At 44.3% G+C, this 72,089-nt stretch overlaps 1 protein-coding gene and 1 long non-coding RNA gene across 2 annotated transcripts; both read left to right on the forward strand.

Moving 5' to 3' along the window:
* Positions 1-21,793: 21,793 nt before the first annotated feature.
* Positions 21,794-23,352, forward strand: LOC149523863 (uncharacterized). Its single transcript, XM_089780996.1, has 2 exons — positions 21,794-22,364; positions 22,718-23,352. Exons 1-2 carry the CDS (start codon positions 21,794-21,796, stop codon positions 23,191-23,193), a joined length of 1,047 nt encoding a protein of 348 aa, XP_089637122.1. The 3' UTR covers positions 23,194-23,352.
* A 3,780-nt stretch (positions 23,353-27,132) lies between these two features.
* On the forward strand, positions 27,133-50,408 carry LOC142830759 (uncharacterized). Its single transcript, XR_016350367.1, has 3 exons — positions 27,133-30,628; positions 47,729-47,904; positions 49,089-50,408. It is a non-coding gene; the product is annotated as an uncharacterized LOC142830759 (long non-coding RNA).
* Positions 50,409-72,089: the final 21,681 nt, after the last annotated feature.

Here is a 72,089-nt window from a genome sequence, read left to right on the forward strand (position 1 = left end):
TGCCTAGAATGACATGCACAGCTTCACTGATGATCTCTGAAGAAGACCACTGGCCATATTCAAGTTTTGAGCTTCTTAAACAACACCCTTTGGAGAGCTGGATCATGATTGGAATGAAGTCATTGGGACAATATGGCTACACTTGGATTACATCTGCTTCCTAAGCATGTTGGCGCTTTAAGATGCTAAATAAACCCAGTAAAGGCTTCAAGAATTTCTGTAATGTCATATCATGACTGTGAACTGGCTGTTACGCTATGACATTGCAGCAGTTGCTGAGATCGTTATGTGGTTTATTTAGCATCTTTAAGAGCCAATATACTTAAGAAGCAGATGTAATCCATATGTAGTTATATAATGTCCAGTGAGTTCATTCCAATCGTGACCCAGAAAAGCAGGAAAAATGAACGAGAAGTTAATTCTTTTGATTTTTTCAAAGTTAAATATCAGGAGCTGGCTGCTCTGTTCTGTTTTATATAGCTTTAGTTTATAACTTATTAGGCCACGTGTCACATATATGGTCCTATGTAAAAGAAGCGTAATCCTTTCTGTTCTGTCCCAGTGGACATTACTTCATTTAACAAAACTGCAACTACATGTAGTGAATCTTGGCAGATATTGCATCATGCAGGTGGAGGAGTAAGCCATATGCAGATGGAGTTCTTACTGCAGATGAGAAGACACATCAACTCAGTTTAAAGGTCATATTATGGAACTGAAGATGCTTATTTTGCAAATGGCCACATCATCGCTAATATTTGGATCTATCAGAACATATTCTATAGTTCCTTGGTTTGTTTGGGATGCAGTTTTCATTAAATATTTTGTTAGTCCCTAAGGTGCTACAAGTTTGCTCGTTGTTTCTAAAATTACAGACTAACATGGCTACTACCCTGAGACTATATATAAATGCCTGAATATCAAACCCTTTTTTTCACCACAGTTGTAATGGCGACTCTTTGTTTTTAGAATCTATTGGAAGTGTCTCTGGATGTTTAACAATTGACATACGCTAATCTACAACACACCCAGTAGATTCTAAAAAACACAGACACCATTACTACTGTGATGGCAAAAGTATTTGATAAGAACAGCCATACTGGGTCAGACCATCAGTCCATCTAGCCCAGTATCCTATCTGCCAACAGTGGCCAATACCAGATGCCCCAGAGGGAGGGAACACAACAGGTAATCCTCATGTGATCCCTCTCCTGTCACCTGTATCCAGACAAACAGAGGCTAGGGACACCATTCCTACCCATCCTGGCTAATAGCCACAGATGGACCTAACTTCCATTAATCTATCTAGCTCTTTTTTGAATTCTGTTAAAGTCCTGGCCTTCACCACATCCTCTGGTAAGGGGTTCTAGAGGTTGACAGTGATATTCAGACATTTACATATATTTACAGTTTAGTCTAACTGAAAACAATAATAATGTAATGAAAGTTGTACCCCAAACAAGTCAAGAAACTACACTACCTTTTGGTCTGCAAGAAGTTAGTCAGTTGGACTACTCTAAATGTTTTTCCTTGTGAGTGAAGGTAACTGAAGGAAGTCCTTGGACATCTAGGGTATCTCTACACTACAGAGAAGAGTGAAGCCACTGCTGTTGATCTTCTATGGTTCGAATTAGTGGGTCTAGTGAAGGCATGCTAATTCAAACTGAGAGGGACACTCCAGTCAATGCCGGTGTTCTCCCTTCGACTTCCTGCAGTGTGGCTAGCACCGAGTTAAGGTACTTTGACTTCAGCTATACAATTAACATAGCTGAAGTTGCGTATCTTAATTTCACCTTATCCTGTAGTGTAGACATACCCCTAAGTAAAAAAATGGTAGCAGCAAAAGTGGAAAAAATCCCATCATCGTAGAAGGCTAGTTACAGCAAATTTCTGGATCTCAGTAAAACAGTGAAAGAAATAGCATACTTAATCTTGCACTATTGGATTAGGGTAGACTGAAATTTATCACAAAACATGGATGAAAATGAGTTATGAGAAGAAACATACATTGGTGATCAGGCATCTATTTTGAGATGTCAAGGGAAGGTTTGAAAATTGTAATAAATAAAGCAAAACTAGACATGAGGTATTTTTAAAGGGAATAGGCCAAATTCACCCATGATGTAAGTCCACCAAAATCAGCCAAGTTACACCAAGGATACCTACTGTTTAGAAAGTTTTTTTAAACCATCCTGATGTTGTGCTATCCCTAACTGTTTTCGACTTCAGTATAGGCTTGTTGGAATTCTAGATACTATTTGATCAGCCCTCATTTAATAAAAAGATCTACTTTTCCTGAGATAGGCTTGTCTTTCTCCCCTACTAAAAGAAAAGCAAGAATGCATGGAAGTTTGCTCCTATTTTTCCCCTTAACTGTGCAGCAAATGATCAATCTGAGATGAATGACATCTTGGAGAAACTGGAACTCTAAATATGTCTGTAAGTGTAAATGCCTCTGGTGTTCGCATAGGTGGAAATTCAAAGTTTACCTAAACATACATGTGGTCAAGGAAAGCTTAAAATAAAACTGATTTTGCAACAAGAAAATTACAATGCAGCTTTTTCAATTGATCAATTGAGTTACATGAAGAAAATTCCATGAATGGCCACAGCTGTAAAGACTAAAATGGAAGACCCCAAAGTAAGCCTTCAAGTAAAGCTACTAGGGCTGGATTCTACAAGCTATTGAGAGTCCCTGTGTTCCACTGAGTTCAGTGGCAGCTGAAGCAGTTTAGCATCACAACTAGTGTTGAAGACTATGTGGGTCAAGCCCCTTATTACAATGGGTCTGATCCTGTTCCTATTCAAGTTAATGGTACAACACCCAATGGCTTAAGTAATGCAGGATCAGACCCTCTATACCAGCGGTTCCCAACCTTTTCCAAATGGGGACCCATTTTGACAATTCAGGAAGACTTGGTGACTCAAGGCAATTCAAAAATGGGGGGAGGCGGAGGGGCAGAGCCACCTGGGGAGACACTTGGTGACCCTATTGAAATGTAATGGCGACCCATATTTGGGTCCTGACCCATAGGTTGGGAAACCCTGCTCTATACTAACACAACTCAGACTGGGTAGATCAATCTACATCAATGTTTTTCTCTCACCCATTTTTTTCTCCAAAATATATTTCCCACAAGTTACAGAAATAATATTAATAGTTATGGCATATCATTTAATTCTTTTTACATAAAGGATAGTATTGTTCCCACTAGGATCTGTACATGCTTGAAACAGTTTATCCATTAAATTTAACCAGATCCTCTCCCCAGTTGGTAGGAATTATGAACATTTTGCAGATGAGAAAAGGCAGAGAAATACACAGCAGTCAATATATACACCCAATGTCTCAACAGAGTCTGGCTGACTTGACTCCCAGCCCCTATTTCAAACTCTAGACCACATTGCCTCCCTAGAAGTGTGTTCTCTGTGTTTCTGTTTTGGTCAGGGAATGGTGAATAAGCTTTTTACAGTGACTTTCTGGGTCAGTGAGTAGAGGCTTTCACTATTCCCTCTGAAAATTGTAAGCTTTCCAAAGCCAGAAGTCTGGAAAGTACAAACATGAAGGATCCTTCAAGAGTGTATAATCTGATGAATCTAGGATGTAGACTTCTCACTGAAGGAAACCACTGATGTGTTCCAACATCATTCGGTTTGCCACCAACCAATAAGCTAGTGATGGTGCTGTTGACTTGAAGCTGGTCTATGCAAGGTATTGGTTAGTATTGCTATAACAGATATTCATTATAAACTACAGTTCCCCACAGTTTACTCTATTTTATGCACCCATTTGTGGTTATTTATTAAAAATAAAATTTCTGTATGGTTATACTTTGGCAGGGAAGTGATTCTGCCAGAATTATGTCTGAATCAACTCTCAGATACCAGTCACTCTTTATGTTGTCGTATAAAACTTCGTTAAATAATATTTTGTTTCTATTTTGAATTTGTTACATAAGGTCAGTTATTAAAATCTCACCAAAAGATTGGCAAATAAAGCGAGTTTCTTCTAGAAAGTCATGGTAGGTGAGGCAATATCTTTTATTGGACCAATGTCTATTGATAAGAGAGACAAACTTTTGAGCTACACAGAGCTCTTCTGGTCTCTGTGGTTTGAAAGTTTGTGTATCTCACCACCAGAAGGTGGTCCAGTAAAAGATATTACCTTCCTCCCTCAATGGGATTGACATAGCTACAACTACACTGCATACAGCACTGTGGTTTTTTCTATACGCTTTCTCCATGAATTAAATAACTAAGCTAATTAGAATCAAGATTACTGCATATTTGAAGTGCTTGCTACGAACAACAGAAAATTATTTACATTTTGATATTGGCTGGTATAAAATTTTCCTACATTTTAATATAACCCCCTCCCCAAATTTGTTTAGGAGCCAAGAATAACTTTGCTCAGGAAGACTTTCAGCCTTGATTCTGCAAAGTACTTACCTTTCATTTCAATGGCACTATTCACATGCTTGGAGTTAGATATGTGCTTACGTGCTTTGCTGGAATTAAGTCATTAATCTGTAGACAAGATACTAAAATAAAATGATAAAAATTTCAGATTCATGTATAAGAAATGTCTGTGGTAAAATGTATAGTTCTTGTGACATTTCTCATTTGCTTTCATCTGATGAAATTTCAATTTAAAATTCACAGTGAGTTTAGATTAAAATTCATCACTTCTGTCTGAATTCCATTGTCATTTTGTCTTTTTATATCTGTTACTAGAAGATTTATCTGGCATTGCTTGGGCTCTTAACTATTTTTTTTTTAATAAAATGAAAATGTACATGTTTCATTGAAATTATTGCTCTGAGATGGGGCTGGTGATGAGGGGTTCAGGATGCAGGCTGTCCCAGGGAGAAAGGATTGATTCAGCCCTCTCTCACCTCAGCAGCTTGAGGCCAGGTGAGCAATGCCTCATCATGGCTGCTGCAGCTTCAGTGGGCACAGCTGGGTGAGGGGTGCATGTACTCTGACTGGGGCAGGTCCAGATTCGTCTGCCTCCTGCATTCCCCAGCCAGAATGAGGAATGTAGCAAACTGTGCACTTTCCCCTCATGCCCTGACAAAGGGGAAAAGCCAGCAACAAACTGGGGCAAGGGGGAGAGGGCTTCTTTAAACCCCTCTGTCCCCCCTAACGGGCTCCTGGGGAGTGGGAGGCTCGGGGCTGAGGTAGTCCTGGATGGAGGTGGGGGGCACATCCCTAGCCAACCCCTTTCACCTGTCTGGTGATTCTGTAATCCCAATCCAGAACATTCCATTTCCTGGCACAACCAAACCCTTATTTTGCTTTAAGTTATGATAAGAGAAAACTGTAAAACAAATTTGGTCTTAGCTCTTACCATTTAGAGCTGCTGCTGCTTGGACACATGTGGTCCTTCTCTGGCCCCCAGCCTAACCTGGACCTGCCCCAGCTGGAGGAAATATACTCTTACCTGGTTATGCCTGCTGAGCTGCAGTGATCCTGGAGAAGTGCTTCTCATCTGGCCCCAAGCAGCTGCCATGACAGAAGGCTGCAGTAGTCCTCTCTCCCTGGAGCAGCCTGAATATGGAACCCCTCTTCCCCAGATCCATTCGGGAGCAATGATTCAAATTAAGAAAAACAAAAATTGAGATAAGGACACGAGCAATGCTGAGTAAATCTTCTAATAGAAGATACATTTAAGAAAGTTTGTCTGTTTGATCAAGAACTCCTCCAAAACAGTAAGAGCTAGGACCACCAAATTCGGGATACAGCTTCCTCTTATCATGACTTAAAGCAAGTTAAATGTTTGGTTGTGCCAGGAAAATGGGATGTGCCTGTAATGGGATTGCTTCTTAGAAAACTAAATAGAAGAGAGACAACCACCAAATCAAGTACAGTCCTCAAAACTGACATAACCGAGCAAATGTTGAAAGAGACCAAACCAAAATGATCCAGAAAAACAAGCATCAGAGGGGTAGCCGAGTTAGTCTGAATCTGCAAGAACAACGAGAAGTCCTGTGGCACCTTATGGACTAACAGATTTATTGGAGCATAAGCTTTCGTGGACAAAGACCTACTTCATCAGATGCATCTGACGAAGCGGGTCTTGGCTCATGAAAGCTTATGTTCCAATAAATCTGTTAGTCTAAGGTGCCACAGGACTTCTCATTGTTCCTGCAGGAAAACAAGATGAACCTGGAAAAGGATTGCTTCTTAATAAACCAGAAAAGAGATAAAATAGAGAGATTTGGAGAAGTGCTCTGTTCTGGCACAGCTAAATCAGTACTCAAGGCTTGAAAACTAGGAGAAAATGTAATTGGAAGCCTAACTAACAATAACCTTTTTGTTGTTGTTGTTAAAACATAGTGAGTGATAAGAGTTTATAGGGATGAAGAAAAAATACTTGATGAAATTCCTATTTAAAAAAAAAGTACTAAAGTTCAGTTAATAAATTTTTGAAAAATACAATCATTTCAATAAAACAAGTACATATTACTTTTATTTTAAAAAAACAGAGTGAATTCAGTCCCATGCCTCTGCTTGAAGTTGTAAGACACAATATAATTAACTGAAAAAGAGAGAAAATAGGAATTTCAGAATGATTACATGTGTGTACTTAAAACTCTAGAGCTGAGACTGAACCGAAGGAAATTGTTTCCATTTTGGTAGCATAGTGGTAAGCCTAATCACCGGTTAGAAAAAGTTTTCCGTTAAAAGCATTTTCGGAAAATCATGCCACTGTAGACGTAGCCTGTATGTTACATCACGTGTTTTGGAGGCAAATTGGATGCTAGTATTTATTATGTAGGAGAGTATGTATGAGCAAGCCTTACAAGAAATTAGTGTCACAGTGTTCTCTTGAATTTTTTCCACCCATGTGGAATAAATTTTATGTGCCCCATGGCATGTATAGATGTGCACTACAAGTAGAAACACAGGCTGCTGGCTTTGGGCACTGCGGGTGGTCTGCTAACACATGGCCAGCATTTGAATCTCTCCTGGGTGGCCTTCCGAGCGCTCAGCTTATAGGGAACATTACAGGGAACACAGGTCACAAACATTAGTAATCATACAGCTGGTCCATCACTGCAGATGTTACTAACGTGACTGATCAGAGTGGCTGATTTTTGTGCTTCTTCAAACACAGCTGGGTGATGTGCATAGTGTATGCTGTGGGTATGTAGAGAAATGAAATGGCTCGTCAACTTACAAACTGCTGGAGGGTGAATATTAGAAACTAAGAGGATTAGATGTTCATTTTGGTGTTGGCTCAGGTCAGAGGGAAGAGGAAAATGAGAGGTACAATACTGTAGCTTTCTTTCTAGCTGCATTTACTGCTTGCAAGGGCTTATTGGTGGCTTCCAGGTTAACTCCAAATATCTGGATGCCACACAAGGTGAAGGGCAGTTGAAAATGAGTCTTTACTGGTTCAGGTTCCTCAAACCAAAGGCTAAATCTTTGTGGATTGTCATAGTCTACAGCAGGGGTGGGGAAACTGCGCCCCCCCCCCAGGCTTGGGGCTCCCCCCCTGCATTGGGAAGCCTGCATTAGCACTCCAGCCCTCCTGCTATTCCTCTGTGAGGCTGGAGCACACAAAATCTACTGGCCTTGGGGGTCAGCAGCCCCTGACCAGAAAAGGTTCCCCAGTGCACCCCTGGTCTACAGCGTCTTTTCACCCTGGGAACATAACTGAAGCTGGTGAATAAGCAAGACAATTGCTTCAGGGAAGCACTCCATATAGTCCCTTGTTGTTGGGAATGAAGTAGAAACAAGCCCTTGACATTCAGAACAAGAAGAGGTAGAGAAACCTCAACATTTTGCTTTGGGATGAGAACCAAGGGACCTCTACTCCTAGGGTTTGCTACACTAGACTTTATTACCCGCTGCTACCACACCTTGATACTGGCTCTCTACTCAGTCATATTTCCATATACTCAGAATAGTGTCTGTCTCTGATACTTCCATGTGGGATATATGAGACTTTTGAATAGTGAACAGTGTAGGTACTGCCTTGGCCCTTGTTTTAGTTTTGCCCCATGTAGAACTAAGGGTCACCCTTCCTGACTTCAGGTTTCAGAGCTCAAAAGCTCCTGGCTTCATCTATCCAAAGTTTGAGAGAGAGACTGAGTTCCTTTCTCCTAGGGAAAAAAAGACTGGTGTAATTTGGCTTCTTCCATGCAGCCATGTACAATCCGGTATGAAAAGAAGATCTGGTGAGGGTCCACAATGACTTAATCCCCACAACTGCATGACCTGTGAAAGGGACAATAGCAGCAGAATGCCCTGTAAGCTAGGAATGCTCAAACACGCCTGTGAGGTACATATTGCTTGGAGGGGCGAGGAAGAAGCAGAGACACTCCCATGCTGATTAGCCCTCAGAAGAAACATTGCCTCCTGGTGCCTGAGCCATCCCTAGGATATGGCAAATTGAGGCGACTGCTCCAGTTCCCGTGCTTTGGGGGGTTCCGTGGGCTGGCACAACTGGCCAGTGCAGTCAGCCTGGAAGTGATGAGTCACTCTTGAAAGTAATGTATTTGACATTTCTGCTCCAGGCTCTGCACTTCCCTAGGAAACGCTCTGCCTGATGCACCTTCTCCACACAATCTTTTATGTAATATTCACTAGTTAGCTGCTACCAGACAGCGCTTTCACCAGGACTGTTAATGTGCACCATCTTTCACATGTCTCCTGATCATTCTGGCCTAGCCAAGACTATCATAGTATCATTTGGTCCTCACCTGGCTCCTGCCTTTGTAATGGCACCCCTTCCACAATTGCAGCACATTTGCCACTGCTTTTCTCTTTGATATAGGAAAGTATTTTGTTTCTAAGGGCCGTTGTCTAGGTAGTGGTGCTTCTGGGAGGATCAGTAAACTGGTGGGGAGGGATTGGTGGTGATTTCTCTTGCACTTTTGCAAAGTATTTTCAAAAGAACCATAATCCTCATGTCCCTTATTTCCCATTAATAGCTGCCTGAAAAATGGACCCTCAATTTTTAAGAGCCAGTTTGTCATTGAAGAGAGTTGGCCTTTGAAAGCTTTCACTAGCGCTTGAAAAGTGACAGCTGACTTTGTGTGTATGTACATATCTGTATTTCTGTGTGTGCATGCTTCTACTTCTGTTTTCCTCCCAGAACATCACCGTCAAGATGTTTCATGATGTTTCCCAGAGTTGAAGAGAACAGCAAACTTTAAATCCATATGCAACATGGGAGTCACCAGTTCAGTATTAGCCTTTCAAATGAAGATAGGCATTAGATGCAAAATTTGGATCCATACCTGTATCCACTTTTCTCTGGTGTTTTGATCTGACAGTTTAGTTTTAGCCCAAAACCATTAGAAGGGGGGAAAGAATATATTATATTTCCCCCTAAACAAGTGCCTCCAAAGAACAACAGAGAAAAGAGTTTGCCATGGTTACCAGTTAAGCATGTTTTTTTTCCCAGTATTACTTTTGCGTATCTATCTCCAGAATTCTAAGCATGCTCTTATTCCCATACTCTCATAACTTTTCCTTCTGTGCTGTTGAGCAACTCAAACAGTTGGGTATCGTTTAGCCAGGAAAAACAGGTTGTAGGAAGTGGTTTGATCTTTAGCTCTCTTATCGGCTGTGATGTACAGTGACACTTGTTTTGTGTTTACTCAATAAGAATATGCTGCCATATCGGTTTTATGTTTACGGAAAAATGACACCACTGGTGAAGGAGGGTTCAACACTTTTACACAAAACAAAGTAACCAGTTTATTAGGCAAAACTTTCCATCATGCTTGGGGACAGCCCTTTGCGTATTAGTCACAAAGGGCCAGACTCTGACATGCTTACTCAAATTGAATAATGCCTTGCTCATTGTGTGGCCCCATTGAAGTCAAAGGTATGAAGTACTTTTCAGTATGAGTAAGGGAATTAGCTCATCTAATAAGTAGGATCATATGTATTAGATAATTCCCAAATAAAAAATGCCTCCCATCATAGAGATCTCATACAACCTCCCCATATAAAGTGTAAGTTTTATATTCCCCCACTGTGAAAGACATCACTGCCTCGGGGGCACTGGAGGGGATGGTCTGCTCGGGAAGATACTGTTCTCTGGGGTTTTTTCTGTGTGTGTTTTCTGTGCCTGTAATTTCTTACCTCAATTCTACCTGTTCTTTTTATGTTTGCTGCTACTGGTGATCGTAGAGTTATTGTTATGCCTTATCTCTATTGTCTGCCTGCCAGGCCTAAATTCCACCAATGGACAACCTAGGCTTATGAGTGGGCAGCATGAGTGGGCCTCAAGACGGTCGCTCACTGCGCTTGCATACCTAGAATTTGTGGGGTGTGCCAACTGAACGCTTGTTGTGTTCAATCAGCACACACTCCAGTAAGTGTCCTAGGTTTATGTGCATGTCACTTTAGTAATACCGATAGGAAAAAACCCATATGGACAGAAACCAGCAGAATCTGGCAATGGTAAATACGGTGTCTTGTGGTCCATACATACAACTCTGATGAGCTGCATGTGGCTCTTGGGCTTCAGGTTGCCTACCATTGCTTCCTACCCGATGGTCTTATTGGTGAATGTAACTGTAGATAAGACAATGTAGCTTAGTGGTTGGAGCACTGAGCATCCTGTGGATCTTCTGTGAGGATGGAAACTTGAAGCATGTGTTTTGTATTGGGTTGTCACAGTGATAGATCTTGTTGTTGTTATAGTAATTGAATTAGATCATTAGGGTTAGCCCAGGCAGTTTTGGGTGGTGGAATAAAATGGAAACTTGCAACTGCTGCAGTTCTCTGTGTTTTAAGCAATTTCTTCCTAAACTCTGTAATTCCAAACAATATCACAGTAGGGAAAGGAGGGCAACAGCAAAAGCATAATATATTTTTCTTCCCTTTTCTTTCACTTTTATCCAATTTTCCCAGAGGGTTGCTATATTTGTCTTTACTTCTTCTGACAGATTCTTTTGCATTTTCCCATAGTTTCATAGATGACAAAAATCATTGCCCTATTACAGGGGTGGGCAATAAAAAAGTGGCAGGCCGCAGGGTTAGTTCCTGGCGGGCCCTCATTGCTATGTTTACCTGTGCTTTTTCAGGTATTGGACAATCGCAGCTCTCCTGGCTGCAGATTGCTGTTCATGGCCAATGCGAGTGGCGGGAAGAAGTGTGAACTGGGACGCCGCTTCCTGCAGCTCACATTGGCCACAAACGGCGATTCACAGCCAACAAGAGCTGTGATTGTCCAAACCTGCAAAAATGCAGGTAAACATAGCGGTGGGGGCTTTGTTTACCTGGGACTAACCCTGTGGACTGTATCCAGCCCACCATTGTCCTAACTAAGCTGATTATTGGCCTTAACACTAGCTATATTTAGAGATTCCTTTGACTATTAAGAGAATACTCAAATGTGGACATGCTCTCCAATACTATTGGGCTAAGGTAAAGTTCTTTCTGAAGGAATATAGTAATGAGGCAGGGTTGTGAATGGAGGGAGAAAGAAGTGTGTGAGGTAGCTTGCCCATCCAAGCTGTCTCACTTTTAAAAGCAGAAAGCAAGTGTAGGTTTTGATTAATCTTATCCTGGAATGTTGTTTTGTCATGTTACACAAAACTATTTATTTTCATTCCTTATTTATTAAAACATGTGGGCTGCTATATAGATAGCAGTTAGAATTTTGTTTCTGATCTGGAATTATAGCTGTATGTAAATACACCTTCTGTACAACAAAGAGCAAGCAGTAAATCTGCTCTCCTGCCCCTCCCATTCACTTTTTGATTGCTTCAGTCTCTAGACTTGCTAATCTTTAATCTCTGAGAACTACAATCGCTCTAGCTGCTTCCTTTTAAAACAACATTTACACTTGAATCTGTCTAAGGATGAAAAAGCCTTTTACACAGTTGTGTGCTTTCATGAAGAATAATGACATGGTAAACATCATGCTGTTCATGCAATGCAGTCATCTCCCTGAAAAAGAGGCTAGGTTGTGTAGTGTACTAATGATTTAGGAAAACAAGAAAATGAAAACACTGTGTAACCCACACACCTAACATGGTTACTGAGTACTGCAAGTGGCACCTAGACCACTGTAACAGTTAAGATCAAGAGACCTCTATAGCATGGGCTAGGAGCCAGCTGGCTTTTAGCTCAGAGGGTAGAGGCTCCTATAGTCAGCTCCCCAGGTTCAAATCTGCTTTGGTGGTGGTTACAACTGCATGGCCTTTACTATTAATTGCATACCTGCAAAAACACAAACGAACACTGCCTCCCCACCAAATAACACTCAGACTTGCATAAGAATCATTTTCAAATCTGAATAATAGTTCAATTTTATGCTGAAACCAAGCCTGCTGAGATCTCTCAACAGATATAATTTGCTAATTGATTTAAGTTACAGAAATACTAGTAAGGGATAAATTACTCAATAGGAAATGATGGCCTACTGGTTTCCAAGACAAATTTGTCTTCTAGCCATAGGCATAATAGAAAAATGTTGCTTTCTTCAGTGAGCTTGTGAAAACAGGGGAGCAGAGATCAGTATTTGACATCAGAAGTGAAGCAGTGAGCATGCAACACTTGACTGATCTGATTAAGTTTAGAGCACTAGGCCTTAACCCAATACATGCTTGAGTTTAGGGAGGTGATGTCCAAATCTAGCAGGCAATCCTCTGTTAGAACTAGTGGTGATGAATTTTCTCAAACTTTGAAAGATTCTTTAGGTCACATTTTTGGAGGCTTTTTTGCAGCCTATTGTCAACTGCAGGTGCAAGTAATTGGACACAGATTGTAGCATTTAAACATCTTTCTACTTCATTTCCAGGTGCACTCGTGTAGATAGATATCTTTCTAAATGCTGCCATTTGAGTCTGCCACTAACTGCTAGCAGAAATGATTTCAGATGCAAAATTACTGGTGCAAAAATAGAGGCTGTTTTAGAACATGCTGCCTTCTAAATCTGAGACCAGAAAAATTTCTGTACAGCTAAGCCAAGATATGATGGCCTTGTAATAATTATCATCTTATAATGAAAGAGCAATTACTGATGTGATTCTAGCATTGATCATTGGAGCAATTAATGTACCTAATTAAGGTGGATCATTTCATGGAAGCTTATACAAATATTGTGGCTAATCGTGCAATGATGCCTTGGGCAAAATGGCTTTAGCTTGAATTTTGCCTGAGTGAGGATGGTAGGACTTGACTTAATGCCTATGGAAGTTAACTACTGAGGTTGACGCAGTAAGCATTATATGGGGACCTCCAGATCCAGTCCTCCATCCACTGAAGTCAATGGCAAAAATCCCATTAGTTAAAGAGGATCAAGATGGTGTAGGTGGAGCTTGGTCCTGCCTTGAGGGTGGGAGGCTGGACTCGATGACCTCTTGAGGTCCCTTCCAGTCCTATTAATCTATGATTCTAAGATAATAAACTATACTATAGGGCTGTGTCTACATTGGCATCCCTTTCCGGAAAAGGGATGCTAATGAGACACTTCGGAATTGCAAATCCGCGGGGGATTTAAATATCCCCCGCGGCATTTGCATTTACATGGCTGCCGCTTTTTTCCGGCTCGGGGCTTTTGCCGGAGAAAAGCGCCAGTCTAGACGTGATTTTCCGGCAAATAAGGAAAATAGGAAAGTAGGAATAAGGGATCTTCCGGAAAAGGGCTTATTTTCCGGAAAATCACGTCTAGACTGGCGCTTTTCTCCGGCAAAAGCCCCGAGCCGGAAAAAAGCGGCAGCCATGTAAATGCAAATGCCGCGGGGGATATTTAAATCCCCCGCGGATTTGCAATTCCGAAGTGTCTCATTAGCATCCCTTTTCTGGAAAGGGATGCCAATGTAGACACAGCCTAGGACAGGTTACGTCAAAGCTATTGTTCTTAGATTCTTACAAGAGATACTTTCTCCTTAGACAATATCTGTTGTTGCCTTTTTGCCTGCTTTTTGCTTTGATAATATACAGCATAGTGCAACAATCCAGGGTAAAAGATTTGAAGGAAAGCAGAGTTCTCAGAGGAAACCTAATGTTTGCAGAGAGAAACCAAATATCCTTTTAACTATTACATTTAAATATTGCCAGCATCATTTTGGGAAATAAATAGACCTTTTTCAGATCAGGGAGTCATGCGCATGAAAATATGCAATGCTCAAGGTCCATAAAATCTAGGGTACTAGTTACTACTATGCACGTCCAAACTCTTAGGTTATGGGTTGTTATTTTGAGCAATTAAATCTGCAGTTGGCTACAGTGGTTGGTCCTCCATATGAGATCACTGTTACATGATCTCCATAGCTTGCTTTCTAGCTAGAAACTAAAGTTGTATGTTGGCTTTGAATTAGGAGCCACTCCGGTAAGGTGGTTTGTGAGTAGGATGTGATTGGGCAGGGACTCAAATGAACTCTGGCAATCTATAATGAATAAGAAGTGATGTCTAGAGTAGACGGGAGATTGGGAACAAGTTGTGTAAATAGCAGGCTGGAGGCAGCCTAGGTGCTGTGGATGGAAAGATGGCAAGGAAGCACAGAGGTAGAGCTACCCTGAAAGCCTGAGGAAGCAGTGGTGAGCTGAGGAACTCAAGGAACAAGAGTGTGGGTGAAACTTCAAACTGGGTTGATACGTACATAGGCTACTTGCTACTATTATCCAGAACCCCACACACAGCTCGGCTACTGCAAAACCCTATAGCCACTTAGATTTTTGCAGTAAAAGTGCCCTACATGCCTAACTTTCTATTGTGGATATATATAGGCACTGCCCTTATGCAGGTGTCCAGATGCCTTTCTTGCTCTTAAACCGGGGCAGGATCCTCAGCCTAGGTGAAGATTGGGATACTGGATATTCTAATGTGATTTTTCTCTTGTTGCAGCTGTTCACTTTGCATAAATAATGAAATGCATGTTGGGCCAGGGAGAGACTGAGTGACTGTGGAATCCTGTGGTGGAGTACTCACCTAAGAGGTAGCCCACCTCTGTTCAAATATCTTCTTCTATCAGGGGGAGGGGGGGGGGCGGGAATTGAAGCGGGGTCCTCTTCCTCTTGAGTGAGTGCTCTAACCATTGGGCTGAAATTCTTACCCTCTTGCTGCTGCCACCGTTTTGTGTGGAGTTTGCCACGTGCTGCTGCACATGTCAGCAAGCCGGATGCCTACCACCCGACTTGTCTTGATCTGGCCCTGGAGGTTCAGGGCTCCTCCCCAGCCCCAGCAGCAGGAAGCCTTCTCCTGCCATGGCTGGAGCACTCGCACCGACTTACCCTGCTGTGGAGGGGAAAAGGAAGCACTGAGCCTCATGAGCCGGATCAAGGCAAGCCGTGGCTGGCATCTGGCCTGAAAGCCAGAGGTTCCCCACCCCTGCTCTATAACCTAATGTGCTTTCCAGATTGTGGTAGACATAGAATACTGTTGAATACCTAAAAGCAGTTAGGCTCATATCAACAGGAGGGCCTTCAGTGTTGTGGTGCTGAACTTCGCAATACCTAAATTTTAGGCACCTAGGAAACCACTGGGACAATGTTGATCCACAAAGGTGTGGAGCTGAAGCTCCTATACAATGAACAAGGTGAGATAGGTGCATTAATCAGCATGAACATCTACAAAGCCAGCCTGCTAGGCAGTTGTCTGCCTATGCTAGCCAATAGGAGATGCTAACTTGAAGGGTGTGCCCTAAGTCCCACCCCTTTCATTGAGATAGGTGCTAAAGACCAGGGTGTTGGGAGATGTCTCTTTCTGGTAGTGAGCCACAAATCAGGGGAGATTAGGTGTTCCTCTAAGTCATATGTAGGAATGACTAGAACAGGGCTACTCAACATGCAGCCTGTGGGCCACATGCAGCCCATGGCCTGTTTGTTTGCAGCCTGCAGTGCAGTTTGGGTTTACGCAGGGCTCAACATGCGGCCTACGGGTGGGATCCTTTGAACATGGCCTCCACTGGGAACACGCTCCACAACGGTGAGGCAGGGTGAACATTGAAAGATGCAAGTGGACAGCCTGGCTGGAACAGATGTGAACAGCGTGTTGGTATTTCTAGCCCCCAGGGAGGAGGTGCCGCGGGGGCTTGGGCATTGTGGGAAAGTGCTTTGTATTCATGCCTGTCAGTGTGAAAGAAGCTATTTGCACATATATGCATATATATTTGCATGTATATGCAACCACACTTAAGTTGTGGCCCTCAGCATGTGTACTGTGAGTATTGTTGTGGTCCCCGGGACCTCCAAAGTTGAGCAGTCCTGGACCAGAGGAATGAATGCTCGGAGGCTAACTATCCACAAACAGCCTAGTAAGGGGAGGAGAAAAAGGAGGAGCTTCCTTATAGCCTTTGGCTGGGTGATTAGAGCACTCACTCAGAATGTGGGAGAACTGGTTCAAATTTCTGCTCTGCCAGATAAGGGGATTTTAACAGAGGCTCTGCCTTTTCTCAGGTCAGTGTCTTGATCAGTGGGCTACAGCTTCACACTCTCCCTGGCTGAGTTATTAAATATTACAAGTTGAACAACTTCAATAAAAGAGATGGGGTGAGACCTATAACAGAATATCCCATGGCCTAATGGTTACACCATTCACCAAAAGACCAGCTAAGCCTAGTTCTAGGCCTCATGCTTAATTTACTAAGTCATACTGCTGCTTTAAGATACATGTTGTAGAATGGACTGCAACATGGAATAATTACTAAAAGGCTCTTGTCAAAGTTACCTTCCAAGCAAGCAGCCAGGGAATAAACATTTTGACTTTTTTTTTTCCCAGTAGAAAAGCAAAGTTTTTTTGCTAAAATTGAAATTTTCCAGTGGAAAATGTTGTTTTGCAAAAAGGGCATTTTTTTTTCATCAGAAAATCAGTCCCATGAAAATATTCTATTGTGCTCTGGGTCCTACCTTCATTTCATAGGGGAGGAAGCTCTTTGGGAGACAGAGAGTTATGTGACTTGTCCAAGGTGTGTCAGCCAGTTTGCATCAAAATTCAAATTAGAAGACAGGAGGCTCTAGCTTCCAACTAGGCCATGCTACCACTCTGTAGATATTTCTTCTAAAGAGATGATAGTGGTAGCTATCATAAGCATGATTATGAATCCTCTTATATTATTTTAACAAGTCCATTTGCATCAATTTAAGATCATGCAAGTGAACCAGTTTTTAGAGATTTAATGGTGGAACAATGCTTTATCCACTTGCACTGCAGGGATAAAATCACAGTATTTCTGGAGTTGTCACATTACATGGTTCAGGGCAAAAATAAAGACAAGAACCCAACCAGAAATTATATGTTATGCAGCCTATGTGACCCAAAATGAGACAATTAACTTGCATTGTATCAGAAGCCCAAATCATCAACTGGCCACTTCTTTATATAGCTCTAGTGAAATACACTTAATTGTCATCACCAGCAATTAGGTATGAACTATCTTTGTTTTTGTTTTGTTTTGATTTGGTTTTTTGTCACTGGCAGTATGCTTTATTCCTTATTTTGATATAGAACATTTAGCAACTTATAATAAAGCTGCCATGTTAAAATAAGTCACGACATCAACACATTTCTGGATGTGCTATTCACAAAAGCCATCATACTTTGGACTGTCAGGGACATTTCAAAACCTCATGAGCTATAGCACATGGCCAGCACATCCTTAAAAAGAAACAAATGCCTCCAGATAAGAAGTCTATTCATTACTAATATTACGCCTTACACTGTTAGAATGCTAACTATTGATTTATTCACAGATTAATTATAGTTATATTTGAATTCATTTTATACATCTTGGAATGAACAATGAATTTTATGATCTTATTCATGTGTGCTCTTTTGTTCAAAAGCAATGAAACTAAATGGAAACGAAGCACACACAATGCATCTATGTATTATTTATTCTTTCGACTGGCAGTGGCCAAAGTCACGTTAGGTTCCATTTAGGAGATAAATTATTATTTTTTTAAGTAACTGAATGAAAAATGCCAGATTTGCCAGTTGCAAAATAAAACATTGGGTAACTAATGTTCTGTGCTGTAATATCTGGAATTGTGTAATCTGAGAAAGGGTAGCTAGTGGCTAAACACATTTGCAAACAAGCTTGAGCCATTTTTTTTTAATCTCTGAAAGTGAGAGAAAGGGTCTTATTCTTTTTCATAAATCACTTTAGAGATGCAGGGAGCTTATCATTGAGATCAAAATTCACATCCTGTGTCGCTGGCCATGATCTGTGTACTGATCTGTACATTGTACACTGATCTGTACACAGACTGTAATCATAAGCCTGAAAAGCAGAAAAGTTTGGGCTAGCAATCCCCCCCAAAAATTTGAAGCTACATGCAGCACCCTGAGCTTAGTGTTGGTCCTTGACAGTTTCTGACTGGTCTTCCTTCACCTTTTAAAGCATACTCTCAAATTTCCATTAAACACATATGGGAAGTACCCAACTGTTTGGTTAGAAAGATTGCTTCCTGTGCCAAAGACTGATTTTAAAAAAGCATCCGGGGTCAAAATGTTCTTTCTTTTTCTGTGTTGTTGGTGTGAATCCAGAATAAATCTTTTGAAGATGACTAAGTATCCAAGTGCGGATTTTGGCCTCGTTACTTTTTTATGTTATATAAGGTGCTCTATAATGCCGTTGACGTTAATATCAGTGAAAATGGCCTCAAAGAGTTGGATTCCATTTTCACTTGCCCTTGTGTAATTCAGGCAGAATTCCCTCACAGTCAGTGGATTTACATCAATACAAAACCACTTGAAGGAAGAGGAGGACAAGCCCAAAATTAATCTTATTTTTAACGTTTTAACAGAATGTTTCAAGTCCAGATTGAATGTGTAAATAAAGTGCGTGAGACTAGGAATAGAAGCAAGAGTACCCTTGTTGGCTGAACAAAACCACTACAATTCAATGTCCAAAGTACTTTATACTTACAGGTGATTAGAGATGTGCTGCTTATGGGAAGCTCAAATTCAGGATGTGACTGAGAGTCTTACAAAACTGATCAAACCTTTGGATTGCTACCCCTTCCTGCTTCTCCATGTGGGAACTAACGATATAGCCAAGAATGACCTTGAGCAGGTTGCTGCAGGTTATGTAGCGTTGGGAAGAAGGATCAAAGAATTCAAAGTGCAGGTGTTGTTCTTGTCCATCCTCTCTGTTGAAGGGAAAGGTCTGTGTTGGGATCGTCGACTTAAGGAAGTAAATGCGTGGTTGCGCAGGTGTTGTCGGAGAGAGGGCTTTGGTTTCTTCGACCATGGGACTCTGTTCCAGGCACAAGGATTGTTAGGAAGAGATGGGATCCACCTAACCAAGAGAGGAAGGAGCATCTTTGCAAGCAGGCTTGCAAACCTAGTGAGGAGGGCTTTAAACTAGGTTCATTGTGGGGCGGTGACCAAAGCCCTGAGGTGAGTGGGAAAGTTGGATACTGGGAAGAAATGCAAAGAGGAATGAGCAACAAAGGAGGATCCCTGATTTGAATGGAGGAAGTAGGGCGAACAACTGGTTATCTAAGGTTTTTGCGCACAAATGTGAGAAGCCTGGGAAACAAACAGGAAGAATGAGAGGCCCTGGCCCAGTCCAAGAAATATGATTTGATTGGGATAACAGAGACTTGGTGGGATGACTCCGCGCTGTCATGGAAGGGTATAAATAGTTCAGGAAGAACAGGTGGGAGAGAAAAGGAGGAGGAGTTGCATTGTATGTAAGAGAGCAGTATGATTGCTCAGAACTCCAGTATTTAGAGGGAGAAAAGACTGTTGAGAGCCTATGGGTTAAGATTAGAGGTGCAAACAACAACAGTGATGTTGTGGTTGGTGTCTGCTACAGGTCGCCGGATCAGGTGGACGAGGTAGATGAGACTTTCTTCAGACAACTGAGAGAAGCTTCCAGATCGCAGGCCCTGGTTCTCATGGGGGACTTTAATCACGCTGACATCTGTTGGGAGACCAATACAGCAGTACACAGACAATCCAGGAAGTTTTTGGAGAATGTTGGGGATTACTTCTTGGTACAAGTGCTGAAGGTTCTAACCAGGGACCATGCACGGCTTGACCTGCTGCTCACAAACAGGGAGGAACTTATAGGGGAATTAAAGGTGGATAACAACCTGGGAAGCAGTGATCTTGAGATGGTAGATTTCAGGATCCTGACCAAAGGAAGAAAAGGGAGTAACAAAATACACATCCTGGACTTCAGAAGAGCATACTTGACTCCCTCAGAGACCGGATGGGCAGAATCTTCTGGGATGCTTACATGAAGGGTAAAGGAGTCCAGGAGAGCTGGCAGTATTTTAAAGAAGCTTTATTGAAGGCACAAGTAGAAACCATCCTGATGCACAGCAAGAAAAACAAGTATGGTAGGAGACCGGATTGGCTTACCGGGGAAATCCTTGGTGAACTTAAGCATAAAAAGGAAGCTTACAAGAAGTGGAAACTTGGACAGATGACTAGGGTGGGGTGTAAATGCATAGCTTGAGAATGCAGGGGAATTATCAGGAAGGCGAAAGCGCAATCAGAATTGCGACTAGCAAGAGATGTGAAGGGTAACAAGAAAGGTTTCTACAGGCATGTTAGCAATAAGTGGGTGATCAGAGAGAGTGTGGGACCCTTACTGAATGAGGAAGGTAACCAAGTGACAGATGATGTGGGGAAAGCTGAAGTACTCAATGCTTTCTGTGCCTCTGTTGCCACAGACAAGGTCAGCTCCCAGACAAATGCACTAGGCGACACAATGTGGGAAGAAGGTGGACAGCCCTTGGTGGGGAAAGAACAGGTTAGAAACTATTTAGAAAAGCTAAATGAACACAAATCCATGGATCTGGATGTAATGCATCAAAGGGTACTGAGGGAGTTGGCAAATGTCATTGAGGAGCCTTTGGCCATTATATTTGAAAAGTCATGGCGATTGGGAGAGATACAGGATGATTGGAAAAAGGCAAATGTAATACTCAACTTTAAAAACAGTAGTGACAGATGGCAGAACAAGGAGCAATGGTCTGAAGTTACAGTGGGAGAGGTCTAGGTTGGATATTAGTAAAAACTATTTCACTAGGAGGTTGGTGAAGCACTGGAATGGGTTACCTGGGGATGTGGTGGAATCTCCATCCCTAGAGGTTTTTAAGTCTCGTCTTGACAAAGCCCTGGCTGGGTTGATTTAGTTGGGATTGGTACTGTCTTGGGCAGGGGGCTGGACTTGATGGCCTTCTGAGGTGATTTCCAGCTCTATGATTCTATGATTAACCTTCAGAGCAAGGACAGGGAAGCTATGGCCTGCGGTCTGGATGCATCCTGCCAAGCTGTGATGAAGTGGGGATTGTATTCCCTCTGTTTGCTTTATGTTGCATGTGATTTCTACTGTCCTATGGTAAGTTTCTTCAGTTTCCCGGACACTACTCTACTATCTAGATGGGGATAGAGATTTTGGGTGTGACTCATTGAGAGAGCATTCAGCCCATCATGTAGTCAATGGTCACTATAACCTGAGCCTGGGAGCATGTGTGTGACCAGGGCCGTGTCCACACTCAGGGGTTCTTTCGAAAAAAGTACCCTTTTTTCAAAAGAACTTCCCCTGCGTCCAGACTCAAGCCGCGTTCTTTCGAAAGTAAATCGAAAGAACGTGGCTTTTCTTTCGATGGCGGTAAACCTCATTTCATGAGGAAGAACGCCTTTTTCGAGGGAGATCCGTCGAAAGAACGTGAGTCTGGACGGGGGGAGCCCTTTCTTTCGAAATTATTGGCCTCCAGGAAGAAGCCCTGGTGGACAATGTGGGCCATGGGTTGCACGTCTGTGGTTCCTGGCTGCAGCCATTCCTTAAAGGGACAGGCGCACCCTCACAGACACTTGTTGCAGACAAGGAGCCAGAGCACACGGCGACCTTGCTGCAGCATGTCACAGCCCCAAGAGCGTCCTGGCCCTTCCACTGAGCCTTCTGGGGACCCAGCCAAGGGCTCCAAGCGCCGGGCACCATCCTGGTCCGGCGCAGAGATAAAGAGCCTGCTGGAGCTGTGGGGAGAGGAGGAGGCCTTACAGGCCCTCAAAAGCCGGCGGCGAAATGCTGAAATTTATGGCCGCATGGCTGAAGCCCTGGCCCAGAAGAGCCACTACCCCCGCACACAGGACCAGGTGCGCTCAAAGGTAAAAGAGCTGCGCCAGGGGTACGCCAAAGCCAGGGAGGAGAGCTCCCGGTCTGGGGCAGCCCCCCACTACTGCCCCTACTACCTAGAGCTGGACCAGATCCTGGGTGGCAGTGCAGAAGCACGCACACCACGGAGGTTCGTGCAGTCTGGACTGGCAGACCCGGTGGTGGACGCTCCAGAGCGGGAGCTACAGCAGTCTGGAGACGGGGACATGGTCCCAGAGGACGACAGCGAGGAGACGGCGACCCTCACCCTGGAGCCAGTCACCCAGACCTCTGAGGCCTCCCAGGCGTCATCTGGCGCGGGAGAGGAAGCAGCAGGTGAGTACAGTGAGTTTGTGTCACACCCGGGGGGGGGGGGGAGGTAGGTGGGTGCACAGTGGGTGATGCACAAGGGAAACCTGTCATGCTCAGGCTGATGCCCAGGTCACACACACACACAGTGTGACCTTCAGAATGTCTGCTTCCCCTGTCTCAAGGGAGAGGGCATGCCCTTTTGGACAGCTGTTGCACACATGACTGATTGTGATAGAAATGTAGCCGTGTTACTCTGATCTGAGGAAGTGGGTCTGGCCCTGGAAAGCTCATCCCCTAATAAACCATCCTGTTAGTATTTTCAGTGCTACAGAGTCCAGTTTATAGGACTGATTGTGTCTTCTTCTTTTCCTCCACAGCCGGACCAGCCGTGGAAGAGGGCCGCAGCACCCCAGCCCCACCTCCATCTCCATCTCGGAGACATGGGAGCCGCAGACACAGGCGTGTCTACGCCGACATCCTCTGGCAGCACGTCGAGGCTGTGCAGGAGCAGAACGCCATCCTGCTACAGAGGGCGGAGGCAGAGGAGCGGTGGCGTGATCGGCTCATGAATGAGCTGGTCCTGCAGCGCACGGTGCTGTACAGCACCCTGAGGGAGGTCAGCGGCTTGCCTGCTGCTGTGCCTGGTCCTGCTCCTCCAGCACCCCATGACCCCACCCCACCAAACCCCCCTTCCACAACAGCATCCCTTTCCCCCCTTGGACCTCCCTCTCCCCCAGCCCCCCCCAGCTCCCCAGCCCCTCTCTCCCCCTGGCCCTCCTCTCCCCCAGGCTTCCACGTCCCAAGAGCCCCCCAGCAGCCAGCCAACCGACAGGTGCATCACCCGATCCCGTAGCCGGGGAGCACCCCAAACACGAGGCCCAGGCAGGAAAGGGAAATCTGCCAAGCCCCGTTCAACCTGATCCCCTTCCCCCCTCCAGGTTTCAATCACCCCCATCACCCCAGTTAAAGCACAAACAAAGGGTTAAACGAACTGTTTGTTTATTGTATATAGTTTGGCAACAACAAAAATGAAAAAAAAAATTGTTATTTTTGCCACATTGTTTGATAATATGTACATAATTATAAATAAGTAAAGAGAACATTTTATTTTGAAACACACCCTGGTGTAAGTGATGTGTCCAAACTGGGTCAGGAGATGGGTTGTGGAGGGAAGCTTCTATTGGGGGTCAGGGCCCAGTCCCCAGGCAGAAGCCCCTCAGTGCACTCAGTGGCCTCCACTGGAGAATTGCTCCCGGAGGGCCTCCCGGATGCCAACTGCAGACCGGTGAGCCTGGCGGATGGCAGCTGTCCGGGGCTGGGCAAAGAGCCTCTCCTGGGCATCAGCAGTTCTCCCCCACCCTGGTAGGAAGGCCTCCCCTTTCCTCTCCACGAGGTTATGGAGGACGCAACACGCGGCCACCACCTCGGGGATGTTGGTCTCTCCCATGTCGAGGCGTGTGAGCAAGCACCGGAATCTGCCCTTTAAACGGCCAAACGCACATTCGACCTGGTTGCGAGCCCAGTAAAGGCGAGCATTAAACTGCTCCTTGCTCGCATCCAGCTGGCCGGTGTAGGGCTTCATCAGCCACGGCATCAGGGGATAGGCGGCATCAGCCACTATGCACACCGGCATGTGCGCATCCCCAACCGCAAACTGGCGATGGGGGAAAAATGTTCCTGCCTGAAGCCTCCGGTACAGGTACGAGTTCCTGAAGATGCGGGCATCGTGTGCCCGCCCTGACCACCCAACACAAATGTCCGAAAACTGTCCACGATGGTCGACCAGGGCCTGGAGGACCATAGAAAAGTAGCCCTTTCGATTGATGAATTGGGCTGCTCGATGGGGCAGTGCACGGATGGCAATGTGTGTCCCATCGAGCGCTCCTCCGCAATTGGGGAAGCCGAGGGCAGCAAAGCCGGCCATGACGCTGTCCAGATCCGGTAGACAGATGAGCCTGTTGAGCAACTCCGAATTGATGGCCCTCACCACCTGCAGAACGAGACAGACAACAAAGTGTTAGAAGGGGTGCCTTATCTCTTAGGAGGAGAACCCACCGCCCACCTTCCCTCTCAACCACCCCGGGAATCCCCTCCTCAGAACCCCCGCCCCCCCACAATTCAGGGTGAGTGGAGGAGCTCCCTCCCACTCCCACTCCCACTCCACTTGGCCCTTCCTGACAGTCTCCCTTCCCCCCACCCCAAACTGTGACTGTCCCCAGACAATGACTTACCTCCATCAAGACGGCCCCGACAGTAGATCTCCCCACGCCAAATTGGTGTCCCACGGAGCGGTAGCTGTCGGGGGTTGCCAGCTTCCAGAGGGCAATGGTGACCCTCTTTTCCAGGGGGATGGCGGGCCGCAGGTGGGTGTCTTGCCGTTGCAGAGCAGGGGCGAGCCAGGTACACAGCTCCTGGAAAGTGGTCTTTCTCATGCGGAAGTTCCGTAGCCAGTCTTGGTCATCCCAGATCTCCATCACGAGCCGGTCCCACCATTCAGAGCTGGTGTCAAACCTCCAAACACGCCTGTCCACAAAAAAGTTCGGAGGCAAGGGCAGTGTGGCTGCCGGACGGAGGAACCCCTCGTCCCTCTGGTCTGGGTCCAGCTCGGGAAGGAGTCTCATGATTGTCTCATGAAGATGCAGCAACAGCTGCAGTATGGTGGTGTGGGGCCATCGCCTGCCCAGGGGCAGCTCTGGCTCCATGCCAAAAAAAAGGGTCTGCAAGCAGAAAAACCTCAAAAGAAAAAAGCTGCTGGGGTGTCCCAGGAAGCTGAGCACTCCAAAGCAGCACTGCAATGCCTTGTAAAATTCCTCAAGGGACAGCAAAGGCAGCTGCAGGAGCAGAGCAACGGGTGTTCAGGAGTGTCCCTCTCACCACGCGTCTCTGCAAAGGGCAGGCAGGCAGCACCCGGAAGGAAATGCTGCCCCCATGCCCTGGCAGAAGCAGTTCCGGGTGGCTTTGAATTTCGAAAGAGCGTCCGGCAGTCTGGACGCTCTTTTTCGAAATAGCGGATCGATCTTTCGATCCGCGCATTGTAGTCTAGACGCGCTCTTTCGAAAGAGGCTCTTTCGAAAGAAGCCTGCAGTATAGACACAGCCCAGGTGACACATTGTGACTCCTTTTACCTGGGAAGTTAGACAAAGGGGGAGATAGGGCTGCCTGGAGACTGGGACCAGTTGCTGAGGGTGTGGGATTTTCTCTAAGGGGGCTTGGAGCAGTATAGGGGACCAGGACCCAGGGCCCCTTCTCCCCTAGATGGATTGTGCTGGCTGCTCCTGGTTATTGTGCTAACAAGTCTATGCTATGCTGTATCCTTGTGAACCAATCAACCTTCTGTTCTACCTGCTGGCTGAGAGTCAGATCTGGCTTTGGATGGGGGTGCAGAGCCTAGTCGTTCCTGACACCTCGGTGACGTAGTCTATTAATCCAGCCTGTCGCCTGCCCCTGGGGCTTGGAGCAACTCCACACCACTCAAAGCGGCTGTCAGGGGCTTCACGCGCTGTCCCTACCCCCAGCTCCCATTTCTCAGTTCCCATTGCCTGGTTTGAAGCCTTGCCCTCCTTCCCTCCCCTCACCAGCATAGAGAGCCACATCGACCAGCCAGCCTCTCTGAGCAGTCTGGGATTTCTGGCAGACAGGGAAGCCGGCCTGAGAGTCCTGCTGGACTGCTGGCTGGGGGCTGCTTAGGTAAGCACCTCCTGGCCAGATCCTGCCTCTGGCACCCCTCCTGCTTCTGCATCCTAACTCCCTCCCAGACTCTGCACCTCCCTTTTATGCCCCTTGGGCCCCTCTCCTGCACCCATAACTCCTCCTGGACCTAGCACCCCAACCCCAGCTCACAACCCCCTTCTTCACCCAAACTCCCTATCAGACCCCACAGCTGTCTCCTGCATCCCAGACCTGTACCCCCAGCTCCCTTCTGCACCCAACCTCCATCCCTAACCCTGCACCTCCTCCATAGAAAAGTGTGGTGCTTGACCACTTACGAAAATCTTGGAATGGTCCCCCATCAAAAATTATTGCCCACTCCTGATTCAGACACTCAAATCTTCTATCTGTCGGAGCATTTCCTATCAGCACTTTGGTCTGTTAAGTATCAGATACCAATACCTGAGCTATCTTTTGTCTATTTTTGTGTATAGCTCTAAAATTGCTTGTGGTGGTAAGGGTCTGCCTAGAGTTTCGATCTGACTGCTGTTTATTGCTACTCGTTTTAATGCTGTAGTACTTCCATTCCTCCAGTATCACATGTGAATGGAAAGGTTACTCATAAATCTTAGAGTACAAAATCCAATTGAAATGTTTTGCGTGATATTCTTGCAATGCATTGGTATGGATTTTCCCTTGTGAATGCCCAGACAGATAAGTTTGGCTAATGTTGAGAACTCACTTAGAGAGAAGAGAAATCCTATTCTTTTGCCTTGTGCTGTGGAAAATGTCACAACTATTGAAATTTAGGCACCTTAACCTATTGGGGTGGAAGGTAACAACTGACACAGAACACATGGGCTGTGTCTACACTGGCCGCCTATTACGAAATAGGCATGCTAATGTAGAACTTTGGAAGACGCAAAGCCGGAGAAGAGATAAGCCGGAGAAAAGCGTCCAGACTGGCGCGATCCTCCGGAATAAAGCCCTATTCCGGAGGATCTCTTATTCCTACTTACAAGTAGGAATAAGCGATCCTCCGGAATAGGGCTTTATTCCGGAGGATCGCGCCAGTCTGGACACTTTTCTCCGGCTTATGTCCAAGCCAGAAAAAAGCGGCGGCCATGAAAATGCAAATGCATTTGCCTCTTCCAAAGTTCTACATTTGCATCCCTATTCCGTAATAGGGGCCAATGTAGACGTAGCCATTAGGTTTAATGTCAGATGAATGAGAATTTTGGATTTGGTCAGCAGAACAACCCTCTAGAGTTAGAAGAAGGCTGTGCAATCTTTGTTATTTTTCCCTTTCACATAACACAAAGACCAGGATCACCCAATAAAGTTAATTGGTACCAGGCTTAAAACACATGTAAGGAAATATTTCTTTACACAGTTCACAGACTTGTGGAACACGTTGTCAGGGGTAAGGCCAAAAGTATAGTTAAAAAAAAAAGAACTAGGTACGTTCATGGAAGATAAGTCTGTCAGTGGCTCTTTGCCAAGATGGTTCAGGTTACAACCTCATGTTCTGGATGTCCCTAAACCTCTGACTGTCAAAAGCTAGGACTGGATGGCAGGGGATGGAGCACTTGCTAAATTGCTCATTTCTGTTCATTCCCTCTGAAGCATCTCACTGGCCATTGTTGGAAGACAGGATATTGGGCTAGATCAAGAGTGGGCAATAATTTTTGACCAGGGGCCACTTTAGAAATTTTTGAAGGGGTCCCGGGCTGCCCCTGAAGGGGCAGGGCTTCAGGCAGAAGGAACGGGGCCAGGACACTTCCATGCTTCCCCACCCACAGACCCTGATTGGTCTAGGGGAGGCGAGGGAGCACGCAAAGTCTTTGCCCCTCTGCGAGAACCACCCCTGCCCCTGGCTGTGGGAGGAGACTTCACATGCTCCCACCCACTGCCTACAGGTCAATCGGGGAGGGTCGGGCAGGGGGGAGTCTCTCGTTCTCTGCCCCTGCCCTGCAAGGGAGAGCTGTGCTTAAAATCAACCACCATCTGAGCATGAAATCTTGTCCAGCCCTGCCCTCATCCTGCTATGAGTGTGAGGCACTTAGAAGCACCGTGCCCCTCGCAGGGATGGAAGAGACTTTGTTTGCATGCTCACCCCACCCCCAGGCCAATCAGGGCATGAGGGAACGGCAGGGCTTCTGTGGGCCAGATCAACTTGCTTGGTGGGCCAAATCTGCCTACCCCATGGCAAAATGGACCACTGGTATGACCCAGCATAATCATTCTTATATAGATGTATAAGTACACGATAGCTACAATTCTGAAGCTTATGCTCAGATCTCCAAAAGATCCATTGGATAGTCTGAACTCTAGAAAATCTAGTCCCAAATGCTCCTTCAATATCTCTTGGAAATAAGATAATTAATAACTGAACAGAACTTTGCTAACATACATTTTCGCTTGTAATTTAATTATAGCTCTAAAAATTTACCATCAAATCTTCTCTCTCTTCCCTTCCTAGAAATTATAGCTAAGTAAGCAATGGGTGTTTTTATACTTTGAAAAATAGTTCTCTGAAAGGAAAAAAAATTGATTATCTTTGTACTTTCCTCTTTTTGTAGGGACTGGAAGAACCTGCCTTCCCAATTGCAGTAAATAAATGTGGTGCACAAAGCGACTATAATCAAGGTGCAAATATGCACTAACAGGTATGTAGATGGATTTGTTTTGCAGTTGGAGATTTTATTCCCTGTTAAATGACAGAAGATAGCTGTAGTATCCAGGGACTGCTGTGGTTTTCATACAAAGTGCTTTTCCAAATTGACTGCTTTGCTAGACTGGCAGACAGAAGACCAACAAACATTTTTAAAGAGAGCTTCTATAGTTGAATCTTCCTGCCGCCTTCATATGAAGCCACTGTAAAATAGTAAGTAGCTGCTTTATGTAGATCATTTAAAAAAAATTGTATATACAAGTGATGATAAATAAAATCTTTGTTGGATTCAATGACATGGTGCGAAAGCAATTGCTCCAGATGTATAGGTGACTAAATCTGTCCTTACTTTATAGTACAGTAAAACTCCAATAGTCCGGCATCCAGTTGTACGGCACTCCCGATAGTCAGGCATCGAAATGGTAAGAGCCTAGTGAGTGAACTTCAGCAAAAACAAGTCACAAGGCAGCAGTGGCAGCAGCTGAACTGAGCGAAACCGGACGGGACCAAGTCAGTCTGCCACAGGCATTGTGTGACACTGGACAGTGCTTGTGCTACAATAAAAACACTTTATATACTGTATATACTGTGTGTATATATATATATATATATATATATAAAAACATCTTATAGTACCTCCTGATAGTCTGGCATATTTGATAATCCGGCACCATGTAGGTCCCAAAGGTTCCGGATTATCAGAAGTCTACTGTATTACGTTCTACCATTTCTCTATGGTGATATGGCACTAGCACTTAACACTAGATAGTTAGTAATGCTAACCACAAATGTTAAAAAATCATGAGAATTTTTTAAAGAGACAATTGAGCTTTTTTGTTGTTTTCTTTAGCCTTTCATTGGAGTCATGTTTTCAAAGCACTCCTCTGCAACCATGATGGCTAGATACTTACTTTAAAAAAAAGCCAGTTAAGAGTCTCAGGCAGTTGTACAACTCTATCAGCTGTGGTTATAAAAATAACGACCTCCTCTCTTGGCCCCCAAAAACAATCAAAAAACAAACCACCTGTTACTACCAAATCATGGAAACTGGCAAAATATTTGTTTCAGTTTGAGGAGTCTTTAGGGAAGTAGCATAGAATACTAGGACTGGAAGGGACCTTGAGAGGTCATCGAGTCCAGTCCCCTTCAAGATGTACTTCATATCACTTCAGTAATCAGTAATATCTCATGAATATCTGCTCACTTCTGTTCAGAGAGCTAGTAACAGCATATGTTCCATGTAGATCCCTTTTAAAATCTCAGAACTGGGTATGAATGAATGCAAATGGTACATAGACTCTTAGCTGTCCTTCTGCAGGGGGTGCACGTTTCACCACAACTGATGAGTAATGTTATGTCAAGTAGATTAGTAAATGTGTAGGCAATTGGTAGACTCACTTGATCAAGACACTGAGCTGCAAATATCTTCTGTGAAGGAGGCCCTTTGACATAAAACAACACATCATAAACCAATCCTAGAAGAAGAGTGCCTACTCATGTTCAGAGACATAGAGAAAATTCAGTGTTTCGCCCATACAATAATCCATGAAGATCAAAGGCTGTGTGGGTGGATACCTACTGAACCTTTGCTTACCTTGTCAATAAGATATGGCTGGAGAGAAATAGAAAGGCTGATGTTACACAAGATGATGTGAATGTAACATTGTAAAATTACTTCACCTAAATGGTCCATGTTTCTTGTCTTTATCTGTAGCAATACTTGTTTGTGCAAAACTGTAACCCTAAATAAAGTGACAGATGTGATTCTGCTCTGTCACAACACTAGTTTTACACTTGAATAACTTCACTGATTTGCACAGTTTGTGACTGAGATCAATGTGTGGCTGACCAAGATGTTTACTAAGCAATGTTATCTCATAACCCTGTCCAGCCCTTTCATGAGGTGGGAAGAGCAGAGTGACAGATTCCAAACTCATCTGCATTTCTTGGGGAGCACTAGTTAAAGGTAAGTGGGCCTGGCTGACAATTGACTTTTTGCTTAAATCGCTATAACGATTGTGTTCAGTTGTTACTGCTGAATCTGCTTTACTTGGTATAGCATAGGGATCTGAGAGTGGGAAGAATTATGGTGACTTAGTCTGATTCCATGTGTCTTGTCAATTAGGTCTTTTTGACATAATAGTGGCATATAAAATGTAGGAGCAGTTCTTTCGTTTGGGTGACCTCTAGCTCTTGTTAACTCTTTCCTGTGTGGGAAACTTTTCTCCACCTCTTTTTCTCCTTTTTGATTTGACAGAGATAAACAGCTGCAGCACAGAAGTGGTGGGTTTGTAGCTGGCTGCTACATCTCTCCTGTGCTTGGGGAGTATTCCTTTTTTCCCTCTCTAGTTTTCCTTTCTTCTTTCTGAGATGGTGAAACATTTTTATAATCCTTTTCATAGGAAGGATCTAACTGTTCTTTTGCTGTAGTAAACAGATCTTCATCCTCACCAGGCAGAAGGGTTGTATGACCACCTGACTTATTCCTTTTTTTTCTAGTTTGCTCACCACTCCACTTCTACAACTGCTTGCTTCTCTCTGTAATCTGCTGCTGTTTTCAGTCATGTCTGTGAGCATGAATCCTTGTCCGAAGTCAGTTCATGTATGATGTAGTAATTAGGCCATTAGTGTACTATATTTACTTGTTTTTTCCCCCTCTGGGGGCTAGCCGAGTCACTTTTGCAATGGATCCAACCTACAAGTGGGTATTGTTCATTTCTTAAGTGATTTTACTGTTTATTGGCTAATGGTAAAATCAGTACAGTGGTTGTTCAGATTTCCAGGCCATTAAGGACAAACAGTTTATTCAGCCATATATTCATGCCAAGCCCTGAAGCTGTAAGAGCACTGTATAACTTGGAATCTTCCTTCCTTTTTTGATAGTTAAAATCAACATAACAGTTAAAGCAGCAGAAAATGTGAAATAAAAAACCAATCTGATGCTGGGTGACCATACAAATGTCTGTGCTGAATACAAGACCCAAGGCAGTAAGCGTCAGACAGGACTGAAAATAGCAGTGGTAGATGTTTGGGCTCAGACTGGACCCCAGGCTCTGAGACCAGTCTGTACTGCTGGATTTCAGAGCCTGGCAGTGGGAGAGGACCTTGGAGACTGGGCTCCAGTGTGATCCCAAATGTCAACACTACTATTTTCAGCCCCATAGAGTGACTCCGCAAGCCCAAGTGTATTGACGTGGGCTCCAAGACTTGTTGCTATGGGGTTGTGGATTTTTTGTTTTTTTGTGCATTGGAGACGTGGTCTTTGGCATCATAAATGTCTGACATGTGGCCCAAGAATGATTCGCACTCTCATTTCTGAAGAAGCCACCTTTTCAGTTGCTGTCTCAAATTTCAAGTCCCACAGAAAAGGTAAATACTACCCTGTCTGTGTAATGCTAAAACCAAGGTATTACTCAGTCTAGATGAAGCCCCCTGGAACTTCTGTGTGGGTTTTGGCTGAGCCGGTATCCAGGTCTGAGGAGGCAGACTTCTCTTCAAGTCATTGCCACCCCTTGCCCTCCCCCCACTTAAAACCTTCAGGGAGTCCCCACCTATTCTAATGAGAACTGGGTCAGCAATAACTTTGGTGGCTGAAACTGGCCAGGAATGGTAGATTTGAGGCAGTGGCCAGTGAGGGAGTTCCATGGGAGCTGTGCAGCCTTGGAAAGGAGGGAAGGATGGGATACATGGCAAGTCTGCTGTCAGCCAGGAAGCTGAAACTGAAAAATAAATGAGAGGGATATGTATTGACTTTTATGCTCAGTTCTTATTTTATTCAAATTATATTGCCTATCACTACTCCACCTCAGAGAAAAATAGCTGATTTCACATGACACCAGAATTCTACTGTTCCTTTCCTACAGTTTGAAAGGACAGGTACTCTGTTTATGGAAAAGCAGATTGGTCTGATCACTGGGACCCGAAAAAGCTGGTGATAAGTCATAGGCCATCTATTGTTCTATCTAGCTTCATGCTGCTGTTTAACTGCTTCTGCAAGTTATTTCCCCTCATAGAATCATAGAGCTGGAAGAGACCTCAGAAGGTCATCAAGTCCAGCCCTCTTCCCAAGGCAGGACCAATCCCAATTAAATCAACCCAGCCAGGGCTTTGTTATGCCGAGACATAAAAACCTTTAGGGATGGAGATTCTACCACTTCCCTAAGTAACCCATTCTAATACCTAGCAAAATAGTTTTTCCTAATATCCAACCTGACCTCCCCCACTGTAACTTGAGACCATTGTTCCTTGTTCTGTCATCCGTCACTACTGTGAACAGTCTCTCTTCATCCCCTTCGGAATACCCCTTCAGGAAGTTGAAGGCTGCTATCAAATCACCCCTCACTCTTCTCTTCTGCAGACTAAACAAACCCAAATCTTTTAGTCTTTCCTCATAGGTCATGTGCTCCAGCCCCTTAATAATTTTGGTTGCCCTCTGCTGGACCCTCTACAATGCGTCCACATCTTTTCTATAGTGGGGGAAGGCCCAGAACCGGACACAATACTCCAGATGTGGCCTCACCAGAGCCAAATAAAAGGGAGTAATCACTTCTCTAGATCTGCTGGCAATGCTCCTACTAATGCACCCTAATATGACATTAGCCTTCTTGGCTACAAGGGCACACTGTTGACTCATATCCAGCTTCTTGTCCACTGTAATCCCCAGATCCTTTTCTGCCGAACTGCTACTTAGCCAGTCAATCCCCAATCTGTAACAATGCTTGGGATTCTTCGGTCCCAAGTGCAGAGTCCTGGTTGAACCTCATCAGATTTCTTTTGGTTCAATCCTCTAATCTGTCTAGGTCATTCTGGACCCTATCCCTGCCCTCCAGCATATCTACCTCTCCCCCCAGTTTAGTGTCATCTGAAAACTTGCTGAAGGTGCAATCCATCCCCTCATTCAGGTAATTAATAAAGATATTGAATAAAACCGTTCCTAGAACCGATCCTTGGGGCACTCCACTAGAAACTGACCACCAACCTGACATCGAGTGGTTGATCACAACCTGTTGGGCCCAACATTCTAGCCAGCTTTCTATCCATCTTACAGTCCATTTATCCAGTCCATACTCCCTTAACTTGCAGGCAAGAATATTGTGGGAGACCGTATCAAAAGCTGTGCTAAAGTCAAGGTATATCACATCTACTGACTTTGCCGCATCCACTAACTTTCATCAGATTACTGTGCCACGTTTTACAATGCATCTTCAGCAGAATATAAATCAATTTAGGATATGTCTACACTATACAACTTTGAGCCTGTTGCTAAAAGTCGGTGCATGTGAATGCTTTCTGTTGGTACTTTTGCTTATAATATACCTTCATCCCCAATAATCAGGCTTTGCTTTGTAGGAGAGCATCCTGCTGACAAAGCAGCATTTACATATGTGTGGTCTTGCCCCAGCAAAACCTTGTCATTCAATGGGGGCAGCACATTTAAGCTCCCGTGAACAACAGAAGTTTTGTGGAGGAAGTGTTGATATAGCCTTAGTGTCTATAGTGTTTCATTTTTATATTTCTTGTTTGTCAGCACTAATAGGATGCGTTACCCTGTTTTTCCTGATGCTGACTTTCTGTCTATCTCTTGTTGTATGTCTATGGCCTATACTTGTGGAATATCAGTGAAAAATATTTGCTATTCAAAACCAATCGTGTGTTAGCTATGGTTGACTGTTGGCTTTTTTATTAAATTGCTGCAGTGCATTCTATTCTTAAAGTTGATTCTCTTCAGCAACCACTGATGTTAGCAAAGATGCTGAGGACCTGAAGGTGGGATAATTTACAGTGATTTCGAATGATACGATTAGACACGGTATATTACACTTTTACAATCATCCCAAAGGTGATTTTAAATCAATCATATAAAAAATATCACATTTAGTTGCTGATTGCCTACTGAAAAGCATTTCAAACTGGATAATCTAATTTCCCAATTAAAGCAAAATCAAGACAGCACATTTTTTAGATAATGTTGGGAAAATTAGCAGTCTATTAGAAAGATGAACAAAGAACACTGGGAGAAAAAGTGCAGAAGTTACATATATAATTGAAAGGTATATAAAGGAATCTTCTATGAAAATTCAATTAAAACTTAACTAGCAAGACCCTTCAAAGAAATGTAATTAAAAGTTTAGGTGCACTGAAACACTTTATGGAAGAAAAATAAATAGTGCTCTGCATATCAAAAGCCAATGAAATCAAATTTTCTCTATAATAACCAAGAGGATCATAAGATAGAACTTTTAAGATACCCTGCATGTCATGCTATTAATATTATCTCAAAGCCTTGCTGAGCACACATGAATCAATAGTCACTTTAATACCTGCAGTAAATGACTGTCTGATTCTTAAGACTACAAGTAGTGAGCAAGTGTGAAACTAACTCTGGAATATATAGCTCAGTGAACCAAGATCTCTGAAGTTTATGCCGATGCAAAGCTGTTGCAGATGAATGCTGCAGCTGCAGTGTCCAGCCACTAAAATTTGTTATTCCTGGAAGGGGCAGTATATCTGGACAAGAGTGTTGTCAACAAATAAGCAATTCTGTCTCTGTAATTTAATTCATGGAAGCACTGAGTTTTGGAAGTGATTATTTACAGGGATGACACAATAATGGCTGCACCATAGAAGCTACAACAACTTGAATATTAGCCATATACCAATACTACTGGCAGTGAGAGATGAATCTTAATGAGTTCAGTAAGGGTATGTCTACGCTTGAACCCTAGTTCGAACTAGGGATGCAAATGCAGGCATTCGAAATAGTCAATGAAGCGGGGATTTAAATATCCCGCGCTTCATTAGCATGATCTCGCCAGCGCGTTACTCCGAATACCAGCTGTTTCAAAAGTGAAAGTGCATGCCAGGATGCACTGGTTCGAACTAACAGTACTCCTCAAAAATTGACTATTTCGAATGCCTGCATTTGCACCCCTAGTTTGAACTAGGGTGCAAGTGTAGACATAGCCTAACTTAATTCAGTTGGGATAAGCCTCTAGATTCAGACATTTCTCCAGCTCTTACCCAAAGTGCTGAGGTTTCATCTATCAAACTCTTGATCAACTCACTGGTCCTCAATAGGTTTGTTCCAGGAATTATGTCCTATTTTAGACTTTCACCTCTTCTTATCAACCCTTTAATCAATTCATCTGTTTTCTTGCTAGATTCCTCAGTCTTTTAATAGGCTTCTTAGGCCTGGCTTCCTTTTTGTGATCCTTCCTGTAGTGTCTTGTATCTTCCTATCCAACTTCCTGACCCACCTCTTCTCTTGTGCTGCATTCTTGTCCTTTCTTACAAAATCTCTTCATCTCAGACTCTTCCAACCCTAAAATTCCTGACTATTCAGCTGTCTGTCTTTGTTTTAGCAACAGTGGCACTTTTATTTGGGGTGCTAACAGGCATGCTGCAGGACCTTAATCTCATGACCTTGTGGGAGTTCATGGAGCATATTGGGCCCTGTACACTGGGGCTGTGTGATGGCACTTAATGTATATGTTTGTCATTTAGAGAAATGAATTGAGAGGATGACGAATGGTCATTTCTGTGCAGAGAAAGGAAAATTTCTTTCAGGTGTTTGAAATAGAGGGATTTTTTGGTAGGTGGGCAAATAGGCTTATCTGAATCATTTCAAGCATTTTAAAAAGCGTGGGGAAAGGAATGAAGTTTGGGATTTATTCTTTCTTTAGTCAAACAGGCACCACTATGTCTACCTGCAAATTTGCACTTGTTTGGTAGGAAAGGAATCTGACTGTTCCAGCAACACAATATCCCTAATACTGCAGCTTACACCAGTCTTGGAATGGATAATTTTAATGTTGATTTTTTTTCTTTAAAACATACTCTGATTAGCTTTGAAACTTTGCCAAAAATGACATTCTGAAATAATAGTCTTACGGCTTCAGAGTGAGAATGACTGTAAGTACTGGAGTACCAGGTGCTGGCTTCTTTAATTTCTCTACAGTTGGAAGATGACATTTAAATAGGTAGACCATATTTCAAACCCTAAATCTAGTGTGCATAAATGGCTTTCTAGCCTGAGTAGTATTCAATCTAAAGACAATAAAAAACCAACGTGCTCTCTTATCAGTCATCCCTGGACAGGACTGCATTTGTGCCACTACACTATATGTGGTGGAATGACAGGTGTAATCTTTCCTGGGACTACTCTATTGGCCTAGAAGATTAGTATGATTTATTGCTCCCCCCACCCCAGGCCTGGCCCCTGCTCCAGTGGGGTTCATGATTTCCATGCCTAGAGCTCGTTAAAAGTCAGAATTGCCCACTTTGTAGCTGAGTCCCTGATGAAGGCAGGGTTAGGAGGCTGTCACTCTGTGGCAGGAAATTTTAGAGGCCTAGGCCCTTTGACTCTGAAATAATCTGTAAATTGGCAGTGCCTTAAAGCCATGGATCCTGGCTCCTCAGCTGCCCTCCAGTGACAGGGCATTTCAGAGATAATCCATCAAAACAGATGTTTCACAGTAACATCCAATATTTGACAATTTGGTATTTTTTGATGAAAAATGTTTAATTGGAAAACTCCTGACCAGCTCTAGCCATGTCCTCTCAGCCCCTTCTAGCGATTTGATCCCTGGGGTCAGAGGAGTGAGAAGTATCTCCATTATGCAGATCCACAGAGGTTCTTATTGTTGTGCTCAACTCACACAACACATCACAATCTACTCCATAAATGTGTGGTTCACCTAATTTCCCTCTCCAATATCTTTGCTGATACTTTCTCCATCACAATTTTACAAAATTGCACCCTTCAGCTCTGCACTGTGTGTCACAAGGCGTCCTAGTCTGACCAGGGTCATGCTACTCCGTCCGCCGAGCAGCCTGAGGTGAATTGTCTTTTATGAGCCTTTAATTCTGCACCCCCCTGGGGCAAGGAGGGGATTGAGGGGGACCTGGGCCCATCCTCTCTCCAGGTTCTGACCCAGGGCCCGTGAGCATGTCTCGCACACCTGGATGGCGGGGCTGTTTACTGTAACACGCCAGCCTGCAGGCAAACTCCCAACTGCTTGCTCTGAGTCACTTCCTCAACTCCCCCCCACCTGCCCTTCCTCCAGAAGGTTAAAGGGGTTTTTGGGGCACCATTGCTGGATAGCCCTCCCTGTTCCTCTCCCGTGTTACCTCCTCACTCCAGTTTCTTCCTCCTCCCGTACCTCCCCCCACCTTGCCAGGAGGGCTCCTCTTATAGCCCCTCCCTTCCTCCTCAGCTGCCTCTGCCCCACCTCCCTCCCATTGGGCCGTTGCCCGGGGCAGCTGCACAGATGCCAGCAGCAGTCCCCCTCTTCCTGAGGTGCATGCGTGGGCATCCTCTGGACTCTGCTCCTCTCCTTTCCCCTCTCCCTGGCTGTTCGGCATTCCAGCGCATCCTGCTGTGGCGAGTCCATAGCTGTTTCCCTTACCGCCATCTCAGGAGGGCTCCCGCCTCTCTGCCCTCCTCCCCTTTACTCCAGGGCCTATTGCCCAGTGCAGGGTTGCTTCACTCCGTCACACTGTGTCTATCAAGAGGCTTTATGACACTTTTTGCAGGTGTGGATTTGGCTGAGGGCCTGTTTGATGACTTCTCCCTCAAACTAGAGCAGCCTGAGGGGAATGCATTCTGGCCTATTCTGTGGAAAGGGGGCAGGTGTCTTCGATCCATATTCCTTTGTTTGAAGATGTTTGGCTTTTAAAGGACTAGTGTGTCATGGATCTGCTATTCTAAATATTGTGAGATATTGTCACAGGGATGTCACTCAGCTGTTGACTGGTGCTTGTGAAGTGGCAACACCACTCTTGTCTCTTCATTCTCTTGTGCACTTTGCTGCTGTGCCTGACAGAGAACAACATAACACTGGCTTGAAAGGTTTCTCTGACAAACAGCCTCCCCTCATAATAACAGTTCCCCCACTGCAAATAAGAGGAGCAGGCCTGAAATACCCTGCCTCTGAGTTTGTTTCCCTTACCTGTAGTTCTAATGGCCCTAACAACAAACGGACTGGGCTCTTTTAAGAGGGAATTGTGCCAAGCCACCTGTGCCTCGTTAACAGTCTCACAGTGGGCCCGAGAGGGCACCTGGTCCCTGTAAGAGTGGCAGAGTGAGTCTAGGGAGGATTAAGAGATCGTTGCAGAAGAGTTCTAGAGACCAAAAGACTTCTGCCATAGGGTGTAGTAGCTCCACACCGGGCAAGCTGGGCTTAATCAGGCTCACCTGGGTGAAGAAGTCCTGCCACTGCAGCCCAGGTACAAAAGCTTGGAGAGAGGCAGCAGCTGCTGAGGAGGTAGGGGAGATTGTTAGAGTGCTTGTAGGCAAACTGCCAGAGGGATACCATTGCTGCAACAGAGGATATGGAGAAGAGCCCCAGAAGGAGGCCAGTGGAGACTGGTAGGAAGTAGCCCAGGGTGGGATATTGTAGCCTGTGGTTCTCAGTGTGTTGTGGTGGGATTCCCTGCGGAGACAGCAGTGGGCTATGCCACTGCTAATAGGGCCCTGGGCTGGGACCTGGTGGAGTAGGGGCCTGGGGATTGAGGATGTGGTAGGGGGACCTGAGCTGTGAGGGGGGCAGCACCTGTTTTATTACTAGAGACTCCAGCCATTAGGCAGCACTGTCCCAATGAGAGGGGTGTTGACTATAGATTCTGGCTGCCAGGACACATGGCCCTGGTGGGAGGGGCATGGGTGTAAACACACAGTTGTGTTGCAGGACATGTGGGATTGGTTATGGTCATAAGAAGCACAGGTACATGGCAGCTCCCTCTGGGAGAGGGATGAGTGTAACACCCCATGACAACACCCATTAGATATGGCTGGTAATGACTTGTCAAAATAGGGCAGATAGAGAACAGGGAAAAGTCCCAGGACTGAGTTTGTTTTGAATGCTACAAATTAGACCCAGAAGGGGAATGTGTTAAAGATGCTGGACTGATGGAGTTAGAATCTGGCATAAGGGAAACTGAGGCAGGGTGCTGCAGAGCTGCTCCTGGCAATGGGAATGGCCTCAGAGACAGCTGATCTGGTTATGTCGCCCAACAAGTTATAGCTAGTATAATACCAAAGCTCCCCATTTTCTCTTTGGACAGCTGCTGTGTCTGAACTTTATTTCAATCAGCTGTCCGTTTGGGTGAATCCTTTATTTTTTCACACACATAAACCTCCTCCCTCTCAGAAGATACATGGAGGGAAGGACCAAATCTGTGACTAAACTTGTGGGGGGAAAAATCAGTCAAAATGGTTCATTTTGGCCATTTTGAATTTTTTTGACCTTTTCAAAATAAAAATGTCTTGATTTGTTTTAAACAAATTTCTGTTTTGAAATTTAGCTAATTTAAAAACCAGTTGCACAAATAGTCACCCAATACATATTGAGAAACATGGAAAAAATTCCAGTGAAACACTTTATTTGACCCTAAATGAATATTTATTTTTTTTAGGTTTTTTTTTTTTTACGGTGTTGTGGTTTTTTTTTTTTTTTTGAGGGCGTAGAAAACTGAACCATCCTCCCCAAACGTTGATTAAACTTTGACTTTTTCCCCAATTTTTTTTATTTAGTCCTCACCTGAAAAACCAGCATCCATTCAGCTGTGTTAAGCCCCACTGTCCAAGCTGCTGCTTTTGCTAGTTACATGCTGAACACAGAGGTGCTAAATCTCATTACACTACCTATGTCCTTTTGTTGTCACAATGAAGGGCAGATTTGCACTTACCCTAGTAGCAAAGAAAGTTAAATCTGATCTGCTAATGTGGTGTCTCCTGGTCTGTGTGCTGTTTCCAACAGCACTGTGGCAAGCAGGAAACTTCAGCTGTGCTTTGCCTTCCTGTGAAGGGGCCACTGAGAGGGGATGCAGGAGACATTTTTTCTATTTGTGAGTGTTGGGTCTCTTGCTGAATTCCAGGATAGGCTCATGTGTTACTCTCCATGAAATTGCTGAGTTACTGGTCTGACAAGGAACAAAATTTCATCTGTCTCCTGACAGGGGTATGAATTTGTGCTGTGAAACTGGAAGAGGTATAAACAGTGTTTAATGAGATACAATTGCAGAAATTAAACCAGCATATACTTGTTCAAAATATACAGAAGATTATTTTTGTAAAGTTTGAGGGCATGGCTGCTACATTCTGTAGCCTGGCTTTGTATGACTCATTGATGTTTAAAAGAACACTTTTTTAAAAAAAACAAACTTACATCAGTGATAACACTTGCTAAATTTTCTGTGAAACACATAGTGGACTTTAAGTGTAGCTCTAATTAGTTTGCCCCACATAATACTGAAAACTAGCTCCTTGGCATTATTTATCTAGGAATACATTTACATATAAATTTATATAATGAAAATTGTGAAGAGAAGGCAAATTGGGCTTAACAGAATTCAGAAAAGGCTTAACTGTTTATAAAGATAATGGGGAAAATCAAGACTTCTATTAGGTAGGACTGAAAACAAAAGGGATATAAATCCTTATGCTTCAGGGGAAAATTGATGGAGTTTAGGGAGGAATCTTTCCCTACTGTTACCTGCTACAGAGATTCTTGTTAAATGCCTGATACTGACTGCAGTCAGACTAAACTTGATGGACTGTTGTTCTTATCCAGGATGGCAATTCTAGTGTCAGGACAATATATTGCTGTATAGACACATTACTTCACTGTAAGGTAAGACGGATTTATAATACCTTGCCACTCATGTGCAGCTCTCAAACCCACTTGACAAAGGTGAGATAAATCTTCTTATCCCCATTTTACAGATAAAGAAATTATAACACAAAAGCTTATTGTCCTTGCTATTAAGGGAGTTAATGGGAGAACTGAGAATGAAAAAGCAGGCTCACTGCAATGCTTTATTCCCTGGATCAAACTACCTTTCCTGCCCCAAAGCTTTTCTCAAAACACCAATTAGTTCCCCTTCTTCACTTCCTTCCCCCCAATCAATGGATCTGTTGTCTTGCATATTGTGAATCCCAGAGGGGGTAGCAAGAATAATCCATGATCTTTAGGGAAAAATCACTATACTGGCAAACTTCCAGCACCAGCAAGTGGTGTTGGTTTTACAGCAAAAAGGCTGCCAGATGCTAGGCAGATAGAAACTATATGCAATTTTGCTGTAGCCATGTTGGTCCCAGGATATAGGGACAAGGTCAATGGCTGAGGTAATATATATTTTATTGGACAAACTTCTCTTGGTGAGAGGGACAAGCTTTTCAGCTTACATAGAGCTCTCCTTCAGGTCTGGGCTTTAGACAAACTTTCAAGCTTATTCTTCTCAACAACAGAAGTTGGTCCAGTAAAAAAAAATATTACCTCACCCAATCTTGCTTTTCAGACAGAAACAGACTTTATTTCTAAAAAGGAAAGCTTAGCTCATCTCTTTGTATAGATTCCCAAAGCAGGTGTGTGTGCAGGAGAGGTTGGGAGCTTTGGCTCCAAGGCCTGGTCCTGAGTTAACACAGGGAGATTTTTTTTTCCCCATTTACAAGGGATTTTTTTGCTGCTGCATTGTGGTAATGGCGGTAGCTGGATGAGAAAGTTGGTGTAGATTAAAAGCAGGGAATACCCTCCTCCTCCCCCACCCGGGTCCACTCTCCCTCCCTTCTCTTTTCAAGGCATCTGCTAAGAGCTCCCTGAGGCTTCTTTTACACAGAGCCCATATTGCTAAAATCCATGCTACCTTCTGAACACACAACATACTTAATGGCTGTGTCTAGACTGGCCAGTTTTTCCAGAAAATCAGCCACTTTTCCGGAAAAACTTGCCAGCTGTCTACACTGGCCGCTTGAATTTCCGCAAAAGCACTGACTTCCTACTGTAAGAAATCAGTGTTTCTTGCGGAAATACTATTCTGCTCCCATTCAGGCAAAAGTCCCTTTTGCGCAAAGGGCGATCGGGGCTTTTTTGCACAAAAGTGCGTCTAGATTGGCACAGATGCTTTTCCGCAAAAAGTGCTTTTGCGGAAAAGTATCCATGCCAATCTAGATGCTCTTTTCTGCAAATGCTTTTAACGGAAAACGTTTCCGTTAAAAGCATTTGCAGAAAATCATGCTAGTCTTAGCGTAGCCAATGTGAATTATTTCATGTACTTGAATGCAAACAGCACATTAGGAATAAATACTTGTCTTTACTTTATTGCAAATCCCAAACTACCAACGTTGCTTATTAAGCCCCCACCCTTCTAATGATGAAACACAGGGCCTGATCTGTAGTAAGCAAGCTGAGTTGAGCTGTGCTTGCAGCAGGAAATGAAGAAAGTAATCTTCAGCCCTCACCAGCTTTAGCACCAGGGTACTTGTATAATCTGTCCCTGGTTACCACTACTGCCTATGGCTGGGGCATGTGCCTCGGGACTATATGGATGTAAGTTGTGTGGGCCCATCAACCAGATGTTCCTTTTGTGTAGATCACATCCATTGTCTTTCTTTCCACATTAAGCTGCTGCAATACACCATAGAAATTCTGCAGTGGCTGAAAAGTGTAGCAGTTCCTCCTTTGTGGGGTTCTTTAGTCCTGAGTCCTCACAACAGAAACAGGATTTCCACTGCTTCATGCCTTTACTCAACTTATGGAGTAACCTCAGATTTGGACCCAGTGAGAATAAGGATTTAAAGTGTGTGTGTGTGTGTGTGTGTGTGTATTTCTGAAAGCTTTTACTGTAAAGAAATTTAATGACCACAGACCAATGATTGCTGGTGATGGTTCCCACCTGACTACTAAAACTGCCAGGATTTAACCCCAGTTCCCTGTGACAAAAAGATGCCAATAAAGTTAAATATAGTTGTATAAAACTGTATTTTGGCCTCTTGTAATGTCCAGACTCAAAGCTAGCCACAAGAAAGGAGATCAGTGTGCTCTCCATCACCAAAATGAAGATGTTGAGATGGTCAAATGGTTGCATGTCCCATGACAGGAAATGGAAAGGAGATAGTAAGGGGCCCAATGCGGGCTGCTCCAGTTGAAGACAAATTGAGGGAAGGCAGGCTGCATTGGTATGGGCATGTCCAGCAGAGACTGGATCAATAGGATGGCTCTTTCAGTGAGTATGGGTGGAACATTACTGAGGAGTGGGTCCCAAATACTTGGTACATGGACCAAATATCAGTGGCCTTCAGAGGTGAGTCTGCATGACAGCCTGGTATACACTGAAGAGTTTTAGACAAAGGCTATAAAAGTTGCTGCTCTTGAACAAGGGAGGGGTGAACAAGAGTTAATTTCTGTACTTATGACTAACTTAGAATTGTCAGTGAAATCGAACCCTGAACTTCTGCATTTAATTACAGGTTAGATGTAATTCTAAGCATCTAGAATGGGAACTTTCTCACCCTCATTCGGAAGTGAAGTAAAACGTGGCTGTGAAAGATTTCTTTAGTGAAGAGTGAAAAGCTGAATAAGCCATAGCAGTGATTATTTTTTTCCTGCTAGTCAGTCAGGGATCAGAAAGCTGGAACTATCTTATGAAATTTCATTTTTTGGAATGTTTGCATTTATGAGAAGCACAGAGTAGGACCTTACTGATGATTAAAAAAGCTCTTAGTCTAGTTGTATTCAGCTTCTGTGAACCGTGTAGCTGCTGTATCCTCTCATATTTAACATTCCTGGTTTTTTGTAACTTCTCATATGTAGGTAAGCTTCCTTTTCACAGTCTTTGCCTCGAGATTTTCAGATGGGTATATCGCTCTAGTAACCTTGTAAAATCTCATGATCTGAAAATGTGATAGAACTGTGGGTCTGTCTGAGAATAAAAATACCAGGATCGCAAAACCTTCAAACCTTTCCTCAGAATCAAACTTTTCTCATCTGACCTTGTGGTGTACAGTAATGACATAAAAAAACCCCTTGAAATCAGGTGAAATACTCCTGGTTTTGCCTTTTGTTGCAAACCTGAAAAATGACCCAGGTTTGCCAAGGTTCACAAACCTTTGGTTGAGCTTCAGGCTGAGTTGCTGAATGAACCTGTACTGATTGTAGATTTGTGACTTCATGTGGCAGGAATGCAAACTGGCTGAGTGCCATATGGCTTCCATCTGAAACCATGAAAACTCAATGGCTTTGGGTAGATCTTGCTCTTAGATTTGGTTTTCCCTGTGATTAGGGTTGTGAGTGAAAATGGAAAACAGACACTCACAGAAACCTATTTTTATTCAAAACTGCTGTAAATCACAGCTGATTAGTCTTGCACAGGGAGGTCATGTGGCTGAAGTGAAGATGGCTGGAATGTCCAAATTAGCTTTGTGCTTTTGCCCTTTGTTAGATTGTCTTCTGTATTTGAAGCAAAATGCAGGACAATGTAGCACTTTAAAGACTAACAAGATGGTTTATTAGATGATGAGCTTTCGTGGGCCAGACCCACTTCCTCACCCCACGAAAGCTCATCATCTAATAAACCATCTTGTTAGTCTTTAAAGTGCTACATTGTCCTGCATTTTGCTTCAACTACCCCAGACTAACACGGCTACATTTCTATCACTGTCTTCTGTATTGTATTTCGTCTTTGCGATAGCTCTTCCTGTTGATTATAGTGAAGATTACCTCTGTTGCTTCCATTTCTGTCTCCTTGTAGACTGGGCCTACACCTAAAATCTAGGGGTCAACTTAGCGACATCACTCAGGGATGTGGAAAATTTCACATTCTGTGTGACTGTTACGTTGACTAACCCCCACTGTAGATGCAGGTAGATTAATGGAAGAATTCTTCTGTCAATCTTGCTACCACTTCTTGGAGAGGCAATTTTACTACAGAGATGGGGGATACCCTTTCCATTGCTGTAAGAAGCACCTATGCTACCACAACAGTGCTGGAATAGCTGTTGTAGTGTAGCTATGCCTACAGAGCAGTGTTTTCCAATTTTATTTGGCCATGGAACCCTTTCCAGCTTAAAAGAATTTCAAGGAATCCCTAGGGTTGCCAGGGTAAAATTTGTAAAGCTTTAAAAAAAAGAAAAAAAAAAAGCAAGCTGCAAAATAGACTGTCTCTAACAGGGGGTGGGGTAGTGCTGCATTCCACGGAGCACCAATTGTGAGGTATTGTCACAGGTATTGTCACAGGGATGACACTCAGCTGTTAACCGGTAGGGAAGTGTTTAATTTTAGATTTGCTTATCCAATACCCTCATTTCATGCAAATCCAATGAAAAGGAAGAATAGATAGCTACCAGGGGCATTGGAGTCTTATCCCTCCCCTCCACAGAGCCACTGTGGCTGAGCGGTGCTGCAGAGATCTAACTTGACCATAAAGCAAGTGAATGTGCCACATCTGCATTGAACTGACAATTGCCCTACCCACACTGCAAAACCAACTGAAAGCTAAGTAGTAGTATGCTCTGCTCTTTATATAGTCACCAAAGAGTGTCACTAGCCCATTGCTGGCCATCTTGGTGTCAAGAAAGAATCTGCTGTTTTTCCATTTTTGACAGTTAAGTGAGTAGGTCTGATTCAAACACAGAGGGAACAGGTGTGTTTGATAAAGGTGCCATTTTTACATGGGGATTTTTGAGACCATATTTGTGCTTTTGTGTTACACAGTGAAGTACAAGGAAATAAATGTATTCAGAGGAAAGTCACACACTTTTTTTTGCAGGGGAAAAAATTATTTGAAAAACTTTGAACCAGTGTCCTTAAGTGTCAAGTATCAGAGGGGTAGCCATGTTAGTCTGAATCTGCAAAAGTGGCGAGGAGTGCTGTGGCACCTTATAGACTAACTTTCTATCGCAAACCAGTGGGAGACTATTAGACATTCTCCCCTCCCTCAACTAAGAATGAGACATGTGAAAGGAAATAGAGTGCCTGTGTATTTTACTGCAGGTGTTTCTGTAACTGTGATTGTTGGAAAATTCACTTTTTCAGTGGCCACCAGTCTCCAGCTCTGTGGTCCAGTGTTAGTGCTCTGGCTTGCATAATCATGAAGGAATCCTGGCTGGCTTAGTCTGCTCACATTTGCCCTCTGCTCACACTGTGCATCTTTCTCGGTTATAGTTGTTTCCTACTTTCTCCATTAATAAAATGGATAGAAATAATTTATGCTAGGTTTTCAGACCCCTCAGGGAAGCTTTGCATAAGTACAGAGTGGCTTCTGCAGGAGCCATGCAGTCTGGAGGAAGTAGTGGTGGTGGGTTTGCATTGAGAGCCCAGATAGTGGGCTCTTTTTTCTTGGCTCAGTGCTCAGATATCAGTTAAGTGGAACTATGGGGTAGTGAGGCTGCAACCTCCTGCTAAAGCCCAACAAACCCTGCCCCCCATAGGCAGCTTTTCAAGACACTGTGCAAGATTCCTCTCTATTTCTTGGCTTCATTACCTTTCTCAGTGGTATTTGTGGGGAATGGACAGTTTAACCCTGGAGTACTGATCTTATGCTCTCTGGAGTAAAGGCAAATCTCCCTTTGGCATTAGTGATGGTGGATCAAGTCCTAAGTGACTTGCCTGAGGTCACAAGGAAGTCTGTAGCAGAAGTTAGAAGTCTTAACTCAGTCTTCTCTGCTATCCACTGGACAACTTGAACAGTTCTGCTGCAGGAGGAAGTTTTATTTTCTTCCATTCCAAATTAATTGTTCAATACCCGTATGTTTAAAAACAAAACTGGTTTGTTTTTGCCCATTAAGGGGCAAAATAAACTAAGGCTGATTCTGAACTTCCATCAGTGGTATTTAAGCCAAGAACATTACCATTTGTCAAGTATCAGCATATTTGAGTAGTTGAAGGATGTTGTATGTTGGCCTTTTTCTCTTAGGTAAAAACAACTTGGCAAGGTCTCTCTCTCTCTCTCTTCCTCCATCTTTCCCCCTCCCCCCGCCTGTCCTTCCTGAATAAGCTGCACCCTTCTATACCAATATTCCAGTCATGCACCTTATCCAACCAAGTCTCTGATAATTGTCATAGTTGTGTTTATGTACTAGAGTTTCGAGTTCTTCCTGCATATTTCCCACACATCTTATATTAGTATACAGATAATGCTCCTCCCTCCTGTTTCTAACCCATCTCCCCGGTCTTCATGCTTATGACTTAACTATGGCCTTTAGTCACCTGCCCTCATTGAACCTAGCTTAAAGCCCTCCTCACAATGTTAGTCAATCTGAATCCAATACTCTCTCCCCCTTCCTCAATAGGTGGACCTCATCTCTGCTTATCAGTCCTTCCCAGAGCATCGTGTGATCAAGGAAACCAAATTCCTCCTGATGACAATCTTCATAGAATGCATCTGTCTCTGCCTGGGCCCCTACCTTGACTTGAAGGATTAAGGAGAACACCACCTGCATCCCAAACTCTTCACCTGTACTCAGAGGTCTGTAGTCACTTCTGATCTGCTGAGGGTCCTACCTTTCAGTATCATTAGTGCCCACATGCATATGTAGCATGGAGTAGCATCCAGAGGATGGATAAACCTTGACAATCCCTCTGTATCACCTCAGTTACAGGCCCCTGGCAAGTAGCATACCTCCTGGGATACTGTGTCAGCAGCAGATGGTACCTCCACGCTCCTCAGACAGTCTCCAACCACCACTGTCCTGTGTTTGGGGCAGCATAACGGTTCTCCAGCACTATGGTGGGTGGGTTGGAAGCAGGGATGGAGCACTGCATGCTGTCAGAAGTAAGCAACTGCAAGTGTCCTCTCTGTGACAGAGCCACCTCCTCCTCCTGTAGTGGTGTGCCAGCCGTCCTCTATAGCTAGTTAGTTTTATCAGCCTTGGATGTCTCTAGATAAATACTCTCAAGGAAGTCCTCATGGGCATCAATGCTTCTGTAACTCTTTCCTATGTGTTTCTTGAGACATTCTGCCATCGGGCATCTTTCACATTTGATGGTCCCCCACAGCATGGTTTTCTGTAAGCAGGAGATGCATGCCACAGCCTCTGTAAAACCACACCAGGATCTGGGTAGAGGCATCCAGGGTCAGATTGTCTGTCTGGATGCAGGCACAGGTGGAGGAGACAGGAGCAGTCTTGGCCCTTCCTAACTGTACTGGTTATATTAGGACTCTTACAAACTCCCTCTCAAACTCACTTGTTTGTGGTCCCTGGTTGCTTAGCCTCTCACTTTTAAGGTCGTCTCTTCTGGGTCAGCCCTATCCCCTCATTAAGCACACAGGGGAGGATGATCACAAGGATGACAGAGGCTGATCAAGAGAACAAAGTCTCAAACAGTCTCCAGACACACACAATCCTAACAGTTCTCAGACACACAATACCTAACTGAAAAAATTTGAGAGAGAAAAATGCAAACCAACAGTCAAGCTAGTAATAGAAAATAAGACATAGGAGGAGCAATGTAAGAGGTGTAGGTTTATGGTAAGTCTGTTCCCCATTTAGGAGCTGCAGAGGAGAAAGCTCTTGCACTGTCAGTGGTGAGATTGAAAGGATGTCAGCTGACGGTCAGGGCAGTGTGTGTGTGTGTGTGTGTGTGTGTGTGTGTGTGTGTGTGTGTGTGTGTTTCTGAGAAAAGGTTTAACATCCATGTCTTTACTGCTAGGACCGGGGTCCCGTTGCAGAGGGCAGCCAACAGGCTGACAGACGCCCCTGTATTTATAAGAAGAGCTTATTACATCTCAGATTTCAGCTGCTACGATACAGGATCCCTGCGCAGCGGGCAGTCTAGGGAAGACTGAGAGATGCCCCAACAGATCTGTCACCTGGGAGTGACGCGATCTAAACGCCCAAGCTCTTCCTATACCTGTCCCTTATGACCAGCTGAAGTTCTTTTAAATTGTGCTTGGTTCTGTTACAGCAACTGAAGGAGTCAGGTTAAAACTTAAACAGTTACAGGTTTATTAAAAAGACTTATAAAAGCATATGGTTACAATGGCTATTGCTCTCTTTCTTAACTGCTAGCAAATATAGATCTTTAAAAAATGGTTACAAGGAAAATAAAGATAGAAAATAGAAATAATGGTACCGAGTGACAGCTTAATCTTTAAAGAGCTCTAAGTCTATGTGTACACTTAAGACAAAGGACCACATCCAGGTACAATTTTTACCCCCTTCTGTGCCTCTCGACTCCAGCGGGTCAAGCCAGGGCCGGTCCCTCAATTCCTAGGAAAGACGAATACGAGGTGGGCGTCCCCGTAGAACCTTGGGAGGTCAAACACCTAACCCGACCAGCTGATATATGGTAGATTGACACTCAGAGTAAATGTGCTGCTGGACCCGTCTTTATACCCATAGGGGCCCGTATCCTCTTTCTTATCTAAGATGCCGAATTGTACTGGTTTGTCTTTGTGACGCCAGTTCTTACAAGCAAATTTCAACTTAATTTACACTTGCAAGAGAGAACTAAATTGTGAGTACTGGACACTTTTTTTTACTGGGTGAGAGATTCCTCCCCCCCCGCGGATGGCTGTGTGTTCGTATCAATATGGGTTTTTAGTCAAGGGTACTCCTCTGCAGCCTCTTGGTCAGCAATCAGCGTATCTCTGTTTACAGCCATTCATGGTCACACAGCCTGGGCCTTCTGCTCTGTGTGCCCTGTATGCTCCAGGCAAGCAAAAATGGGAGGGTTCCAGGGGGGTCCCAGTCTGGCTACAGACATGGAAGGGATTAGTGCTATGGGAGTAAGAAGAAAAAGGTTGCAGCAACTCAATAGAAACTTGAAGGATGGCTAAGTGCTGCTGTAAGGAGACGCGGGCACAGAGCTAGCTCATCTCTCATGGACCTTGAGGGGGTTAGGTTTACAGTGGGACCATGCAAATGGTGCAGCCTGTCCCCTAGCATGTGTAGTCTGCTCCCTCAGAAAATGAGGCAATCCCTGTCAAGAAAAAAAGCTGCATATAACGTATTACATGTGGAAGATGTGTCTGGGAGGGATGTGGGGGGAGAAGCATGTGCAAATTCAAGTCCATCATGGACACATCTAATCTGAGCTATAGGCAGTAACACAGCAACAGCTATCTCTGAGCTGTATTAGCACAATGTTCCTGGCAAGATCCCAAACAACAGGTGGAATGCAGAATAACTTCCATCATTGGTCTGTTTTTGTTTTGTTTTTTGTTTGTGAGCATGGATTCAAATAGTTAAATAGCTCCCTGAGGTTGATTTTTAAGTAATTCTTTAATTTTTGTGACAAATCATCTCAATTATAACTTTATTTTTTCTGTTTTTAAATTACTGATTCATTTTAAACCTTAAGGCTGTGTCTACATTGGTGTGATCTTGCGCAAAAGCGGCCACTTTTGCGCAAAGACTTGCTCCATGTCTATACTGGTTGCGAGTTCTTGCGCAAGTACACTGACGTTCTAATGTATGAAATTAGTGCTTCTTGCACAAGAACTCTGATGTTCCCGCTCAGGAATAAGCCCTCTTGTGCAACTGTTCTTGTGCAAGAGGCCAGTGTAGACAGGCAACATGAATTTCTTGCGCAAGAAAGCCCTATAGTTAAAATGACCATCAGAGCTTTCTTGCTCAAGAGAGCATCTACACTGGCATAGATGCTCTTGTGCTAAAGCACATCTTTTGCGCAAATGAACATGCCAGTGTAGATGCTCTCTTCTGGAAGAGTTTTTGTACAAGATCATGCCAGTCTAGACATATCCCCAGTGTCTTCTTACTGAAGCTTTTAGCGGAAACCTTAGCAACAAATAAGAAATGCAATGGATGAAGATAAACACCCTCCTCTCTCCCCCAGAATAAACAAAACTAAAATCCTGTTAGTTTTCAGGTAGCAGTGTACCTTCAGAATACAATAATCTTTCATATGATTTCCCAGTTGTTCTGGGTGAAATAATCAACTTCTCCATTCTGAACTCTTGGGAGCATGATTGCTCACTGGATCAAGGTGTGCAGAGACTTTTACCAAATGACAGTGAAAGGAAGAATATTTTGAGGAAGGAGACTAAACAGAACAGTGTCATGCCTACTTAAGATTTTGGGCTTGGTCACTGAGTGTGCAGCAAGTCAAAATATAAAGTGACGCCTTGTAACCTGCCGCCCCTGTAACAAGAGGAGAATCAGGTCTCATCTATTTGACATAGGTGCTGAAAGTATAAGTGCTTGGGGTGGGATAGTACCCATAGTTAAAGTCAAATGCGTGGCTTCTGCCTTCAGAAGCCTCTCTCTAAAAATTGTTGCCACACCAATGCTGTTTGGTTTCCTTGTATTCACTTGTGTGTAGACTATAAGCTGTTTACAGCACAGATATACATGTTCTTTGGCACACTTTACCTCCAGTACAACTCCATATATATGCCTGTCATGATGCTTTCTAGACACATTAAAACCTGATTTTAAGGATAGTGAGCTATCTTCTGTCCCCATTTACATCTAGCAGTCCCATTGATTGGGAAGATACTGGAGTAGCTGAGGGCTGAACTAGGTTAAAATAATAAATGAATTGGGCCTGAGCACATTTACATTTTGCCACCTGAATGTATCTCTGACTATGCATATGGAGGAGCTGTCTATCATTCTTAATAAGAATGGCCATACTGGGTCAGACCAACGTCCATTTAGCCCAGTATCTGGTCTTCTGACAGTGGCCAATGCTAGGTGCTCCCAGAAGGAATGAAGAGAACAAGTAATCATCAAGTGACCCTGTCACTGATTCCCAGCTTTAGGCAAACACATGCTAGGGACACTAGTAGAGACTTGAAGACTTCTAAAGAATGACGTGAAAGGTGTGGACCATTTTCTTTTAACAGAATTATCTGGATTATTCAAAATGATATCCTTAGCAATACAATACAAGATACTCAAGTACAAGCTTCTAGGTCTTCAGGAGAAAGGAGATTGATTTGCTCTGCTTGGTGGAAAAAACCCTGACCCAAAATGCATCCTTCCATCTGTCAGCATTTAGGCACTAGAGGGGACAAAATGAAAGTTGTGTCTTTAGAAGAGTTATTTTTAGAAACATTTACATAACACCTAATCTGTATTTTGTATTGAAAGAATCAATTTACCTTCCTCCGGGTTTGTTTTCTTAAATCAAAAGTAGATAAATGAAACAAACTTATGGAAAATTTTACCTTTTTTTTTTAAATCACAATATTTAATCACCAAAGCAGGGTAGAAGTTAGTAAATGCACATCCATCATGGGCCAGACATGGCTTGTAGAAATCCTTCAATTTAAATTACTTCATGGATTGCTTTCCATAGGCATTATGATCTTTTGATCATGGGGTTAACTTTGATTGTTACATGATATTGTGTTACCATGCTCTTTTCATTCCAGACTTTTCACTGCACAAAATGTGTTCACTGCAATTTTATACACCAATTCCTTGTCCAGCTAGCTGGATGAAGAGGAGTTATTGCTCTTTTAAGGACTCCCTCTGCAACTGGAGGCTGTGGAGAGGAAGGGGAAAGTGTACCTGGATAGAGTGGGGAGCAGCAGGATGTGATCAGTGGTGCTGGGGATGTGGCAACATCTTCTGGCTTGAAGTGGCTTCCATTATATACAAGGTTTACAGTTTGGTTCAATGGTTTTCCAACAGCCCCACTATAAAAACTATTCCAATGCCACTGTATGTGCTTGGACAAGTTTGGGGGAGGGGGAAGGCACTACCCTTCCAAGTGAAGCAGAGAAGACCTCTTTCACCGGTACTGGTCTGGTGGCAGATATCCACTGGTGCTCACTGCAGCAACATTGTGAGATCATGATACAGAGGAGGGAGAGGAATCTTAATTTCCAGCATTCAGGGTCCTATGATCAGAAAGCGGGAATCCCCAAGCACATGGGCTAAGGTTTCTAGTACTCAGGAGGAAGGATAAACCAGACCCCCTGCTATAAGGTGTGTGTGTGTGTGTGTGTGCATGCAGAAGCATGGGAGGAAGGGAAACTCTCCTGGTCAGTCGGGGGGCAGGGTATGCCATCCTCCATTGCCAAACAGCTGCTGCAAGTAGGTGGCAGAAGAGAAGCCTGCTATGGTTACACATGGCTGCAGATCACTACCTTGCCATGTTGGGGAATCCTCAGGGGCCTTGAGATGACCAGAAATGTCCCAGATTGGACCAGCTAAAAAGAAGTGGCAGACTGCAGGACCCAAAGAGCTGTCTTCCCCTGGCAGAAGTATTTTCATTGTGTGGCCCATGGTCCAGTGTACTTCAGGAGCATCCCTACAAATCATGGAGTATAGATTGTGGCATGTTGGGAGAACTTCCTGATTCCTGACAGGATGTACCCTGTGCCCCCCAACTGGGTTTCAGCACCAAGTGAGCTGAGAGCATGAGAGGGGAGGCTGCTGAACTGTAATCCTGTTCGATATCCTTTACAAGTAGGACCAAAAAGAAGTCAGAATTAGGTAGGACATGAGAGGAATTTAAGAGCTTGTCTACACTGGCACACTTTGTTGCTGAGATCTGCCTTTTGGCTATAATAGTGACAGCATTTACACTGCACTGTGACTTTTGTGGGGGAAAAACATCCAGTTTGGGCTACAAAAAACCTCCAGCCATGCAAGAGTTTTTTGTCTTTTTCCCCTCCCTTAATTGTCAACAAAGAGTCACTATGGATATGCTGTTTGTTTTGTTGAGAACTGGCTTCTGCCAATATCCCACAATGCCTGCCCTGATGGCGATGCTCAGTGTTTTGTGATCTCTGCTACCCTGCAGGCATATGCCCATCCTCTTTTGGGAGGTATCTGACAGCTGAGTGAGCTGCTCAGTTTGGGGAACAAAGGGCAAATCATTGGATTACTTCTGTTCTGCCCTGCTAGGAACACAGAGAAGGCGGACTGCTGCTGCAGGAGAAGGCTGGAGAGAATGCTGTGCTGCTTTGGCATTCCTTAGCTTGGAGAGCCCACAGAACTGAGGGAATCCCAAAAAGCACAGGAACCAGCTCTGCCTTCCTGCAACACTGCACTGTGGGATGCTTACCCACATTGCTTTGCTAGCACCCTGATGACAGATAGAGCAATGTGGTCATGAAATGTTGGCAATGGGAGGCAGAAAAACCAGTTTGACCAGCTTTTACTTTTGACAACTTTTGTATGTCAACATCACTTGTTGCCAAACCTTCCCAATTTAGACATGGCCATAGTGACAAAAGGGAGAACACAGGCTTTTTTGTTCTGGGGATTAGTGGTTGTGGGAATTATAATATGTTTGTATGGGGTGGGGAGTTGTGTTTGTAAAATGTACTCTCTCACCTCCCAGCAGTTCTTCCTGGATGAGCTCCCACTTGTAACACTGACGGACTCAGGTCATCGGCAGGTAGGATTGAACCTGGAACCTTAGGGGCTAAAGCCATGAGCCTCTACCACATGAGTTAAAAACCAACTGCTTCTTAGCTAAGGCTGTAGAGCAGACTTCACTCTTCCCTGTCAGTGGTTTCAGGCTTCTGGGCTACATTTGGGCAGAGGAAGATGAGGAGATCATTCTGGGGCCTAGGGCTGTAGCTGAGCTCTTTTTTAGCTTCCAACTTCTATTTCCATACATGAAAGCATGCACGGTACGGGGGAGAAGCTGGGGATCATGTGCCAAGAGGGAAGCCCAGAGCATCAACTGCTTGAGCCAGAGGAGGAAGAGTGAGGTCCTCTCTGTAGAGGCACAGGTGTTGAGCAGGCTCCTCATACCACAGGACTCTGAGGAGGGGTTTCCATGTGGGTCATTGGAACTGGCTGGTCCCAGAGTTGAAGCAGGTGGTGCCTGTTGGGGGCAGGTGGCTGCCTGGGCTCTCGCTGCACAGCAGAGTGAAAGCACATGTGACTAGGGGAGGGGGCAGACAAGTGTGGCAGTGAGTACAAAGCATGCTAAGGCAGGATGGCCGGCTAGGCTTGTTCTGCCACAGAATGTGTAGCTCTTCTTGAGGTGTGGGAGGAGGGCCCTGTGTTCTGCCCACCATGAAAGAACTGTGTAGCACAGGGACACTCCCAGAGTTTGAAATTTCTTCTCTGGGATTCCACAAATTCTAGAGCTCACATGGTAGGGGGTAGGCAAGCAACCCAATAGGTACTCTGCGGGGTGCAGGAAGCAGCCAGCCCGGGGTGGGTCTCCCTAGAGGATGGATTACAGATCAAACATGTTTGATCTTGTTTAGAGAGAGAATTTAGGGAGGGGACCAAAATTCACTGAGAGGCCCTGTAAGCATCATGAGGATCTCTGAAGGTAACAAAGGTGAGAATCTCTTCTAAGATGTCAGAGGGTTGCCTGACTGAGGGAAGAAGACCAATTTGGGGGAATGAAACGTACATTAATTTCATTTCTTTTCTTGTCTGACAGTTTTCTATAAAGATACCTTTTGGTAACAGCCTCATTCATAGACACAACCACTTGGGTTAAGCAGTATATACTTTTCCTTTCCTTCAAATGAACCAGAATCATGGGAGGATTATTTTCCATAGAAACTTAAACATGTGCTTAGTTTAATGGAATATTAAGTGCTCTGCTGAATAGAGGCCATATTGTACACTACCAGTTACAACCATTATTGCTTCTGAACAGGACCTACCTACCAGCAAGGGAGAAAAAATAGAGGATTTCCACTGGAAGTTTATTTCTTTAGCAGATACCATTCCTTGATACCAAATGGATCATACAGCCATAAATTCTGAGCACTAAAAACCTAGGCAGATGTTTAAGGTGGACAAGTCATGAAACAGACGTAAATGTTATTGAACTTAGATTTTTTGTTTCGGTTGAAATAAGCTATTTTTCAAGAAAATGTAAAAGCTCTGCAGTCTATTAAATGTATCTCTTTCAAAGCCCAAATGACTATTTTTCCAAAGGAATATTACAACATATTCATCAACATCGCATTACAGAAAAGAATGAAAGGATCACCTAACATCTGCTGCAGATATTAGCGCTGGGAAGAACTGATCAGCCCTATAATATTTCCTTTGTACTGCTCTGAAGTACAGTATCATGCTGGTGCTTGCAAAAGTATATCTGTGAAATATAGCCATTTCCTTTTAGAGTGAGTAGACACTCTCCACAGTTTCAAGGAACTAATTGGACTAGTTATATCAAACAAACCCAGTTTCTTGGAGTTGAAACTATTTCTGAAGTGGGCATGGGGAGGTTTGTTTTTTAAAAGAGGTAAGTAAAATATTGATAAGGAAAGATAAAACTACTTGACTACATTGTGATATTACAGTTTTATTATGAACTCAAAAAATAGTCCCAATTAAATGAAAAATCTGGAAAAGATATGCAAGCACTCTAAGACAAAATGGGCTCTTTGGAAATGGACCCATATCTGACAGAAAATGGTCTTTAATTTTGAGTGAAAACAGAGCAATTATCCTGAAAAAAACTGGAAGTTTTGCATCAAAAACAGAAAAGAAGTGGCATAATCACTATTTTTTTACAATTATTCTGAGTAGCTGGTGTGGCAAGGGCCCCTCTTCTCCAAGCCACTACTGGGGTTTTGCAGCGGGTCTCAGTGGTAGGGAGCCCAAGCCAGGGGCCCACAGGCTCCCTCCCCTGCTGCCTTTACCTAATGCTGGTCCAACTTGTTCTCTCCTTTTCTTCCTCTCTGCCTCTCCACCACCTTCCTTTCGTCCTCTCACTCCTCTTTCCAGCCTCCAACTGATGAGGCTTTTAAAGGCCCTCAGAGAGTCAGCAGAGAAGTCAGCTGGCCCCAATTTGCCTGAGCCAGCTCCCTCCCAGCTGCACCTAATTGTGCTGCAGTTCTCTGCTTTTCTAACAGGAGTTTTTCCCTTTTGGGCTGCCTTTTCGCCTCTCTGCAGCAGCTCCCTGGCCTGACCCTGTCACACATCCCCCCCCTCTGCTCAACCCCATGGGGTTGGGTTACTTGGGTCGGACAACAATGCACCCTTGACAACCCGTCTGCCTTCCCATGCTGGGTCCCTGATCTGTGTTGCACACGGAAGTGGAAGGGCTGCAGGGACAGGAACCATCGGGTAACCCTCGCATTTCTGTCCTTGTTTCGGTGCATCCACTGCAGAGGCGCATGATCGGTGACCAGGGTAAACTTCCGCCCGAGAAGGTAGTAGCGAAGGCTTTCCATGGCCCACTTTACTGCAAGACATTCTCTTTCTACCACGGCATAATTTTGTTCCCTCGGCAGAAGCTTCCTGCTGAGGTACAGGATTGGGTGCTCCTCTTCTCCCACCATTTGAGACAATACAGCTCCCAGTCCTACTTCGGAGGCATCCGTCTGCAAGATAAACTCCTTCTTAAAATCAGGGGCTATGAGAACTGGATTGCCACAGAGGGCATTCTTGAGATCTTTAAAAGCTTCTTCCGTTTCCATGGTCCACTTTACAATGTCGGGACCACGTGCTCTAGTCAGGTTGGTCAGAGGGCAGGCCCTGGAGGCAAAGTTGGGGATGAACCTGCGGTAATACCCCACCAACCCTAAGAATGCCCTGACCTGCTTTTTCCGGGTTGGTCGGGGCCAATTCTGTATTGCATCCACTTTGTTGAGCTGGGGCCTCACTACCCCCCTTCCCACAATATACCCAAGATATTTGGCCTCGGCCAGTCCAATTGTACACTTTGCGGGGTTCGCCGTAAGTCCTGCTCTTCTTAATGTCTCCAATACTGCCTCTACTTTTTCAATGTGTGTGTCCCAGTTAGGACTGTGGACCACAACATCGTCCAAATAGGCAGCTGCGTACTTGGCATGAGGCCGCAACAGCTTGTCCATGAGCCTTTGAAACGTTGCAGGAGCCCCATGCAAACCAAAAGGGAGGACCGTGTACTGAAAGAGACCCTCCGGAGTTGAAAAGGCTGTCTTTTCTTTGGCCCCTGGTGCTAAGGGGATCTGCCAGTAACCCTTAGTCAAATCGAGGGTGGATAGAAATCGGGCCTTGCCCAGTTGGTCAATGAGTTCATCCACCCTTGGCATGGGATAGGCATCAAATTTGGATACTTCGTTTAATTTTCGAAAGTCATTGCAAAAGCGCCGGCTTCCATCTGGCTTGGGCACCATAACAATAGGGCTAGACCACTGGCTATGGGACTCTTCAATGACTCCGAGCTTCAGCATTTTCTCCACTTCAGCTTGGACCTCTTTTCGTTTTGCCTCAGGTATCCGGTATGGCTTAACGTGCACCTTCACCCCGGGGTCTGTGATGATGTCATGGTAAACCTCCGTAGTTCTACCCGGTTCTGTCGAAAACACATCCTGATTCCTCTCAATCATGTCGGCTGCTTCGGCCTGTTGGTCTGGGGTCAGTTCGGGAGATATTCCCACCTGCCTTGGTGGGTTTTCCCCTTGGGGTGATGGCCCCAGCACAACCAAGGCCACTTCTCTGTCTCGCCAGGGTTTTAGCAGGTTGACATGATATACCTGCTCAGGCTTTCGCCGGCCAGGCTGGCGAACCTTATAGTTTACCTCTCCCACTGCTTCTATTATTTCATATGGCCCCTGCCATTGGGCTAGGAGCTTACTCTCCGCTGTCGGCACTAGCACCATCACCCGGTCTCCCACCTGGAACTTCCGGGCGGTTGCTCGCCGGTTGTAATAGACCTGTTGGGCTTCCTGTGCCTTTTCTAGGTGCTCCCGCACTATGGGGGTGACTCTGGCTATCCTGTCCCTCATTTGGAGCACATGATCAACTACATTTCTCCCCAGGTTAGGCTGTTCCTCCCAGGCTTCCTTAGCAAGGTCTAGTATGCCCCGTGGGTTACGCCCATACAAAAGTTCAAACGGGGAGAAGCCAGTCGACGCTTGGGGAACCTCCCTTACTGCGAACATGAGGTAGGGTAGTAGCATATCCCAATCTTTGCCATCCCGGCTTACCACTTTCTTGAGCATACTTTTTAGTGTCCTGTTAAACCGTTCAACTAGACCATCGGTTTGAGGATGGTATACCGAGGTCCGCAGGGCCCGTATGCGGAGCAAGGTACACAAGTCTTTCATAAGCTTGGACACAAAGGGGGTCCCTTGGTCCGTTAGGATTTCTTTAGGAATCCCTACCCTAGAAAATATTTGAATTAGTTCCTTAGCGATGGTCTTGGATAGGGTGTTGCGTAGGGGCACTGCCTCTGGGTATCGAGTAGCATAGTCCACTACAACTAGTATGCTCTGATGGCCCCGGGCAGACTTCTCTAGTGGGCCAACTATGTCCATAGCGATCCGTTCAAAGGGGATTTCAATTATTGGTAGGGGTACTAACGGGGCCCTCAGGTGTGGTCGGGGCCCATGTAGTTGGCACTCCGGGCAGGAAGCACAATACCTCTGGACTTCTACATAGATCCCAGGCCAAAAGAACCTCCGAAGAATGCGGTCCAGGGTCTTATCCACCCCTAGATGTCCTCCAAATAGATGACTGTGTGCCAATTCCAGTATTGCCCTCTGGTGCTTCCGGGGTACCAAGAGTTGCTCCACCTCTTGGCCCTGTATATGAACTACCCTATAAAGAAGATCCCCCTTGATTATATAGAAGGGCCCCGTGCCCTTGTTCCTCCCCTCCACTGGGACCCCATTAACTTCAACCACCTCCTTACGGATATTCTGATACAGTGGATCATTGGCTTGGTCCTGCCCAAAGGTCTCCCTTGGGGATTTCACCTGCTCAGGCTCCAGGGAACCTAGCCCCCTTTCCTCCCTTGATGAGCTGGGCCCTGCTTCAGGCTCATCCTGTCCTGGGGCTTCGGCTCTAGTAGTTGGGTAGGCCTCCCCTTCTACCCGTGTCTGTTTCCGACCTTGGGTCAAGATCATGGTCCCCAATTTCTTTGAGGCCCTCCTCTCCCGTCGGGTTTTCCGGGGCTCCCCAGGCACCGAGAACAGGTCCTGGGAGAACTCATGGAAGGCTGGGAGGGAGCTATCCTCCTCCTCCCAGTCCCGTGGTAGTAGGTCACTAAACCTGGGGAAGTCTCGCCCAATGACCACCGGGTAGGGGAGCCTTGGGACCACCCCCACGGTTACCTCTGTAACCCGCCCTTGTACTTCTATTTCCACAGGGATGGTGGGGTAATAACTAGTATCCCCATGTACACAAGATACTCCAGTGTACTTGGCTCGAGTCAGCTGATTTTGCCCCACTAGCTTCCCTGAGACCAATGTAACCGCACTCCCGGAATCTACTAAGGCAGTGGTTTCTACCCCATTCATTTTCACGGGCTGGGTATACTGATGGGGGCCCACTGCTACCCCTACGAGGTTAACTAGAACACTTTGTAGGTTCCCCAGGTCACATTGCATAGGTTCGTCTATGTTAGGGCACTGAACCGCAATATGCCCTATCTCCCCACAGGCATAACACCTATAACCTGGGCGGGACAGCCCCTTTCGTTTTGGGCTGTTGGGTCTTGATCCCTGGCCCTCTCCTGTCCAGACCCCAAGGTCTCTTGCCCGTCCCGGCCTCTCTTCCGCCTCTTTTCTTCCTGTCTGGACTCGGTCGGAAACTTCAGGGGCACGGGTCCTTGGGGGGAAGGTGGACCTTCTGCTCTGCTGCACCTCGACTCTGGGGCTGCGGGAAAGTCCCTTAGCTGTCAATCGCCTCTCAACGAGAGCCACCAGTTCATCAAATGTCGTGGGGTCATTCTGGCCCACCCATTCCCGAAGGTCTGGGGGTAAACCCCTCATGTACCGATCAAGAACGATCACCTCGATAATCTTGTCAGGGTTGTGGATGTCGGGCCGCAGCCACTTCCGGGCCAGATGAACCAGATCAAACAACTGAGTTCTGGGGCCCTGGTCATCTCGATATCGCCAATTGTGAAATCTCTGGGCTCTCACTGCGACCGTGACCCCAGCCCGTGCCAGGATCTCTGCTTTCAGCTGGGGGTAGTCGGATGCAGCTTCCTCTGCCATGTCAAGGTATGCCTTCTGGGCTTCCCCGCTCAGAAAAGGGGCTAGAATGCTGGCCCACTGAGCTTGAGGCCAGGCCTCCCGCAAAGCTGTCCTTTCGAAGGCCAAGAGGTAGGCCTCAACCTCATCGTCTTTTGTCATTTTCTGTAAGTAGAAATTGGCCCGCAAGGGTCGAACCCCATCTTGATCACGTACCTGGACTGTCAGGGCTTTCAGCTGGGTCACCACCTCCTGCAGGGTGGCCCTGTCCTGGGCTACTTGACTCATCAACAACTGGTTGGTTTCTTGTTGGAGCCGCACCGACTCCTGCTGGGCAGCTGCTTGCACCCGAGTAGCCTCTTGTTGAGCCGCCGTGGCCTGCACCAGTGCTTTTACCAGGTCCTCCATGGGTACTTTGCTTTGCAAGGGGCCAACTTGGCTAGATTTGGGTTGCTGTGAGGCCTCACAGCCAAGATCCCACTCCTGGCACCACGTGTGGCAAGGGCCCCTCTTCTCCAAGCCACTACTGGGGTTTTGCAGCGGGTCTCAGTGGTAGGGAGCCCAAGCCAGGGGCCCACAGGCTCCCTCCCCTGCTGCCTTTACCTAATGCTGGTCCAACTTGTTCTCTCCTTTTCTTCCTCTCTGCCTCTCCACCACCTTCCTTTCGTCCTCTCACTCCTCTTTCCAGCCTCCAACTGATGAGGCTTTTAAAGGCCCTCAGAGAGTCAGCAGAGAAGTCAGCTGGCCCCAATTTGCCTGAGCCAGCTCCCTCCCAGCTGCACCTAATTGTGCTGCAGTTCTCTGCTTTTCTAACAGGAGTTTTTCCCTTTTGGGCTGCCTTTTCGCCTCTCTGCAGCAGCTCCCTGGCCTGACCCTGTCACACTGGATACTTCTGATTTCTGGTATCTGATTACATACTACACAACAACCACCTTCTTGACTTCTCAAAGGAAGGAACAGTTGGAGTTTCAATCAGTTTGTGTAACTATAGCACATGAGAATGAAATGTTATTTCATAACAGCGATGCTGAAGGTGTTCCAAAGTGCTGTCAGTGGGGTGATATTGTATCTTTATTTGCCTGATCTGGATCTTTCATTTATTATCTCCTAAATTTAAGGTCCATACTTGGAATTGGACTTGGGACCTAAGAGATTAAAGGATTTCCTGAGCTCCCTGAAAAGTTTTATTACTTAGATGGCAGCAGAAAGTAACTTTGGTTTTATTTAACCTGTGTTTTGGAATATAATCTCCAATGATGTGTGTTCTTCAGTTACTAAAGCTATAATGGAAGAGTACCAGCCACTTCACTTCTGATCTGAATTGTACAGTCTGTGAAACTCATTTTAATTTGTGTATTAGTCTTGGTAATAACTGTGTTAATAAACCTTCCATTGGAAGTTAATTACAATAATTTAACAGAGAATGTCAGTAGACCCTTATCAAATTTTTACTTCTAATTTTAAAGTTATGGATTTTGAATGTCTCTCCTAATATATGGACATTGGTGATTTTTCCGGTAATAACAACAACAATTAAAAATCAATATTATTTATTAAACAGTTCAAGTACTTTCACTTTCTCATGTTAGTTTATAAAACTTATATTAATATTTTACTTTATTTTAAATACTGTCCAACACGAAAGATTCCCATGTTTTCTTTCTGTATGGCAGGGTTAGGGAACCTTTTTGGGTTGGGGGCAAATGGCCCACAGAAAAATCAGTTGCGGAACACACAAGTGAGAAGTGCACCCCCCTCCCCAAAAAAAGTCCAGAAATCTCCAACCCTCATTGATGTGGCCCCCAACTGAAACACTTCACTTCTTTGGGGTTTCAGGATTAGCGGCTTTTGTGGAACCCCCCTCCCTCCAAAGTTTTGGGGTTGAGACAAAAATGAGGGATTCAGTGTGCAGGACAGTGCTGCAAGCAAGAAGGAGGGGAGTGCAGGACGAGGCGAGGGGGCGAGGTCTGGATCGGAGGGAGGCTGCAGGAGCAGGCTAGGACCAGGGTGTCTGACCGAGGAGTGGGTGCAGGAGCAGGCTGGGGGTGTGAGGGCTTAGTGGGGTGGTGGTGCATGGTGGGCTGGGGGGTTTGGGCATGAGGGGGTGGGGATACTTATTTGTCTTAGTGGCCCACACTGGTCCCAGCCACTGCCTCCCTCTACTCCCATTGGCTGGATTCTAGCCAATGGGAGCAGCAGGGAAAGCCTCCAGACAGCAGCTGGGAAAGGGGAGCACTTCTTCCCAGAGAGCTGGATTAAGCAGCAAGGCTCGGGGATTTATCTCCCCTCTCCTTCCCCTCTTCCCCCAGAAGGAAGCTGCTGCTAGTGCGCCAACCTTATGGCGAGGAGGGTTAGGCTAGAGTCTCAGTGTGGCCTCCCCATGGTGGGGGGTGGAGGGGGGGAGGAGCTGGGCTGAGCTTGAACAACAGACCACCTAAAAGGTGGCTATGGACCACTGGTTGTCCACAGATCTCAGTTTGAGAACCACCGATCTAGATGTTGGTGATCAGCCTGCTGCAAATATAAGTAACAAGGGGAATGAAGAAAAATCCTTTTGATCATGAAAATAACTTCTCTGTTAATATGTGGCGTTTACATAGGTCTTTATTCAGTCAACTGTAATATAAAATGCAATTTGAAATATCTTTTCAAAGTTCTGTGACACAACTAAAGTGGAGCTAACTGTGTAGGACTGAGGATGGTAATGCCAACAAATGCAATTTAAACAGGGTTAACATATTTGAACTTTCAAAAAAGAGGACACTTCTGAGAGGGAGTGTATCAGTATCTGCCAACTCACTTAATGTGTTATATTACATTAATACAATCTGAGTTGGTAGATACTGATACAGATATGACCGCTCTCAGGAGTCTCCTCTCTCTTGAAAGTTCAAATATGATAGCCCTCATTTAAAGGCGTGAATCTATTGCTTCCTTTAAAGAAAACATGAGTTTGCCACATTTTCTATTAAGAAACAGAATTAAGGGTCAGAAATAGAAAAATGGGCCTTAATCTTCGCTCCACCTGCCCCATGTTTTAGAATATCCATGTAAATTTTTAAAGATGAGAAAATATCTGGGGGTCAAGGTGAGGGGGGAAGGGGGGCTTGTGTGATTTACATAAATGATTGCCAAGTGACCATACTAGTCAATATAAAAGGCTTTGTTAAAGTTTCATCACCAAACATGTTTTGCTGGCAGTGAGATTACATTTTTGGAAGTAACACTTTCTAGAGCTTGGCAAGGAAATAGGACTGAGGCAATTCAATACCCACCCAGTTTGGAGAATATAAAATCATTCATCCAACTGAGTTTGAGTGTTTTCTGGCTTCTTTTAAACACTTGGGCTAACATTTTATCTTACACACAGACAAGGGATCAGGCTGAATGAGGATTGTCTGCCCTTGTCCCTGAATCTTTGTTTTAGATCCCAACTCAAGCCAAACATGGTCAGAGATTCTGTGATGTCTGGATAAGAGTTTCTGTACTATTTCTGGAAGTCAAACCCTCCACATCTGCAAGACAAAGTGAGTTTTGCCATGGAGAGCTATTGGGGCAAACACTCAAACCATCCGAGGGAAAAATGATCAGGAATAGTCAACATGAATCCACCAAGGGCAAGTCGTGCCTGACCAATCTGATTAGCTTCTATGATGGGGTAACTGGCTCTGTAGATATGGGAATGTCAGTGGATGTGATATACCTTAACTTTAGCAAAGCTTTTCCTACGGTCTCCCACAATATTCTTGTCAGCAAGTTAAGAGAATATGGATTGGATAAATGCACTGTAAGATGGATAGAAAGCTGGCTAGACTGTCAAGCCCAACGGGTAGTGATCAGCGGCTCAATGTCACATTGGCAGTCGGTTTCTAGCAGAGTGCCCCAAGGATCTGTTCTTGGACTGGTTTTGTTCAACATCATTATTAATGACCTGGATGAGGGGATGGATTGCACCCTCAGCAAGTTTACAGATGACACTAAGCTAGGGGGAGAGGTAGAAATGCTGGAGGGTAAGGAGAGGGTCCAGAGTGACCTGGACAGATTACAGGCTTGAGTCAAAAGAAATCTGATGAGGTTCAACAAGGACAAGAGTAGATTCCTATACTTTGGATGGAAGGATCCCAAGCATTGTTACAGGCTGGGGACTGACTGCCTAAGTAGCAGTTCTGCAGAAAAGGATCTGGGGATTACAGTGGAAGAGAAGCTGGATATGAGTCAACAGTGTGCCTTGTAGCCAAGAAGTTTAATGGCATATTAGATGGCATTAAGAGGAGCATTTCCAGCAGATCCATAGAAGTGATTATTCCCCTTTATTTTGCTCTGGTGATGCCGCATCTAGAATATTGTGTCCAGTTCTGGGGCCCCCATTATAGAAAGGATGTGGACGCATTGGAGAGGGTCCAGCGGATGGCGACCAAAAAGATTAGGGGGCTGGAGTGCATGACCTGTGAGGACAGACTGAAGGATTTGGGTTTGTTTAGTCTGCAGAAGAGAAGAGTGAGGGGTGATTTGATAGCAGCCTTCAACTTCCTGAAGGGAGGTTCCAAAGAGGATGGAGAAAGGCTGTTCACAGTAGTGATGGATGGCAGAACAAGGAGCAACGGTCTCAAGTTAGGGTGGGGGAGGTCTAGGTTGGATATTAGTAAAAAATATTTCACTAGGAGGGTGGTGAAGTATTGGAATGGGTTACCTGGGGAAAGGGGTGGAGAGTGGAATCTCCATCCCTAGAGGTTTTAAAGTCTCAGCTTGAAAAAACCCTGGCTGGGTTGATTTAGTTGGGATTGGTCCTGCCTAGAGCAGAGGGCTGGATTTGATGACTTCCTGAGGTCTCTTCCAGCTCTGTGATTCTATGATTCTCTTTTGGTGCTAAACAGGTCTGCCGATAGGGGGTGGCAAAGGGAGCAGCTGTCCTGAGGCCTGACAATTTAAAAGGGCTTTTAGCCTGTTGGGGAGGTGCTGTCAGAACTCCAGGCAGCACTGAAGGAGTGGCAGGGGGAGGCTAACCCCAGTCCCATCCCTTCTGCCTGGGGCACTGCCCCTTTTGAGGCTGCTGAGCCTCTGGTGCTGACTGTGTTAGTGAGGAGATGTTTGCCCTGATATCAGAGAGTGACTGTAGCTCAAGAAGACATTTCCAACCACCTGGGGAACCAGAGTGGTGAAGCTGTGGCACTGCAGGCTTCACCACAGGTCAATCCGGTGGTGGTCAATCCAGCGGTGGTCAATCCAGCATTCTGGGGAGGTGTGGACAATCCATGAGGAAGCACCTCCACTGTAACGTCACAGCCCTGGCACCTGAGCTAGTGAGATGAAAGTTAGTTCAGGTATGGCTATTCCAGCTGCACTGCATCCCATGAGATTAATATCGACATGCCTGGGGAGGGACACAAGGGAGTAAATGAAACTCTTGCTCTCAGAGGTGCATGCTGGAGGCATTTGCCAGGCCAGAGGGAGGAAGCTATCACTAGTAGCACCTGGTTACTACCCATTCTATGGTCAATAGAGAATTTCTAGGTCAGGACTTCAATGCTTTTTAGGAGTCCTAAATTTTCTCAAAGAAAAAGGTGTTTACCTCTGAACTCCATGTAGCCTGACGAGGTTCTGTTAACCAGCGTAGCCTCGCAAGTGGCATGTTTGTTTGCATTGGGATGTGCTATGGTTTTGCTGCACAGAAGTGGGATTATTTATCTTCCATGAGTATGCACAGTAATCCACTTGAGAGTGTCACAGATCCACTCTGTGCGCCCAAACACAGAGATGAGTTACAGCTAATAGCTATAGATACTTGGCTCTTTATCTCAGGCTATAGTAGTTCTTGTTTTTTAGGTCTCATGGTCCCTGGCTCAGTCCCCAAGATGGTGGTTGTCACAACAGGTATCACATAGCGTTGTCAGCATCCACGCACCATTTTCTCAGGATAGCCAACAAAATTCACATATACTATAGTAGGTCACCAGGGATGGTCCAGTAATCTCTCACCAGGACATTTAAATATTTGCTATGTATCATGAGGAGCTGAATTTTGATATGGTCCATTCCATTAAAATTCTGTTTTACAAGACTTGCACTCTGGGTAAGTGTCCTGATCTGTTTCCCTTGCATCTGGTATTCATTTGAAATTCATTCACTTCAGATAAAGATTTGTCTAAATTATGGGTATGGATTAGCACCTATGTGGAATTAGGGTTACATGTGGGTATTGGCCCGTGTGTGCAGACATTTCTTTGCAAAGGTGTTTTTTTTTAAAAACAAGATCTCAAAATACTTAAATAATTGCAGGCATGTGCAAGGAGCTACATAAAGAGAAGATGGTTAGCGAGCACAATGGATATGCAAATAAAATATTACCAGTCCACCAAAAGTTTGTGAATGGGTTTGCCGGTCCACGTTACAAAAAGATTGGGAACCACTGGTTTAAAGGAGTCAGATTGTTGCTCTTGCTGCACAGCAGAAGAAAGAGTCCATGCAGGCTGGCAAGAAAGTACGTGTCAGTTTTATTCATAGTATCCATCAATAGAAGAGATTGAAGATTCAACTTGAACAAATGGGATTCATTACTAGGACTGGGGGAAGTTTTTTTATGCAAAACCTTTTCTACCAAAAAATGTAAATTCTGGTCAACCAAACAATTAGTTTAATTGCTAAATTATTTTGGTTTAAAAAAAATAGAAATGTTTTGTCTTAGAGATGGACTGTTTTATTTAATGCAAATAATATATTTGTTTTGATTTTTATTGCAATTGCATGTATATATAAACAGGACTAAGATCCCAAAACAATCAGAAGCATTTTGATCCAACTAAAATATGTACTTTTCAACTTTTTTAGTTTGCAGAAAAATAAAAATTAGTTTTGGCTTGACTTGAAACAACTATGAGGGTATTTTTGTTTGTTTTCCTTGGTTCAGTCACTGAACCAAAAAATCAGTTGTTTGCAAAGCTCTGTTCATGACTAAAAAGCTAAAAAAAGACGGAAGACTAGGTTTTTGTAACTGGCACTATAAAAATCAAATAGATGGGAATTGGAAGTTCAGAAGGAAAGATGAAAATTATGGCCTTGGTTTGACACAGATAATTCCTTGGCAGGAGACTGAAAACTTAGCTGTAATGTCTTCTGTGCCATTCTATCAAGCCAGAATCCCACAAATCCCACAATATTCAAGGATCAGCCATGACTGTCCTCTAGGAGATCATCTTGATATTGCCTCCAGTATACCATCAGCTCCCCCTTTCCATTCTGGAATTCTAACACCGTTCAGTTTGGAATTGGATCTTTCTCATAGTTCAAAGGTATCTGAATCTAAGCCAGGTTGTAATTTACAGATATGTAATTTAGAACATAATTTAGGAACCCTCCAAGTCTAAAGGGAATCCATTTGCTTGTGCTTATCCTCTGCTGCTACCTACCTATGGAAGTAGTAGCCCATATTCACTATGAGTAAGTCTAGACTACAAGCCTCTTTCGAAAGAGATCGTCTAGACAACCACACGACTTTCTAAAAAGCCCTGTTTGCGTCCAAGAATGCTTCTTTTCAAAAGAGCACTTTTGAAAAAAGGCATTCTTCCTCATAAAATGAGGTTTACCATTGTCAAAAAAACTGTCGTGTTCTTTCGATTTAATTTTGAAAGAATGCAACAGCAGTCTAGACCCAGGTGAAGTTTTTTTTGAAAAAAGGCCACTTTATTTTAAAAAAAACTCTGTAGTCTAGACGTACTCTATGGTGGCTTCCTCTGTTACAATCAGATCTGTGAGTCAGGAAGAAAGGGTAGTAAATGGAATCCTCTAGTTATTCTAGATGTCCTCCTTACTACATGGGACCTTCCTCTTTTCTGTTCTGTGCAATGACTTTTGGAGATTTTTTAATCTCTGATTTGCAGTGTTAACATGTGCTCATTAAGGTTGTTATTATTATCATCTCTAACAAATAAATACTTTAACAAATATTGTATTGTTTGCCCTGGTCATTTACCTTATTGGATTTCCCATTGTATTTCCAGTCACATCTGCCTCCAGCTCTGCCACAATGCTTTCAGTAGATCTCCTTCTGATTTGACTGCATTTCTCATAGTCTTGTGTCTCCTGTTTCACAAATAAGGTGATGCTGGCAGTAGCTTATGTACTGTTTTCAAGTAATATTTTATTCTGCGTACATTCCTACAAGTCTGGCCAAGAATATTTCCTTTGAGAAATTCCCTGCTACTTTATCTGCACCGTCTGCTTGCTTACTCCTACTGCTTTTATTTCTTTATTTATATCTACTGCTTTTTGAACTACTCTGTGGATTGTATCTAGTTTCTCACTAGCTATTAATAAACACCACTGATGTTTTCTATATACCATCATAGCATCCCATCATGGGCCATTCTAAATTATATTGCCTCAGCCTCAATTGCTTTCAACATCAACTACCTCTTACTGATACTAATTACAAGGGGCAAACTCTGATGTGCTGAGGGTATTCCACACCCACTCTCAGCATCAAGCATTCTGTATCATACAAGAGGTTCTCAATATCTTACAGGGTCAGCTCCACAAAATTAATGAAAGTCATTTGTGAGGCTTCGTTAGCTAATATTTGTGTGTGGCATTTAAAACCAACCAAGATAACACTTTGCAAAATATGATGGCTTGAACATTGTGCTTCTTCCAATATTGAACAAAAGTCTCTGTATTTGATGTGGTTCCCTTAGTTTTTTTTTTCATTTGAACTCTTTGGTGTATTTTGGCTATTTCTGTGATGGGTTCCTTACTGTTTGTCTACACACAATTTTTATTTCGGGAGAAGAATGCAAATAGTGCTGCACATACTTTCTCTGGTTTATCGACATGCAGCTGAATTTCAAAATAAACTCCTATTTCAAAAAACCCTGTAAACCTCATTGTAGGAGGAATAAGGGGTCTTTCGAAATAGGGTTTTATTCCAAAATTCGGTCGTGTGTAGACAACAGTAAATATTGGAAAAGCATCTTCCAAAAAAACTCCAGAGGAAGTATGCAAATGTGCAGTGCTATTTGTATCCTTCTCCCAAAATACAAATTGCGTTAAGACATACCTTAACAAAGGAATGATGACCGAAAAGAAGCACTCATTAGAGCTGATGAGAAAGTGGAATTTTCATTCTGCAGAATGAAAAACCATTTAAAAATTTCTTATTTTTAGAAACATAAAATCGTAAAACGAAGCTAAAATAGTAAAATGAAGCTAATGTTGTAGTATTATAAACTATTATATGTAAATAAATATCTTGTCATAATGAAATAAAGTGAAATGATGAAGTTGAAAAACAAGTTTTTCCATATTGAAATGAAGTACTGACTGTATAATGAATCATTCTGGCTTTTTCCCCCATCAAAAACTTAATTGAAATCCATAGATTTTTGTGAAATGTTTTGATCTTGGCAACTCCATTTAATGAAAGAATACTGTGGTCTTGACATTTTTTGGACTAGCTCTAGAAATCACTGGTAAGTTCTATTTTGTTTTTGTTTTTTCACTGAAGTGGTATGTGTTTAAGTGCCCTTCAAACCATTAAATAGTCAGGGTTGATACCTCGCCATTTGCATTAGTTCTGCTAAAAGCTGGTCAGGAGGTTTTCTGTGTTTTATGCTATATTCTACATTATTCAGTTTACAAACACAAATGTGTAGAAAAAAGTTCTCACCTCCAGTCAGTTTTCATAACTGACCCCCCAAAAATGTACTCAACTTCATGCTCAGGAACATAGGAGTTCTCATGGTCCAGTAGTTAAAGTACAGCCCTAGGGCTTGGGTGACCTGGGTTTAGAGGTGCTAGAATGATTTTTATAGTAGGGTGCTGAAAGCAGAAACCAGATATTTGGTTGTAATTACTACTTCAGGCAAGGGGCTCGTATTGCATCTCCAGCAACCCTAGTTTCAGCCCCCATGCCTGAGTTCCCCAGCCTGTATGATCTTGGGCAGGCTACTTAGCTTCCCTATTGTAGTTCTTTGTCTGTAGAATGATAACGCCACTACTCTGCCTCACTGGGGTGTGCTGAGGATAAATAGATTGAAGAATGGAAGGTGCTCAAATCCTATGGTGACAGCAGCTATAGACAGACTAGTCACCCATCTAGACCAGTATCTTCTCTAGTCTTAGTCTTTAATCAGTTCAAGAGGCTTTAGAGGACTATGCAAGAATCTATAGCCTGTCATAGTAGATGTATGGAATAACATACCCACAGTGGGAGTTTCTTTCTAACCCCTCAGTTAATGGTTCATTGAAGTTAAAAATAAATTATCCATCTAAAGTGCCTTATTTTAAAAAGCTTTTGGTCTCAAGGATAATTTGCCTCAAAGTTGAAGGGTTGTGTTTGTGCTTTCACAAGTTTTTTTAAATAAGTTTAACTGAATACTCTCTTGTCTGTTTTACGGGAGTGGGTCACACCTAATGGCAGGTCTACACTATGGGCTGAAGTCTACCTAAGTTATGCAACTCCAGCTTCTGTGAACGTAGGTGGAATAGACACATCTTAGGTCGACTACTTGCACTGTCTACACTGTGCTGAGTTGATGGGAGAAACTTTCCCATTGACTTACCTTATCTATTTTGTTCCACTGGAATACCAGAGTCAACAGGAGCACGTTTGGCGGTCATTTCGTGGGTCTTCACTAGACCTGCTAAGTTGCCCCCCCAGTGGATCGATTACCACAGCGTCAGTCCACTTGGCAGTGGAGACAAGCTTTAAATTACTTTTCTCTACAATACTCCACAGCATCCTTTATGCATTTCTTCAGTTGATCTTTTTTTTTTTTTTTTTATAAAGCATGCTCCTTGAGCAGGACAATGTATTTAAGGGAACATTTGGATCTGCACAAATGCTT

This window comes from Pelodiscus sinensis, chromosome 10 (genome assembly GCF_052426305.1).
Source record: "Pelodiscus sinensis isolate ZL-2025 chromosome 10, ASM5242630v1, whole genome shotgun sequence".
Classification (NCBI taxonomy): Eukaryota; Metazoa; Chordata; order Testudines; family Trionychidae; genus Pelodiscus; species Pelodiscus sinensis.

Excerpts from the sequence above, each read along its gene's own strand:
- LOC149523863 (XM_089780996.1), top strand. The coding sequence starts at position 21,794 with ATGTCACAGCCCCAAGAGCGTCCTGGCCCTTCCACTGAGCCTTCTGGG. Across the intron at positions 22,365-22,717 it reads CGCGGGAGAGGAAGCAGCAG|CCGGACCAGCCGTGGAAGAG; the intron begins GTGAGTACAGTG and ends TTTCCTCCACAG.